The 72,089-nt window shown below is 44.4% G+C and overlaps 1 protein-coding gene across 2 annotated transcripts; it reads right to left on the bottom strand.

The window, feature by feature from the left end:
• Positions 1–8,140: 8,140 nt before the first annotated feature.
• On the bottom strand, positions 8,141–54,936 carry TSPAN2 (tetraspanin 2). Of its 2 annotated transcripts, none has more exons than XM_034767068.1 (8): positions 54,777–54,936; positions 43,929–44,031; positions 18,295–18,392; positions 17,739–17,813; positions 17,011–17,109; positions 14,740–14,811; positions 13,634–13,721; positions 8,141–8,331 (listed from the first exon to the last, which is right to left on the bottom strand). In XM_034767068.1, the coding sequence occupies exons 1-8, from the start codon at positions 54,843–54,845 to the stop codon at positions 8,210–8,212; spliced, it is 726 nt and encodes a 241-aa protein (XP_034622959.1). In that variant the 5' UTR covers positions 54,846–54,936; the 3' UTR covers positions 8,141–8,209. The 2 variants fall into 2 exon arrangements, with proteins under 2 accessions (XP_034622959.1, XP_034622958.1); XM_034767067.1 differs by lacking the exon at positions 8,141–8,331 and adding an exon at positions 9,822–11,366 and having other exon boundaries at positions 13,638–13,721.
• Positions 54,937–72,089: the final 17,153 nt, after the last annotated feature.

Raw genomic sequence — 72,089 nt, forward strand, 5'->3', positions numbered from 1 at the left:
AATTTGTATCTATTTAAATTTTCATAGTTATGCAAAAGTATAAATTTTAAGCATTTTTTATTGATTTAAATTTTTACACATGTGGGAAATTATGGGAGGGATCACACAAATATTTAATGACAGGATAGGGGTTAAGAATCAAAAAGTTAAAGCTTTATAACTGTTAAAACACAAACTGCTAGTAACAGAAAGTGACTTTAAGGCATTTGACCCAAATAGTCAGTTTCTGGGATTATAAAATGAGGCTAAAAAAAATATGACAGAGAGGTCAGTTATCTTAACAGTGGCAATTTATGACGCCAAAGGACTGATGCATGTTAGCAGTACAGATGCTGGGGGAGTAATGGGAGACTTAGTTCTGGGACACTGGATTGCAGAGCAGAGACATAAAGTGCTGCAGGTCCTCCACGTACTGCTTAGATAGTCCAGTGATAGTCCAAAGTCAGTTTGGGGAATGTGACATATTAAAAACTCATTAACCATGCAAATTTTTCTTTACTGTTAGGAGAGTAGATGTTTTAAAACAGTCTCAAACTCCCTGCAACCTCACCACACTGTCCAGGCCTGGTCTTGGGAGAGGGAAGCATATTTACGAAGCCATTTCATTTCCCTTTAATGTACTTTATCCTGATGAATTTCAACATATTTCAGAAAGAAAATGACCCGATTTGCCAATTAACAGTATTTTGTGTGTGTGTGCAGGGCCGGCTCCAGGCACCAGTGCAGGAAGCAGGTGCTTGGGGCAGCCAAAGGAAAGGGGCGGCATGCCCAGGTCTTCGGGGGCAATTCAGCGGCGGGTCCCTCAGTCCCTCTCGGAGCGGCGCAATACAGCTGCCGCCAAAGTGCCGCCGATCATGGCTTTATCTTTTTTCTCCTTTTCTTCTTTTCCTTCGCCGCTTGGGGCAGCAAAAAAGCTGGAGGCAGCCCTATGTGCGTGTTGTTCTTTTGAAGCTTGTTTGTGATTAAAAGGGGGCAGAACAAGTTGGCGTTAAGAAGTGGGCATTTTACAGCAGAAAGTGTTATTGGGAAGTGTGTACGACAGTGTGTTGCATGTTTGGATCTGTGAACTCTGAGAAACCTCTACAGGGAACTGAGGGTGAGGAGGAATAATAGCATTGTTGCCTATGATTGCTTGGCTTTCCAGCAGAATCATTTTCAGAAATGGTCACACAACAGAGCAGTTCAGAAAAAAGGAAAAAGCGTTGGGAACAAGGATGAAGGGGAGTGGGAGGAGGATAGAACAGTGCACTTCCAACAGTGTTTTCATATGCGTGCATGTGGCACAGATGAATATTCTTTGTGTTACGTGAATGTTTTTAGATTATGATTTCAGAAAAGCAAATTGTGGGGAGTTAAGACATCAAATCTAGCATGTAAGGTGCAGTAGTAGGCAGGATTAAAAACCACCATGATGGGATAAGGCTTAGGACACCATAATTAAGGTATAACAGACTATGGTACAAATCCTCTGAAAAAGAAACATTCAAGGAACAAGAAGTGGCCAGTTTGGCTTCATGAAAGATTGACTCTAAGAACCAGATTTTTTAAATAGTGAGTCAAGGCTGCAGGGAAAAGATAAGCGCTGCAAAAAATGGTACCTTTTTAATTATAAGGGGAATAAGAACAGTTTCTACAAATATTAAAGAGAATGAAGTTCAATTAGTAAAGGGGGAGGATGAAATTATTGGAAACCTCAATAATGGCTGATACTGAAACGCAACTTAAAAAGGAGCAGTTAACAATACACAAAATATAAAGAAGTTTGAAAAATTAGTAGGGCAGGTCAAGTAAAAATAACTATAAAGAGAAGAAAAGGGAATACTTGGCAAAATCACAGTTGTAAAAATCTGCCTGTCCAGATTATATATGTCCTAGGATAGCAAGGGGAATAGCCAGCGAATTTATTGCACCCTTGGTTGCTTTTGAAAAATCATGAACAACTGATGAGACACTGGAAGACTTCGAGCAAACGCTCTAAAGTAAGGGTAAATGGATACAGAAGTTAGAGGAAGTGGGAACAACGAGTAAGGAGACCAGGTTATGATTGTCCATGTCCTGATAACACAAACTTTAATGAGACTAGTTAGTTTCTATAATGATTTATACACATATATGCACATCTTCTGAAACTATATAGCCAAACCACTGTAGCACTTGAAATCACCAGGGTGGGGAGGAGATGGGGCTCAGAAGGCATTTGAATGAGGGGAGAATGGTGGTCTCGCAGACTAGCTGAGGAAAGGTGTTCCATGTGTAGGGGTGACATGGAATACAGTACAGAGAGTTGTTTGGTGGGGAAGCAGCCATATGACATGTTAAGCAATAAGTAGCATGATGTGTGTGTTGGGGGGGATGTTCTAAAAATTAAACCTTAGCATAAAATTGAATAGTAAAGCATTTGATACTGTCTCTTAAAATATAATTTCAAATGACTTTAGACTGGTTTGGCTAAGAACACTCAGGGGAATGAAAACCTATTTAAAAGGAAAAAAGGTAATGTGAAATGACAAAGGTCAGTATTGAACTGTGTGTTGGGGTACCACAAGGACTAACGTTAGGCTTATTCCTATATAATATCTTCAGTAAGAATTTGGAGAAGGAATTAAACAGCATGCTAATGAAATTCACAGATAATCCCGAACTGGGACAAGTTACAAATATTAATGAGGACAGTAAAAATATAAGTAGGGCATGAGGACAGAAAATTTTAGGAGGTTGCTAGACTCAGGGAGCTGTTGTTACATCCCAGCCATACTGGTATCCACCAGCCTCGGTTACTACTATCCAAGTAATTTCAAACACACTTCCAGTCCTGAATTTTCCCCAAACCATGTGCCCTGAAATGTCCAATCCTTTCCTGGACCATTCAGAAGCATAATAAGGTTTGTTTGCACCTTTAAAAAGTCAGTACCTGTAATAGGTCCTAGCCGGGGCTCGACCCTTCCGGGCAGGAGGGGAGCCACACCGACTCACTACTGTGGGAACAAGCAGTCAGTTAGTCCCGAAGCTCCGGCTCTTTGGTGCAGGGCCGGAGCAAACACAGTAAAGCTCAGGCCCTTGTTTGCAGGGAGCTGAGCGAGCGAATAGTTCAAAGCCCAGGCCCTGGATCAGGGCGGGGCAAACACAGGTAGGCTCAGGCCCTTGTTTGCAGGGAGCTGAGCGAGCAAATAGTTCAAAGCCCAGGCCCTGGATCAGGGCGGGGCAAACACAGTTAGGCTCAGGCCCTTGTTTGCAGGGAGCTGAGCGAGCGAATAGTTCAAAGCCCAGGCCCTGGATCAGGGCGGGGCAAACACAGTTAGGCTCAGGCCCTTGTTTGCAGGGGCTGAGTGAACAACTAGTTCAGAGCCCAGGCAAGGCACGGCTAGGCTTTCTGTAGCCGAGTGTTGGGTGAGGGGGATGCCTGCCACCCGTGAGCGGGGGTGGCAGGGGGGAACGCAGGCCCACCCACTCCACTGCGTTCCAGCCCGGGGCCCTAACAGCGGTTGCTGCCGCTGCTGGTCAGTGGGGTATCCAGACCGCAACACACTGACATAGGCTAACACTCAGTTGCAGCCGGACCGGGGTCGGCTACCCCCGGGCTACTTCCATGATCCCCCTCAAAGCCTACCTCGTTCGTTGCGCCGGGATCGGGCCAGTCCATCTGCATGGGCTCCTCTCTGCCCGGGCTCGGCGGCAAGTCCGGTAGCTCTGCCGGGAAGTCCGGCCAATGGTCCTCAGGCGGCTCCTCTGGATAGCAGCAGGGGCGAAGGGGTTCGGGTCCAGTCTCACCCTCAGGGTTAGTGGGGTGCGGTTCCCAGGGATTCTCCCAGTGGCGGGCGTGAACGGGCTCCGGCGGCTCCTCCTCGTAGCGGGCCCGGGGTAGCTCAGGCCAGCTAGGGTCCAGGCCTCGGTCTTCGACGGTCTCCTGGCCGGGAGCTCCCGGCCGCACGTCTGCTCCCTGTGGTGGCTGGCCGCCGACTGAGCTCTGGCGGCCGGCCTTTATACTTCCTGTCCCGCCCCTTGACTTCCGGGGGGCGGGGACAGGCGGTGGTGGTCCCACCCACTCTGGTGCCTGCACGTGGGCTCCCTCTTCTGGGCAGGAGGGGAGCCACACCGACTCACTACAGTACCCAACAGCTTGCCACATTAACTGGCGTTAACAATCACTTCAATTCATATACAGCATATTAATAAGTTTATTAATAACAGGACATAGGGTAAGTCATGTCAAGTAAAAGAAATAAAGGTAGAGAAGATTACAAGCAAATAAAAGCAAAAAACATGCTTCTAAAAGTCTAAAACAATCTAGCAAAGTACAGCCTTTGTTTAAGATGGTTTCATTCACCAATCACTCTTGGTCCAGCATGGTTGACTGTCTCTCAGTCAGGGTCTTCCACAGATGCACAGGGTGCTGGTTCCCCTTATCTTCATAGGTGAAAGATAACTTGGGTTCTTTGCTAGATTTTTTATAGTTCCGTGAACTTTTGAAATGAATTCTTCTGAAAGTTGCCCCCCCAAAATAAAGTTTATTCAAGTTCAACATGGAGTTTGGTGGTGAAGGAAGTTCCATGCTGGTTTCTTCCTCTGCTGGTATTTACTAAAATGCAAATTGATCTGTTCCTACCCTCTCTGATGCAAATAAATGGCCACTTGACATGTCATTGCTAATCAACTGTGGTTACATCTGCTGGAGGTGTCAGCTTGTCCTTTGCCTGAGAGGAACCTGTTTACCCTGCCTGACTTGTCTGCTAAACATATTTAGTTTCACATTTCTTTCATATTTGTATGTCCCTTGGGCATTTACCATACATATACCACACAAGACTATTAATGATCAGTATGCTATTAGTTTTCCCATGATACCTTACATGATATGTATCAGATTCAGTTTATGACAATCAATTGGAACAACTGAAACTCGCTAACAGCAGTGATCCCCTGGCCCTCTTGCATGGGGATACATACAGATAGGGTCACAGGCTCCCCTTGGATGAATGCAGCTAAGACAGTGGATTGGGGGGGGGGAAATGATTCAAAATACATATTTCAATGAGAGGGAAAAACATGGAAAGCAATACTGATGAGGAGCTAGGGGAGATAGTGACAGATAATTAGATCTGAGTTTGCAATGTGATATGGTTGCAAAAAAGCCCCAAACAATTTTGGGCCATATATGTAATCATCCTGTCATGAAGCAGGGAGGTGACCTTCTTTATACAGGTCTAGTGTGACCGACCACACCTGGTATACTGCATTCAGATCTGGTCACCACATGATCGAATACTCCACAAACTGCAGGGAGTTCAGAGAAGAGCAAGCTTCCTGAGGCATGAAAGAAGGCTGACTCCCACTTCCAATTGGCCAATATTGCCAATCCCCACTGTCCATTTCTTATCTTTTCAAACAAGCATCTTCATGCTTTCTCCCGTTCTGCCCCTCACGCTTGGGAGGAGCTACCTGTAAACACTGCAAAGCTACCACATTATCCCCCTCCAAATCCCTCAAAACTTCCGTTTGTCATGCTGGCTACAAAAACACTTGACAATGAATAGTCCTGCCTAGCATGCTAACAAATATTGTCTCACTGTTTCCTTGTACTCCTACATCTGTCTGTATCCTTCTGTTTTATACTTAGATTGTAAACTCTCTGGGCCAAGGCCTATCTTTTTGTTCTGTTTGTACAGCACCTAGCATAATGGGGGTCCTGCTACATCACTAAGGCATGGTGGTAATACAAATAAATAATGTGTGAAAAGAATGAGCCCAATTCAGATGGACCTCAATTCCAGGATTTATTTAATACATATCCCTTCCCTATACAACTTTATTCCTTGTGTTCATCTACAATACTGAAAAGCCATTGAGCATGGTTCAAACTATGAGAGCTTTATTGGGCTGTGGTTTGATCGAGAGAGGACGGGGATCACAGAGTAAATGGGAATGTTTAGCAACCAATGTGAGTGTGGAATGACTTGGAGAATGGGGCCAGGATATGAAAGGGAAGGGAAAGAGCTAGGAAAAAGTGTATAAAGACAAAGAGAGTTTATCACAGCAGTTTTTTTCCCCAGAGATCTTTTTGCCCTTCAGTTACTATGATGCTGGGTTACAGCAGAAAAACATGCTTTGCAGTTAGACGGACACCCCACCACTGTTAAATACAGAGCTGGCGCTTAGTGTCTTGGGTTCTGGGCTGGTGTACTGCTGTCTGATTTGTTACCGAGAAACAAGGCATAGGATGTTCCGGCTTGCAAGGTGCATAGAATGAGGGCAAGGGGGCTCAGTGTGGTGGCGAGGGCTATTTCCCGTGCATCACTGGCAGCAGTGTTTGGAATTTTGTTCTTCACACAAGAACTGTGGGGGTCCCACAGCTGGAAGTTTCCCAAGCAGGGTGAAATATATATTGTGTGTATGTGAATGACAGGCCCAGTTAGCACTCCTCTGAGGCCACAAAAACTTGGACTTCAAAGACTTGTTTCCGCCACTTCTCTTTTATTTCAGGTTACTTTTTATTAGAATCTTTAAATTCAGTACAGAAAAGTCGATAAAAGCCATTTCAGAACATGTCAAATGAAAACTAGTTTCAGCAACAGCACAATCACCTGACCAACATTTACAACTCAGGGAAACTCTCATATAGACAAATGCTCTTGCCCTCATTGGCTCTACAACAATAACATGATGTCCCAGTCCTGCCTAATGTTAGCACTTGGAATACAGGAAGAAGCATTCGATATTGGAAATGGGTGGCTCAGACAATCCTGGTCTAGCAGGGAGGAGCATTGTAATGCACCAACACAGAAGGGGAAAGGATTTGACGGTGAGCTGTGTTTATAATGTACATTTAATAAGAATAAAATTTAAAGGAGTTAGTCTCCCAAAGGCCACAAAAAGTGGGTTTAAAAGGGTTCAGATAACAGTTCTGTTTCTTTTTCAGTACGGATAGAATAGATTTTGCCATGAAACAATTCCACTTGTTTCCAGTGGGATGACTGGAAATGAAACACAGCTCTTTATTGCGTGGATATTCCAGGGATCTACTCCACTCAGGTCCTGCTTGGCCCCAGAAGGCTACCAAAACTATTCAAATTCTGCCCTCAAACATGCATATGTGGCTCCTACAGAGGTCAATGAGAATTTCAGGAGCTCAGTACAATTAAAAAAATGTTTAGACAATTATATGAATAATGAGAATAATAAGCCAATTGATGGGAATAGGAAGAAACTTCCCCTACTGGCTGCTGCTTGCTACAGATGTTTCTGGCCCCTTCCTCTGAAGTAGCTGGTACTGGCCACTGTCAGAGACAGGATATTGGTCTAGTGGGAGCCCTGATCTTATCAGCGCCTTGGATGTTCTCATGCATGTATGTATCGGAGGACAGAATTGGGTTGAGTGAATTCAATCCTGATGTGCTGATTTTCTAGCACAGACTATATTTTTTGGTGGTTTTGATTCAGATGCCATAGAAAGTTTCCTTCTCACAGCCAGATGGAGCATGTTGGGAAGAGTGCTGGGCCATCTGGCAGAAGTGCAGAGCTTGGGAATAAAATGAGAGTGCCAGATTTAAACCAAAGGGGAAGCAGCACAATGAATGGGGAATATTTCCACAGAAACTGTGGGTACTTTTCTTCCCAGATGTCAGGGTTGGATTTATAGCTCAACCACAACTGAATTATAAACAGGATTGCTCAGTCCAGCCACAGAAATGCCAAGGAAGGGTCTAATTAGTTATTGCTTGTAAAGCACTACAGAAGAATCCTAATAATTATTATAAGGGGCAGAGAGAATAGTAATTTCACCTTCTGTTGCTAGTAACCACTGGATAAGAGTAAAATGTCCTTCAAATGCTAATACAGGATAGAGGAAACTGTTACTAATACAGTAATATACTGTCTACAAAACAACAGCATGAAATGGCTGGATGGGAAGGCCACACTGTTAAAGGCACTGATAGACATTTTAAATATGCTGCTTCCTGGCCTGATGCACAATCATAATCCAGAGAATTAAACCAATAACTGGTATCATTATGTTCCTGATCTTCAGTACAAAGTGCATCCAATATTCCTGGATAGCACTGGAACCCAGAGTACACATAACTGTTACGTATATAAATATGAACACACTGTATAGAAAAAAAAACCCTATTTCATTAGAAAGCAAGATGATTCAAGTCTGAATTTATTGAAATATATTTTCTTACTGGCACTCTTCTCTGTTTCTAAAAGGCACTTAGAAGTAAACAAGCAAGAAAGGTTTCTGCAAGCACCAGTCCTTGTACTGGTGCATCTCAAAAGCAGAAGTGGGCATCTCCAGACTGACTCCATGTTGCCATAAGTGAAAAAGGAAGCAAACTCTGGCTATTTATTACTGTTCTGGTGCCAAACAAGATTCAGTGATTTTTTTTTTTAAATGGCAAGGGTGTTTGTGTGTGTTTAAAAAAAATACTCATTCCAGAGTGTGCGTGAGAGAGATGGATCTGCCTGTACAGTAAATGCCCTCCCGCATGGGATGCAATGAGCATTACAGTTATCTGTACTATCCAGACCATGAGACCCGATAGGATAGTACAGACTGGCCTTTCACAAAGGAACAGTGCCAATAAGGTTAGGTCTTAGTTAATAAAAGATCAATAATGCCATCATGTCTGTCTAATGGGTTATTTACAGCCTGCTGGTCTGCAAAGACCTTTTCATTTGACTGGCAAAGCCTAAGACAACTGCTTCTGTATAGCTATGTCTATTTTTTGCCAGCTTTCTCTTGATAGGGTATTTCCCAGCTCCACATAACAGCCACAGGGCTCTATGCCTTGTCTAGAGACTCATACTCTCTCCTAAAAGTGAACTATTTTGTCAGGCCCTGAAGTTCTGGCCATAGGCTCGTGCAGTACCCTCCTCAGTCCCTACCTTTATACAAGGTGTTTCCATAGGACTCTCCTCCAGTGAGGTCACTGCAGAAGGATGCAAACCTAGCTCTCTTCCTTGGAGCCAGCTACACTGTCTCCGTGTTGGCTTGGGGAGCCTGAGGCTAAGCCCAGAAATTCCTGGCATGGCAGTGTGTTGCATGCCCAGCTGCTTTACTTTTAGTGGAACACAGCTGCCTTAGGAGATCAATGGCCATTCAAATGCTGCCCATGAGAAATCACAAATGGCAAATGTAAAGGACAGGCAGGTCTGACACTCAAATATTATTAAATGAATTGCAGAAAAGGTATAACACTAGAATGATTTCCACCACCAAAATAAGCTTGAGGTTCCTTGGGACTGTGAGGGCAGCACACTCGGGGGTACATGTATTCCATACGAACACATGCACTTAGGTTCATGCAGTGCTTGAATTAATGCTCTGATATAGCAAATATTTCTTGAAGTCCTATATCCTTCCAGTATGTTTCAATGGAACAAAGACTCTATTATAGTGAATGCACCATATTGTTGGAGAGCAGGGATCATTTCATTCAGATATCAGTTGAGACGAGCCCTTCTCCATTATACTTACTCTCTAATTTGGAACCCAGGAAAACCAAATCACAATTGCATTAGAAAGCTGGATAGGATAGACAGAGAGGCAGGATTGCTACATGAGTTCATGCACATCTCTAGCACAGCCCCCTTTCTGAAACATTGGGGGGCGCGGCAGCGGTTGACTCGCCGCCTTCCTCACAGCCAGGTAAGTCGACCTAAAATACGCAACTTCAGCTACGTGAATAGCGTAGCTGAAGTTGCGTATCTTAGGTCGACCCCTCCATCCCCCGTAGTGTAGGCCTAGCCTTAGTCTCGCATATACTTTATTTTCCCGTTATGGAGAGAATACTTCCAGGCTGTTGAATGTTTTAAAAGGAACATTCTATTGTGAATAAATAAGAAAAATAAAAATATGGAAGCAAGCTATGTAAACTCAAGCCATGAGGTATTTCAAGGATACAGTGTAATTCTTACATCTCTTACCCGCAAAGCATAATTGCGAATAAGAAAATGACTCTTTATGACTGTAAAAATGTCCTGCCTTTACTTCCTCCCCTTATACCCAAAGGAGAGGGCGAGAGATTTGAGGTAAAAGCCCTGCTGAAGTGGTGATAGTCGCAGTAGTTCAGAGCAGAGGCAGAAATTAAGGTATTAAAGTGCCACTTTTGTTTCTCCCTAACAGTCTTCATGATTTATGTGTCTCCTACAGCACAGCTCGCCAAAGCCTTTGGCCACAAGATCTCCCACAACTTTGCTGCTTTTCTGGATAAAGGCTCCAATCCTGCACGAGCCTCTGTGCTGTGTGGAGTTCTGGGGTCAATCGGCCTTTGTACAGGTATACGTCCATGCTAGCTGCTCCCAGCGTGGGACTGTCAGCTTCAGCTCTCTTCCGCCCTTTCTTTTGAAATCTCTGCTTTAAAAATTAATCGGATTTTAGAGACCTTTCAAACTCATAACTGTGATTTTGTCACACAGACTGGGTTGGGAAGCCAAGGCACAATTTATCCTGGTATAACTGACTCTGCATTACCCATCAGCCTCCCATCTCTCTCTTAACCCTCCAATTTTTGCCTGGTTCTAGGACTCCCCAAGAAGCCTTCTTTGTTCAGATGTAGGGCCCAATCCTACCAACACTCCTGCATGTGACACTGAAGTCAACAGGACTACTCACATGGAGTACATACTTCCAGGAACAGGCCCTTAGATATCAGCTCATTTGAATAAATCCAATTTATTAATTGTATTTCCTTTTAGTTTTGGGGAGATTGGATAAAACTACATTAAAGGTTTTATTTTAAAAATGGCAGTTGCTCCTACACTGATTATTAGCCAACAGGGTTCACTATGAAAGGGTTTCAACCTGGATATATGCCAGGGCTGTATGCACACTCTCACAGAGTGGGGAAAGTGCAGGAATGTGCATGCAAACATGTGCCCACACAACATATGTCATATGCATGCATTCACCCACACAATATACTATAGATACACAGATATCTGTACTTGTGCACTCTTGCAGATCCGTATGTGGAGACAGGCAGGTGCTTACCCAATGTATATAAATACACAGGCACTCAGCCGTATATATGCAAAAATATTTAAAAACAATTTAATTTTAGGTACCAGCTTTGCCTTTTCATTTTAAGAAAGTACATTTTAAACCCTCATTTTACTCATTTCAGTTTTCTGACTTAAAAGTTTGAACACAATTAATGCAAGTCACACTCACCAAATGGGGCCTTTTCCTCCCAGTTGGTTAAAACACTAATCAAAAATATATTACAATTATTAAACTCAGAGAATGCATCTTGTAAAGTTTAGTCTGGAAGTCCCGGAGCATAGAAATTGTGCAGTGAGTTTTAGAGCATGTCTCTTGTATTGCGGATAGCACAGCAGAGAACCATGCTGAATATCATGCCAAAGATCTAAAAGAGAAGGAATGTGATTTAGAGATTTCCATGAGATGCCCCTCTTACAAAAGTAGCATAGTTATAAAACTGTCATTTCAGAACAATCTAATGATCTTCACAGAGGGGTAGTGGGCACAGATGACTGTTCCTCTCTACAAGTCTCAGGAAAGAAGACAGTTAACATGCAAGAGACATCACCATTACTCAGAGCTAAGATGATACGACCATAGCAGTGTCATAGATGTTTTAAATGCTCTGTAAGCATAATCCCCTTCCCAAATATCACTGGGGAGATCATTAATACTATTAATGATACGTCGTCTGCACTGACACAAGATCAGCACTATCACTGGTATCAAATCCAGCACTGCAACAGAGGACTTGAATTTCAGTCTAGCACAGAAACGTGGTTATAGGAGGTCTCTGTTCATGGAGTATCATGTGTACTTCTGAATAAGAGCAGAGCTGAGCTCTGGGTGTAAAGACAGGCTAACGTATGGGATTGCTGCAGGATACTGTGGGTTTAGAGAGAAACCTAAACTCTTAATAATTACTGTACATGAGGCAAGTTTATAAATTGCATGCAAGTAGAATCCATAGTCTTAAAGCACAGGAAACTGCAGGGGAAGGTTAAAATGGAATCCAATGGAGGGTGCTAGAGTCTCTAGTAATTCCTCCTAGTCACAGTTTTTACCTCCAGAACAGAGTTTACAGGCAATAAGCAAAGACTTCATCCATGGTCATGAGAAACAGGCAAGCGATACCATTGAATCCCTCCCCCAGGAACAAAGGGCAACAGCTGGCCAGTCTTACCACATGGGAGGAACGGACTAGCACTTGCTTCTCCTTCCAGCCCAGATACCTGAGAGTTGTCAAGTTAATGCAGGACCCCAAGTGCGTGGCATCTGACATCCTCTCTTACCGTATCTGTGCCCATCTCAATGGGAAGTTATGAAGATTAGATCCCTGTATGCAGTGTACACACACTCTTAGGCACTGAACAGCCTGGTTATTGAGACCCTGTCCCATCTGGATTGCTTTGCCATATTTTCCATGTATGCCATTATATTTTAGAAAAGTCACATTTCAGGTTGCCTGTGGCTAACTGGATGTTATGACCACCCCATATTTCTGAGAATGTTTAAACCCCCCTGCCTCTCTCCATCCCCACAGGTCAGGTGTAGTGACGATATTACTATGCTCTTTGGTTTGAAATATATGAACCCTCCCTCCACATCTGAACTCAGTGAGCTTTGGAAAGTCCAGGTAACTCCATTAACTTCCTCCTCCAGAGAGCAGGTGGGAGTGTAATTCCTCAGAAATCTGGTTTCATTCTATGTCTTCAGGCGGTCATTGGCTGCTGAATCTGGAGCAGATCGCAGCAGATGCAGGCTGGAAAATGCTTTAATCTCCAAGCCTGTCAGTTTGATGGGTCTTCCTGCTGGATTCATGCACTAGTGTGACATCTAGTGGCCACACAGCTCAATTATGAACTCGCAGATTTTTGGAAATGGCAAAGCAGACTTTGCAAGAGAAGATGGAGTTTAAAACAAGTGAAGTGAGAAGCTTTGGGGATACGATTAGATGAATCAGTCACTGACAACATGGTGTTGTTTAATCTGGATACCTAACAGTTAGAAGAGGGATATATCCTGAAGCCACTTGCCTAGTTTAAACTCAGTTCTGTTAAAGCAATGGGCATAGGAATGAGGATGTGCTGATTTCTAGCTTCCAGGTAAGCCATGAACATCTATCACAATATCACAGGTTTTCCTTCACCAGATTGCTAGTGTGCGTGACCTGGGAAAATCAGTTCCTTACAAGCAACTGGTTAAACCACACATCTTCCTTCATGTTCAGATCCATTATGAGTGTACAGCTTGGATCCAAATGTTTAGGGACAAACACCACCAGTGCCGACAATGGGTTGGAATGGGTGAAATCTTAGGATAGCTGGTTGCTTTTCAGTACACTCAGCCTTTTTGGCTGAAGTTATTAATTTATATTTATTTACAACAGTAACAAAGTGGAATTTCTCCTAGGTAGTCTGTATTCACTCTATGGGGATGAAAAATAAACTGGTAAAACTGGGACTCTCCAAAATGTATGTGGAGAGTAGAGTGACTCTCAGAGAAAAGACTCATCAAAAGTGTCAGGGAAAGTTGGTATCATATGGAAATCTCCCCAGCAGCTACTGCAGAGCATGTCCCAGGAAATATGGACTCTGGGGAGGGTGCAGGGATTTCATATAGACAGAAAAGACAATGATATTATGTATTTACTCACTGTGATGCCAGCAATTCCAATTCCAACGATTCCAACTAACTGCAGATTAGAGTTAATTAAATTCTGGATTTCATCCAGGCAGTTCTATTAAAAACAGAATGAAAGTTCCACTTAGCTCCTAGATAAATATTTCTAGATAATTTCCCTGAACCTCTGCCTTCATGTACATGGAGAAAGGCTAACACAGTGACCTGTCTGCTAACCTGCCTCTCTATGCCTTGTGCCCTCCTGGACATTTCTTGCTACTAGGTAGCTTACTCTCCCCTCATCTGAGCCATCAATAGGCTTTACACTGCCAGGAATCATCTCCTTTGTTGTCCTCACCATACTCCTTTGTATACCCAGGTGCCATCTCAACGGCATTCACATGTGGGTTTTTCATTAATAGCTTCCCCTAAGTTAAAGCCAACTATGTGTCTGGATACACTAAATCAGGGGAATATGGCCTTTTGGGATAATGATTCAACTGCAGGCAGGTGCCACACAAAATTAGAAGAAATGAGAGTGTTTCCCTCATTTTAATTGGCCACATTCCTAGCCAGGGTCCTCTGAGCATGGTGAAGACAGGCACACGCCATAATTCAACCTTCATCAGGCCTTTCATTCAGACTCCTAGACACCAACATCTAAGTGCCCCTGCCCTTCAGACTCTGTGACATTACTGCCACAGCTACCTGGGGAGGTGGTAGGGAGGCTGCAGACAACAAGAGCAGGAGGTGTTCACATTTCTGACCCCTCACTCTCCTCTGCCTCCATGCTGTTCAGCTGCACAGAGCTTCCCATGGCTGAGAGGGTGCTGGAGCCTATTCAAGGCAGATAGCAGCTCTGACTTTCCTGAAATATGATTCTACTTGTACATTTCTTCAATTTCTTCTTAAATAACTCTGATATGGACAAAGGATATTTAAATCATCTGAAGCTGGCTGATCTGACTGTGGACATTGTCTTTCCCCAGCTAGGTCCTCTGGGCTATAAACCTCAGTCAGTCCCAGTGTCATCATTAGTGCTATTTTTGCTCCTTGTGTGTCAGAGAAACTTCTGTTTCAAACTGACAGATCTGTGGTGAGAGGTAATTAAAACAATCAGCACAGAAGACACTTACCTTGGGCATCTGGATGCCCTCTGGACAGGTGGGCTTCACCTCAATCTCACTTTCTTTACCACAGCACTGAAGCTACGCAGTTGAGAGAGAGAGAGAGAGAGAGAGAGTCAAAAAAGGGAGAAACTACAGGCTAGTTTCCTACTGAGACTCTGCATTCAATGGCAGCAAGTGGGCCAGTAACTAAAAGGAAAGACTAGAGACAGGGGCACAAATTTATCCCTCTTTGGTAACTCCACTCCCTTGAATAGATTTTCATGTACATTGAATGTGGCCCAAATTCTCAAAATTCCTTTAATTTCAAATGTCTCAATTCTCAATGGACAAGTAAATACCAACATCCAGAAACACGTACATAAAAAAAGGCTCCCGGAAGGGACTTTATGGCCCAGTTCAGATAGTCTGACAAACAGACCAGACTATTCAAGGCAATACAAATCTCTGCCATGGAGGGCCTAGCAGTTTCTAAATCCCTTTATCCAGGAAAACACAAATAGTTCAAGCGGCATGTGTAGAAATGTGGGCACCATGCTGAAGCTGCAGCAGAATACGCTAGAATTTTTATTACAGACAGAATATGCTGTTGGGTTTGTGGCCAGTGATAAATCAGCAGAATGTTTCAGTGGATTTGTTTTTCCCGTTGACACATCTCTGAGAAAATGCTTGGAATTCTTCTTTGAGTCATAATTAACAGGCATGGGAGAAGGACAAGAGGTTCAGAGGTTGTGAAATGTTAGTTATGAAGAATGCTGGAATGATATAACAATGACAAAAGAAAGGGTTTGATCTCTATGGGAGGCAGCATGGCTTGACGAAATGAACACAGACTTGGACACAAGTAGGTCTCTAAGTTCTGATCTTGGCTTGGTTGCTGACTTGCTGTGTGGCCTGGGACAAGTCTCTCATTCTGTGCTTCAGGTTCCCTGGCTGTCCAATGGGAATGATGACAGGACCTACCTTTAATACTGTTTACATCACAGTAGGGTGTGGGGGCCCTGGGCAGGACGTTGTGCTAGGCACTATACAGACAGAGGTGAACTCAGTCCCCACCATGACGTGTTTAAGAGCTCTCACAAGGGAGTAATTAGTTAGTGTCTGTACAGCTACTGTTCAGCTAAGTTTCAGGGACACTCACAAACTCATCCAGTTCTTGAGCAAGGGACATGAGGGCTAACTGTCCCAGGTGTCTGACAGAGAGAGGTGATGATGCATCGCGTGGGAAAAAGCCTCTTTGTTGAGTTGGAGTGGACTCTGCTGGAGAAGCCAAAGCTGGTTGTTGTAGATTCTTTTGCGGATTGTTTTCTAGTTGGGCAAATGACACCTCGAGTGCACTGGGGACCAGATTTGCCCAGGACTCAGGCGAATGGAGTCTACTGCCCTCAGATTATTCTTAAGCCTGTGCCCTGTTGTGTGTTACTGGAGTTACTCAGCACTATGGCTATAAGGAACAGGATGGATGGGGAAGGGCATGTGTAATGTTGTGCTGGAGGAAACACACTGATAAACTGAAGTACAAGAGAAATCATTGGCACTGCACACCTGGTTGTGGCCTCTTCATTTCTATGGTAACAAATGTCATTGTCCAGATCCCTGGTGATGACATTATTAATTCACCATTAGTTTCTCTAGGGAGAACTTGGCCCAAACACAGCTTCAGAAACCGACGGGGAACATTCCTTGCTTTGGGGGGCAGGAGGCCACAGTATTGTCACGACAGAGTATTTTTTCCTCAAGTATATGAATGAGGCATGGGGCCAGTTTGGCCTTAAGGCTTGTCCACGCATGACAGTTAGCAACAGTTAATCCTAATTAACTCCCTATGTAGAAAATCCCTTTGATAGCTGGTGCTGAAGAGAGCCCTTTGGGGCTGATGCAGCCCTTTAAATGCAGTTTGATTCAGAAATTTCCTGCCCATTCTGATTTTTTCATATTTATATTTGCATATTTATAGATTTTAAAGCCACAAGGGATCATTATGGTCATCTAGTCTGACCTCCTGTATAAAGCAGCCCACAGAATTTCACTCAGAAATTGAAGGTCTAGCAGTTTTCACTTCCAGGGTTAGTACTTACCTGCGATTTGAGCCCAGGACTTCTGACACCTAAAGCAAGCAGCATACACTTGAGCCACCAGGTCACCTTTAAACAAACCCCTCAATTCTACTCCCTTAGGGCGCAGACAGTGGGAAGCAGTCACCCTTCTGCAAACCCTGGCATTCGATTTTGAAGGACGCCACCACGGTGAGCACTGTTTAAGCTCACATGGGTTACTCACAACTGTGTGGAACTGAATGAGAGTTTTGTTGCTCTTCCCCATGTCCATCACATAGTCATCATAAGCTTCTTTATAGATGGTCTGGACCTCCTGTACTGCCTGCAGAAATCAGACAAGTCCAGTGAGATACTGAATTGGAGACAACTGGGAGCCTAACAGATCCTACTCCAAATCCAATATAGATCCCTGGCTTCCCTCTCCAGCCCCTAGAGTCATGAGCGGCTCCTCTACATTATTTTATCCCTAGTGATCTGGTGGATTGAAATAGTAATAGAGATGCTCTGGGAGAGCAGGCTTTTGGGGACTAATGAAAACTTGGGCAGAACCCTACAGCACTTGTTTACTATATGTCTGCCAGGCACTCAGAACCCAGGAGACGTTCACTAACAAGAGATGTTCATTGTTTTGATTATGTACAACTCCCCAGAGTGTCACCCACTCCCCTACAGCTCTCCAGGCATTCTGAAGTCGATGTTACTCTCACATACAGGGATTATTTATACATTTGGATTTTCTGTTCATATGTGGGAGCAGAGACTATGTCCCATTCTGAAGCACAGCTTCTCAGGCTCATGACAACATGAGCTCTCTGTGTCTAGAGGGTCCCAGAGTCCTCCTGTTTCTGTGGAATCCTTCCCTAAAATGTGGTCTTTACCTGAGCTCTTCAGATCAGTCAGCAGCAGGAATCCAAACCCAGTCCATAACATCAGAATCACCTTGCTACTCACCACTTTTTTGCCTATAAATGCAAACACTCCAGCAGTGACTTCAGCAGCAAATATCACCAGCAAACAGGCAAAAAACTGCAGAGGAGAAACAGAATTGGTACTAGTTTATTTTACATAAGGCCCTTTATGCATCCCAAATCATTCCACAAGGCTCAATAACACACAACAGCAGAGGGAGGAAGGTGTTAGCAGGCAGAGGCAAGGGGGAAGGAGTGGTCTTTTCAGATTAGATTTTCAATGAGATAAAGGGCAGATGAGATAGAAATAGACCCCAGGAGGTGGCTCCAGATGGTGGAAGTGACAGAGGAGGCAGTCCCAGGAGGCAGCAACTGAATCAAGCTAGCAAGGGGATAATTTCACACATGGAAGCTCTTGAATGGGACCTGCTGGAGATGTTGGGTTAATAAAGTAGCTGCTTATTCTAAGGAGTAAAATCAAGTTACTGATCTCTGACCCACGAGCTGTTCCCACCAGTGATGAAATGGTACACCTCTGAAGGAGATTTCTATCAGAATAACCTCCAGCAGAGAGATGGTCCATCAAGCCTGTTACTTACCGCTCCAAGCAGGCACTGAGATTCCCGCACTGCTCCACAGCACCCAAAAAATCCAACTGTCATCATCAACGCCCCTGCTCCCACGAGCACATACAGCCCTGTGGGGAAACCAGAACCAGTCAGTCTCAGAAGAGTTCAACCAGAACAGCCTTTCAGGCATTACATCACTTTTCTTGGCAGGAAGAAGCCTGTCATCCATTCTCAGTCCTGTGTTTGTGCCCCAGGGGACAGTCCCCTCTATCTCTACAGCTCCTCAGCAGGGCTGCTGTGTCCCCCAAAGGGAACCAGTCACCTCCTTAGATCTCCTAAGGAAGCTCCACAAAGGCCAGCATGAAAAGAGTTCCATCTGTCAGGTCTCCTGTATGGAAACCTGCGAAGTCCAGCAAGAATTCTACTGCCCACCAATAGGGACCGTGTTTTATACATCACATCATATAGAATTGTCTTATAGCTAGTCACCACAGAACAAGGTGCAGGAAATACAATCCTCTAAAGTCAGCACTGCTCAGGATCACGTCTCCCTGGAGTGTACGTTCTCTGTGGAGGAGAAAGCCTTTGCCACACGGAATTCCTGTGACACTGAAGCACCTGTCCTGGCCTCTAATGGGACCCATCTCATAGAAACCTCCATAGCTTTTCTAAAGCTTATGGGCTTGGTTTTGCCAGCTGGCCGAGTGGGTGGTTGGGAAACACACTGGATTGCTGTGCAGGGGGTGAGTTTGGGAAGCCCCACGGAACCATGCTGCTGGGATGGCTGGGCACCGTGCTAACGACACTCTGTCTCCTCCAGAAGGGAAGGCACAGGCTCTATTGCATGGTGCTGTCCATGGCAGCAGTATTTCAGCTTTGGAGGATACTGCTGGCTACTGGAAACGAGGTGTGGGGCCTATTGGAAAACTGATGCCTCAGGAGAAATGGAATGAGACCATCACATTACAACTCCTGGGGACAAAAGATTGGCAATAAAAAGTCAACATTCCCTAAGGAGCTGCTAAGGGTCAGCCACTGTGAATCCCAATGGTGAGCTCTACTTTCACAGAGATGGGGCATCTCTCAGTAGGTCACTGGATACATGAGATGCTTCTCTATTTGGAGCGTGGCTTCTTTCCTGTGGAATAAGTAGCAGGGACACTTAGGCACACTCCAGATCCATTAACTATCATACGAAGCACAACACATGCCCTTATAGCATACTGATACAGATGCCAAAATGTCAGACACCAAGAGCTGAGAGGGGCTCATGTTATCAGCAAAAGGCCAGGGACTTTCTTCCACAGAAGCTGCCAGCACAAGCAGCATGTGTTATTTAATAATGGAGATATCCCATCTCCTAGAACTGGAAGGGACCTTGAAAGGTCATTGAGTCCAGCCCCCTGCCTTCACTAGCAGGACCAAGTACTGATTTTGCCCCAGATCCCCAAGTGGCCCCCTCAAGGATTGAACTCACAACCCTGGGTTTAGCAGGCCAATGCTCAAACCACTGAGCTATCCCTCCCCCCGGATAGCCCTGCTTTCAGAGTCAACTATACACTGTGCGTTTTCATACTTTTACTATTTTCTAATGTATACTAGGCAGTGTCAAAGAAAGAGAGACAAACCATGGTCAGATGTATGAAAGGGGCAAGCAGCCTAAAACTCACAGTCCAAGATTCTCATATGAACTGCAGGCAGCACCTCCTGCAGGGCCTGTTGCCTCCAGCCAGATTTCATATTGCCCTCGATTTCATCAGACATGGTCTGAGTGACCCTGCAGTAGCTGGTGGGAACACTGTGAACTGCCTCCATAGTCTGGCTGGCTGTTCACAGCTAAGTGCTTCAGAGATAACTTGGGAGTGGTGGGTACTGTTCAGAAACTCTGGCTAACCTCTCTCTTGGACTTGTTCCCAGAAGAGCTTGGGGCCATCTGGCCAAAGGAGATTTGCCTGTACAGAATTTGTATGGCATGAAGACTGGTCAGAAACAGTGACAATCATAAAATATAATGTATTAGTGGATACTGCAAGGTGTCTCAGGAGCAGGCTGGGGTGAGCCTGATCAGGTGGGAGAGGAGAAGAGAGGGGAGACCACAGAAAGGCCCCTAGCACTGAGGGACACAGGCTTGGAACCTTCATACATTTAAAACTAGACTGGCCAAAGTACAGTACTATAGAAAATATTGTAGTGATCATTTCTGACCCACTCTGAGAGCTATTCAGCTTTTGCCATCTCCAGCATCTCTGTGCACTTCTAAGTGACATGAGGTCACTTGCATGGTTTTGTGTTCTAGACTTTATCTGGGGGAGAGGAGACAGGTGGGGGCTGCCTCTTCCAGGCAGAGATCACATCTTATTTATATTTGTAAATTGTTTAATGATGAATGGATAATAATTCAGCCTGGCTGCAGGCTTTCAATCAGAGCGCAAGGAGGGTGCGCATTACTCAATGGACTCTATGATGCCTTGTCTTCAGGTACAACACTGACCACAAACAGGCCTGCTGTCCAGCACAGCACCCTACTACTCCAGCCTTTGCCATCTTTGCATGGGGGCTGGGAACTCAGACATACTTAATGCATATCAAATGCTAAAATGAGCCTGCAGCACTTTCCATCCCACTAGCATGTGGGGGATGGGGATGCTAAGGTCGGTTGTCCCACTAGAGGGCACAGTCAGCCCTGCTTTCAGAGTCAACTATACACTGCGTTTTCATACTTTTACTATTTTCTAATGTTAAACATTTTATTTTTTAAAATTGACCCGAATCTTTATCATTCATATAGCTGCCAGCATTGAATACGCACTAGGCCCTGCAGCATTCAAATCTGCACAGAGACCCCACAGAAGGGTGTAGGAATAATTGAGAGGGAAATAATTAAAACCTCTGCATTCCCCAGTGCATCGTGGCATCTCTCTTTTGGAGGACAAGTTCTTTGGGGCTCTCTCTGCATTTGTGCACAATATATTCAGCACACAGGGATGCTAGGCAAAATAGCAGAGCTAGCTGAGAAATAGAAAATATTTCTTCAAAAATTCTACAGAAAATAGTTATAGGTTAACAAAAACTTTCATCCAGTCCCATAAGATATCATCATAATCTTATTACAATACTGACAGCCTCAGAACTGCAGTTTACTCAAACCATGGCAGAGTTCCCGCCTGCTTGTCCAGTAGCAAGGGACGATCTCACTGCCATGCCACTGCTGTCATTAAAGTGCCACACTGAGGGTCCAAAATCCCAATGGCTTTTCTGTCTCTCTCCCTCTGTAATACACCTCTACCCCGATATAATGCGGTCCTCGGGAGCCAAAAAATCTCACCTTGTTATAGGTGAGATCGCATTACATCCGGGTAGAGAGAGGAACCGCTTTTACCGCTCCCCGCCCCAGCTTCCCACCTCCCAGCTTGCCATGCCAATCAGCTGTTTGGCCTGGCAAGCCTGGAAGGGGGGGGAGGAAGTGGAGCGGTGACGGCGTGCTCAGGGGAGGAGGTGGAGATGAGCTGGAGTGGGGAGTGGTTCCTCTGCGCACCCCCATTACTTGCTGCGGCCCTCCCCAGCCCCCCCTGCCCCAGCTCACCTCCATTCCGTCTCCTCCCACGAGTGCGCCGCAGCTCTGCTTCCCCCCCTCCTTCCAAGGCTTGCCACGCCAATCAGCTGTTTTGCGCAGCAAGCCTGGAAGGGAGGAGAAGCGGAGCGGTGCGCTTGTGGGAGGAGGCAGAGGCAGAGGTAAGCTTGGGCAGGGGGGCCACAGCAAGTGGGGGGGGCGCAGAGGAACCACTCCCCGCCCCAGCTCACCTCCGCTCCACTGCCTCCTCCCACGAGCGCGCCACTCAGCTCTGCTTCTCCTCCCTACCTGGCTTGCCGTGCAAAACAGCTGATTGGCACGGCAAGCCTGGGAGAGAGGGGGGAGAAGCTGAGCTGCAGTGCGCATGTGGGAGGAGGCGGAATGGAGGTGAGCTGGGGCGGGGTGGGGGCTGTGGGGTTGAGCCACAGGAAGGGGGGGGGGGGGGGGGGGCGCAGAGGAACCGCTTGCAGTAACATGAATTCGGATATAACGAGGTAAAGCAGCCCCGTCCCCTGGAGCTCTGCTTTACCGCATTATATCCGAATTCGCGTTATATCGGGGTAGAGGTGTATCAATATCAAGAACTGGTGCAATATAAATCCTGCTAAAAGCTAGTAACCAAGTTATTTTTGTGGTAATGACTGAAATGTTAATGGAGGAGCAGCTGCACCAGCTGTTACACCAGAGAAGTTGGATTTCCTGAATGTGCTTGCGGTTCAAAGATTCTGAATTTACCAGCATCTTAGCACCATGCAGCTTAGTATTTACCTAGAGTCTTAGCATAATTCATGCCATTGTAAATGCATGTTGCAAGAGGTTTTTGACTGGGTTTAAGGTGGGGATGTACATGGGTCTGAATCAGAGTTCATCTCCATGCATAGGATGAGGAGGGTAAATCATATTATCTGACATGCCTCAAGAACATCTTTCATCATGTTGCCTAATGTCACGTCTGCCATTTTCTGAGGGGGCACTCAGCTCCCATGGTGATGAGTGCTGTGTAAATAGTGATGCAAATTTCCTGGACTTTGCTCTGTATGTTACCTTCTGCCTCCTCCTTCATCAGTTATTGAATATCTTGGCTAGAGTCTTTCCTATTTCCCTTCATGTTGCTTCTAGCTAAATCAGATGAGGTTCTTTGGGGCCTGGGGCTCTGACCACTTTGAAGAGTCCGAATTGCATTTGGATTTGCTCTTGCTTCAGTGGCAAAGGCTTTTAGCATTTTACTCACATGACTCATAGCTAAACTGCTACCTCTCATCGAAGCGTCCCTTTTAAGGCGTGTTATAGGAAGTGCCTCTCACTGCACTCGCTAAATAAACCTGTTAGCTCCCAGATTGGGCTGCCTGGTCTAGTGGCTGCAAGGGGCTGTGCCAATCAAGAAAAGCCACCTTCATACATCTCCCATTCAAGAGATCTCATCCCAGAACCCATCCCTGCTCTTTCAGGGATTGCTGATGCCTGACATACACTGCTGCCTCTAGCTGGAAAATATGAATAAGAGAGATTTTTAAAAAGCCAAAACTGAAATAGGTTTTAAATGTCTTCTTCAAACTCACATGCACACAGACACCAAATCTTTCATTACAGGATGGAGGAGTGGGTGGGGGGGAGGTTCTGTGGCCTGCGATATGCAGGCAGTCAGAGTAGATGATCACAATGGTCCTTTCTGGCCTTAAAGTCTATGAGTCTAAAAACTGCCTGAAAACAAACTCGTTACCTGGTCCTTTCCTCTGAACAGGATGTGCCTTCCTATGACTAAGTGATGGAAATGGAGACAGAGAGATGTCCCTGCACCGAACACAAAGAAGTATGAGGGCGAGGACGCCTCAAGCTCAGAAATAGATTCCCACTAAAAAGCAAGACAGAAGAACTCTGTGTGAAGTAGAAGGACAGCGGGAGAGTGTAGGAATGTGATAGCTGCTGCCACTGAATCAACTGGCAGTATGGGAAATAGCATTGTACAGACCCCATCCCCCTCACAACCCTGCGTAGAGAGACAGGCTCTGACTCAGATCTTCTTTGATATAACCAGGAGTATCCCCTCTGAACTCAATGGAGTTAGGCCCATACAAGATCAATGAGGGATCCGTTCCAGTCATCCTAATACAATCACTAACATGGAGCCCTGGGTCATCAGTAACCTAAACTCCAGAGTCAGAGGCCTGTGTTAGGCTCATTCCCTTCAAAGGGTGGCAGGCATGGGGAACCACCTCCATCTTCAGCTCTTACTGCCAGGGACAGATTAGGGTTAGGAGGGGCCTAAAGCTAATGGGAGGGAAGGGCCTAAGTATGAACTACATATTGCAAAAAAAAATTATGAAGTCATCAAACATTTATCTCCATACATATTTACATATTATTTATTTATGTAAAATTAACAAGTTTATTCTACTCTCACTACACTCAATTCTTCAAAACAACCAATTTTTTTTTCTAGCTTTAACTGAGGTAAAGTAATGAATGATGTCATCGTAATTCAAAGACCTGACGATTTCATTCTCAATGCTCAAGAGGGACAAAGCATTGAGATGCTCTTGAGTCATGGTGGATCGGAGGTCACTTTTGACCCTTGTTAGAAGAGAGAAGGAACATTCTCCACTACAGTTAGTAATCATTAGTGACAAATACAGCCGTAAAGCAGTTTCAACATTTGGGAAACATTCTGTCACATTGGATTCAGTGATAACTTGGTACATCCAAATAGATTTGCTTTTGCCATCTTTTCTCTCTATATCTGAGCATGATGTGAATTCAACAAATTGAAGAAATTCTTTAGTAAAATCTCCTAGGAGATCATCTGGGTAATTCTGACACAGATTGATTCCTTCACTGACTTCGGAACTTAAAATGTTAGGCGAAAAATTTGTCAGTACACTAAAGGTTTTGTCAATATTTTTGTAAGCCTCGAGCTTCTAATGAACTCTTCAGTTTGTTGATGATTGTGATGAAGGTATTAACTCTGAAGGCCTCCTTGTCACTGAATGAGTGGACAGTTGCATCATCACATGTCTTGTCTTTTGTGTTGTTTGACTGACTTATACTCACGGTTAGCAGTCCTTGCAGCCCCCTGAATTTCATACTCATCAAAACTATCCCGCATTTGTCGAAGAACAGCTCCAAGACTCCTCATTAGGTTTACAGCAGTGGAAAGATCAATCTGAGCACTTTGCAAGCTTAGAAAGGATGAAGTATATCATTCCAGAGCTCACAAAAAATACCAGTTTCCAACGTGCGCATTGCATCACTCAGGATCTTCGCATCTTTTCTTGTTGCTGATTTTTGAGGTTCATCATCCTTGATGCTCTCTAGCGCTTCAAGGATGTTGGGGTATCCCAGAACAACTGCATTCACAGCTTCAGCGCTGGCACTCCACCGTGTCCCTGAGAACGATTTGGGCACTGGGCATCCCTTTGGTAGTGAATCTCTAAGAATCATCCGACAACTGGTTGATGCAGAGAAAAAAAAAAACTGTACAATTCTTGGACAAATCCAAAAAAAAAAAAAAAACTGTTTCAACACAACAATCCATAGCAGACTGGCCAGCAAGGTTGAGTGAGTGTGCAGCACATGGTATGTAATCAACCAAAGCACTGCGCTCTTTTATCTTTGCCTGCATCCCTGAATATTTGCCACTCATATTCCTTGCATTGTCAGAGCTTTGCCCATGACAAACGGTGATGTCAATCCCGATTTCCTCACCGAAAATGAGTAGGTATGAGGTAAGTTTCTCCCCTGTGTGGCTGGTGATGTTTATGAAGATCATGACATGCTCAACTGGTCCACTGGGTAGCACAGAACGCAAGATGACAGTCAGCTGACCTACGTGACACATCTGGTGTTGAATCAACAGACACTGAAAAATATCCCGCATCTTTAATCTCATCTACAATGGCGGATAGTGTCTTCTTTGCTAGCAGTGCAATAAATTCATCACAAATAGTCTTTGATAGATACAATGTATGGCCTTTTCCATGATTTGCATGTTCATTGATGTGCTGAGCTAAGAAAGGGTCGAACTTAGTGATTAGCTCTAGAACACCAAGGTAATTGCCATTGTGTTTCGATCAAACAGTCTCATCTGAGCCACGGAATGGCAGATCATGCTCAGCAAGAAAAACTATGGTTTCAACTACGTGTCTGAGAACGTTCTTCCAATAAACACGAGCTTCCAAAAACTGATTTTCCATGTGGGTATCAATTCTGCCACTAACTCTCTTTTGGGCATGATAGCTGCTAACTGACAATGTATACTGCTCACTCGTTGCATGATTGGTAATGTATGCAGTATTCTTCCAATCACTGAAGCCTTCACAGAACATTCCCCACTTTTTGGTATCAGAAAACAGGCAGCAATAAAAACAGTACACTTTCTTCTTAGAAGGCAAATAGATGAGCCATTCTCGCTTGCCAATCTGTTTGCTAGGCTTCACATATTCAAACATTGATTTGATCAGATAAGGATTCTGATTGGTGTACTCTCGCTTTGTCAATGAAAAATCAGCAACTAGATTCTGTCATTTCTGCGGGTCCTTCTCAGTCCAATATGCAATGAGATCTTGAGAAGTCATGTCCCACTCGCCTGGATCATTGGAGAAGGATATTTTTGTATTACTATCACTGGGAAAGTGTTCAGAGGAGTGGGGTGAGACTGCAGTTAGAGAAGTCACAGGAGGTTGCTCCTTTTCATCAGGTGCAGGCACAGCAGGTTCACTTGGGCTGGTATTCGCCAAGACTTCCTCACCACCAGACTTAGCAGGAGGAAAAAACGTTAGGAGAGAAGGAGTACCTTCTAGCACTACATCTTGTCTTTTCCGTCTTTCTTTGGCCTCCTTCAATTTCTGCCATCCTCCTTTTTTCGAGATGGTTTCTATTGTCCAGTGCAAGCCTACCGTGTATGAAGTTCAATATTGCTTGGACCCACGAACACTTACTTAGCCCGCAAAGACAAAATCACAACCACCATAAATTGAATTCACAATCTTGATGGATTAATTTGTACAAAGCAATATCTAATGAGACAAAAAAATTCTTAATGCCCCGCTACCGTTGCTCAACTGTTACTTCAATATGGAACGGAGGGCCGACAGTAGTGCCTAAAATAGGAGGCCCTAAGTCTGTAGCCTTATTAGCCTATGGGTTAATCTGGCCCTGTTTTCTGCCTCTGAGCTGTTTCCCTTGTGAGCCACAAAACTCTGGAGGTCACTAATTTGGCACCCACATCAGAGCAGGAGGAAGAGCAAAAACCATGAGCATGTGTGCATGGGGTGGGTGTTTGATTACCACAGACACTGAGGCAAAGAGCCTCTTAATAATAATCTGGTGCAAGTGAAAAGAGAGTGGCAGATCAAGGCAAAAGGGGCCAGTTTCAGTCTGACAAGTTTTAGCTACTTCTCTTCCCACAAATACCTTTTGTTTGCAGCTGAGTACGGTCTCTACAGGTTAGGGTGACCATATCTCCTGTTTTAAGCCCTGTCAGGACAGCCAGGACTTTTTTTGACAAAAGTGGGCAGCCTCGCATGGGGGAAGGGGTGAGGGCTTGGACTAACCCCACAAAGTGTCCCGTTTTCCCTTTGGAAAATATGGTTACCCTACTGCAGGTGGAAAGGAACCCAGCATTGTTTGGGTTCTGTAAGCGAGAGCTTTTGTTTGGACTTACGGGACTGTCCCTTTAAAAATGGGACATCTGGTCACCCTTTTTGGGACTTTTTCTTATATAGGCGCCTATTACCCCCCACCCCCTGTCCTGTTTTTTTCACAGTTGCTATCTGCTCACCCTATTTGGACTCCAAGGACAGGCTGTTCACACCACTCCTCTTGCAACTACACATATTCTGGTTCCCTAATCTCTATCAGTGCTTTGGGGACAGAAAGGTCAGATCTGTCCACATGCTGGTTTGAGTCCCTTGCTGTTTTGTTCAGTGCAATGGTACACTTCAGTGCTTTACCTTGGATGCTGGGGGCAGATGCATGCATGAAGAGAAAGTACTGAATATGTCCATGTTAATGGGACATTGAGTGTGAAGGCCAAATCTAGGTCCTCATTACAGACTTGGAGAAAATTTCCATTTGAATGGCCCAGCCTGCAGCTCCTCACAGCTTAGGAGTTCACCACATCAAACTCCTCATGCATTCCAATTTAGCAAAGCAACCCACCATGTACACTCGGCCCATACATTGGGGACAGGATGATGAGGCACCTCCCATGTAACTGAACCCAATATGGACAATCCTAACAGACAAACTACTTAGTATGATTTTATGGCAAAAAGGACATTCATAGATTTTTAGATTTTAAGCCCAGAAGGGACCACTGTGATCTTCTAGTTTGACCTCCTGTATAACACAGGCCACAGAACTTCCCCAAAATAATTCCTAGAAAATTGTCCTTTTAGAAAAACATCTAATCTTGATTTAAACATGGTCACTGATGGAAAATCCACCATGACACTTGGTAAATTGGTCCAATGGTTAATTACTCTCACCATTACAAATATACATCTTATTTCCACTCTGAATTTGTCTAGCTTCAGCTATTGGATTGTGTGATACCATTCTCTGCTAGGTACTCTGTGGGTACTTATAGACTGTGATCAAGTCACCCTTAACCAGGGTGGATAAAAATCAAGGATTTAAAAATAAAAAAAAAATAAAAAAATCTAAAAAATTGGATTTTTTTGATAAAATGCTTTGAGGAAAAAAACCTATCTAAAGATTGTTTTAATTAAAACTACATTATAGCTCAAAGATATCACCTCATGGAATAGGGATTATAAATTCTAATTCTATAGTATGAGACAATATATTCATGTAATGTTTAAGAAAAGTTTTGTAAATGAGATCCAATAGTTCATGGATTAGGGACCAATCTCATAGGGTTCCAGGGGCTTCTGTATAGATTATTTAGGGTTAATCTTTCTATCTACCCAATGGGACTCAGTGCTCAGTCTAAAAGATACCATCAGAGATGCTTAGTTTTGCAGTTCTAAAACTGTGGATTTGTGTCTCCAGAGATAACATGCTTGTTAACAGCAAAAATATTTTTAAATAAATAATTTATAGAGGTGAGATATAACAGACCTCAACCCTATTGTCCCTCTGCAAATTTGGGTACACAGTCAATCCCTTACCTCTCTCTAAAAGTGCAAAGTTTCAAAAAATTCAATGAACAGAAGATTGTTGGGAGCAAACTAGCTCTGGACAAGAAGAAGTCTGGAGATAATTGTGGGAAGGGAGGGATAGGCAGTAGAAACAAAAGTGAAACTGTTTGAGCAGCATATTCCAGAAGTCTTGAGGTCTTTCTGAGTGTAGTCTTCATCGATTTGAGATCTACCATACCATTATCTCACTAGAAGAAAAATCCTATAATGGCAGCAGGCCGTAAAAGAGACCAAGTTTGGGAATATTTTAATGAAGTTCCTCTACCTGTAGGTAAGACAGGCATGCATGCAAAATGCAAACAGTGCAACAAAGAAATGCAAGGCCTGGTTGCCCAAATGAAACAACATCATGAGAAGATTTCCTTTTCAGGAGGAAGCTGCGTTGAAGATGATGAAAGGAACATGTCTGAACATGCAGGATCTTCAGGTTGGTAAACTTTTTTATTTCATACTTCTTTCTTAAGGACTGCCTGTTTTCCTTCTGGACTATTTTTGAATTCCCATGTTTGAGCAAAAATATATATAGTTGTTACTCTATGGTACTATCATTTTAGATGCAGTTATGATAAAAAAAATAGCTGAAATAGGCAGATCTTCCTTTTACAATTTCACCTTTAAAGTAGTACTGAGTGACAGTGAATGCAATGAGTAATACTAAATAAGCAGTATAGTAATAATAATTAAATAACTGCACTGCCTTATTTTATTTAGGAGAATCCACCCTCAACCTACAGGATTCTGAAGACTATCCACCTTCAAGATCACCATAATTTTCTATAGTTTCAGAGTTATCTGCCAATAATAGTGTTTCAGTCACATCATGTATGTCACATAGCCACAGTATATCACCTGTAGCAAAAAGAAAAACGAATCTCCATCATCCAGAAACAACCATAGATAAGTTTGTGATAAGAACCAGCAGATTACAAAAACAGGTAATTGATGAAAAAAACTGCCCCCTTTGTTTATGCAACAAACTCTCCTTTCCATATGATTGAGAACCCACATTTCATTAACATGGATCAGTCATTAAGACCAGGATACTATCCACCCAACAGAGCAGATGTCACAGGCAAATTGCTGGACAAAGCGTATGAAAGAGAAATTGAGCAATGTGCAAAAGGTCTAGAGGGTGAAATTGTTAACCTGAGTCTTGATGGGTGGAGCAATGTCCACAACGATCCTGTTGTATGTGCTTGTGTGACAACAGAAGAAGGGAATGTCTTCCTTATAGAAACAATGGATACACCAGGAAATGCACACACTGCAGAATACTTACAAGAAGTAGCAGTAAAAGCTATAACAAATTGAAAAAAATTTCAAATGTCTAGTATGCAGCTTTGTCACAGACAATGTTGCAAATGTATGCAAGGTGAGAAGAAATTATTTAGAAGAGAGTGAAGAGAATTCCAAGCTAATAACATACGGCTGCAGTGCTCATTTGATGCACCTCCTAGCCAAAGATTTCAGTGTTCCAGAAATAAAGGCTAATGTTGTTGAAATTGCAAAATACTTCCGTAACAACCACTTTGCAGCAGCTGCTCTGAAAAAAGTGGGAAGAACCAAGCTCATTCTCCCACAAGATGTGCAGTGGAACTCACGAGTGGACTGTTTTGAGCACTATATCAAAAACTGTCCTAATATGATGACAGTTTGTGAACGAAATAGTGAAAAAATAGATAGCCCTGTCAGAGCCAAAGTTCTCAACACTGGGCTTAAGAGAAATGTTGAACACCTGTAGAGTGCCCTAAAGCCTATTTCTGTAGCCTTGAACAAAATGCAGGGAAATAGCTGTTTTATTGCTGATGTTGTTGAAATTTGGAAGGAACTGAGTGAGATCTTAAAAAGAGAAATAAGCAATGAAAATTTAAATTACAAGCATTAAAAAAAAATGAATGGGACAAGCACTATCTCCAGCTCATTTTCTTGCAAATATTCTCAATACTCGATACCAGAGTCAAACCTTAACTGATGAAGAAGAGGAGTTGGCTATGACATGGACATCCAGCAATCATCCCTCCATAATGCCAACTATAATAAACTTCAGAGCTAAGGGTGAACCATTCAAGAAATATATGTTTGCTGATATGTTTTAAAGAAAGTCACACCAGTGAACTGGTGGAAGTGACTTAAGCACTTGGATTCAGAGACTGTTGAAGTGATAATCTCACTTTTAACAGCAGTAGCTTCTTCTTTCAGTGTAGAAAGAATATTTTCTTCCTTGGGACTAATTCATTCCAAACTGAGAAATCGTTTGGGACCTGAAAAAGCAGGAAAGCTTGTTTTTCTTTTCCACATTATGAACAAACAGGAAAATTAAGGTGAAGACAACTGAGTTAGCTACAGAAGCCAATATTTAAAGTTTCTCATGTTGACCTGGCTGATATAGTTGATTTAATTTTTGTTTTTTTTTTAAATAAATATTTCATTTAACTATTTTAGTTAAAAACAATTTTAACAAAAACAAACCTGATATAAAAAACTTGAATGTTTAACTATATGCTTAACTATATTCATATGCTTGTTTTGTTAAAATATTATATGTTTGCTGTTGAAGAAAAAATCCAGAATACATAATGTTGTTGTTTTAGTTAAATAAAATAATTTAAATGTCTGTCTGGTGATGTTCTCCTCCTAATACAGCACGTCAAGAAAATCCTCCAAATATTAATGATCAACCTGTTGAATAGGAGATATTTTTGAAGTCAGTGGGAGGTGAACTATCTGCTTCAATTACCTTTGGTAAATGAAATAACCAAACAATCAATCATTGTCTGATATAGCTGTAAAACTAATCTGAAAAGTTTTCAAAATAAATCATGTGACAAAGTTCTGTCCTTGACTCCATGGGTCCTGCATTTCCTGACGGATTTTTCTAGCCTCAGAGGCTCACTGTGACCCTCCACATAGCCCTTCTCTCTCTAGAGACAAGGGTCACAGTCTACTGAGCCATTTTCATCATAAGCCAGCAGGGGAGGTGAGGAGAAACAACCCTCCCTCACACAGTCTCTGTTGTCTCCCGGTATCAGTGATTAATCAGGGAGGGGAGAGGGGAGCCCGGGCCTGCTCTCTACCCCGGGCTCCAGCCCGGGGACCCTAAACTTAGCAGCTATGGAAGCTGACTTTTTGGAAATACGGCATGTACAATTCCCTGGGCTGCTTCCCCACAGCAGCCCCCACTCAATATCTTCTTCACAATTACCTCAGGGCCTCCTTTCTTTCACCTGATATGGCTTCGTAGTACTTCGTTCCTCCAACAGCACAGCTCCTTCGTATAGCTCCTGACACCCACACCACACTGACTAACCGAGAGGCTTTTAACTAGTTCCAGCCAGTCCTTACTTGGCTTCAGGTGTCTCAATCAATCTAGCTGTCTCTCCTGCCTTCTAGAAGGATCTTAATTGGCCCCAGGTGTCTTGATTAACCTGGAGCAACTGCCAGTTAGTTACCATGGTGCCAAGGATTTGTTTAGCCTGGGGCTAACATACCTGTTCCTCACTACTTTACTGTAGCCATCTGGCCTTGCCTCATCACAATCACTTAAAAAATGTATAGTGTGTAGCTTCTAAAAATGAAACCTACATCTTTCTCTGAGTTGTGAAGAATATGTATTAAGATTATAACAACCAACAAGAATGCACTTTTATGTAGAAATCCATGATTAAATCAAGTCTTCCTGACTAGTGATTTAAATCAAATCCACTCTGCCCTTAACCTTCTCTTTGTTAAGCCAGACAAAGTGAGCTCCTTGAGTCTATCACTATTAGGTAGAGAGCTGGCTGTGAAGGATCTGGGGAGAAGTGTCACTTTGCAATAGAGCTGGTAAAAAATGGGGTCTCATCTAAGACAATTATTTTTGTGAAAAAATCTAATTTTTGACTACATTTTTAAACAACTTTTTTTTTTGGGGGGGGGGGGGAACCCTTCAAGTTTTTCAATATTTTTGGAGATTTTTCAGTTTGAAATTGTGGGGAAATGCTCACCTCACTGTTTTGTGTTCTCTCCCTTAAAAAAAAGTGGGTAAAAATGTTAAAGTTAAAAACAGGAAGTAACACTTTCATTTTTAGCAATAACATTCTTCCTCTTTAAGTGAAAAAACAACACAACACTTCGACTTCTTTGTCAGTTAGAAAAGAGAAGGTGGGAGAAAATGGAAAAGACGACACTTTTTAGACTTTTCCAACTGGCAAAAGCTGCAAAACTGAAAGGAAGTGGGGAGAAGTAGTTTGGACCCCACTTCCTTAACTGTACAAATTTTCCTATAGGAAAACCATTATTTCCCAATGGGAAGATTTCAAATGGGGATTTTTCCAATGACAATTCCCACTTAATGAGGGCAACCGACAATGAGCCAATGGCAATCTCAGACAGAGAGGCCTACAGCCACCAGCAGGGAAGGAGGGCAAATGCAGATGTAAGGTTTAGATCCCCACATGTTCACAGCATGGAGCTCCACAATATTGTGTGGCCTGAGGAAAAACCCCACACAAGACAGAATCACTTTAATTTGCACTTTCTAGCCTTCCTCGCTAGTGCATCTGTCCTGCTCAGGCATGGGAATGGGCAAATTAGTCTTCCCTGGCTACTGATATAAAGCTCTGGGACAGGATGCTATTTCTTTTTCTTTCCCTTGGCTATAAGGATACACACTCTATTTTGGAATGGGTAGGAGGCAACAGCTACCCAGCCTGAAACAGCATCTAGTAACAAGGATAAAGGGCATTTTGTGCAGCACCCACAGCTGACTGGAACATTTGTCCTAAACACTGACTGCAGAATTCTATCACCCTGAATTGTTTAGGAAAAGGGAAAAGGACAGAACTTTACAGCTGCAAACTGGGGCATGTTTGAGCATGTGTTGGGGGCAAGAGACGGCCCCCGTTTCTGAGACAGAATGAAAGGCTCTGTGAGAGATCTGCTCCTTTGCTGCCTCTGAGCCCTTATACACCCATGCAAATCTACAAACAACACCACTTCACACTAATTAACCTCAATGGAAGATTGCTTGTGTGTGTGACCAGTTCTTAATGTCAGAAATCCCACAGTACCAGAAACATCCCAGCTGTTGTTGGAAATCATGGGCCAGATTCTCAGCTGGTGTAAACTGGCAAAGTGCCATTGTCTCCAAAAGAGCTACACCGATTTACAACAGCTGAGGATCTGGCCCCATTATTCGGTGTGCACAGATTTTTACTATAAATATTCCTATCCAATAAGTTTACAAAACTGGAGAGCAACCAACTGCTGTTAGCAACTGGAGAGAAATGAAATTATGGATTTACAAACAGAGGGAGATGGAACTCACAACTTCCTATCAGCACAGCAGATAACCATAACCACACCCTGCAACTCCTGTGAAGTTAATAGTTACTCTGTGGTTATGAGGTTTGCTTTCAACTGACAAAGTGATATGACAGATTTGACGACGTCTTTGTAATATTTGCCTAATTTACCTTTTTTCCTTCCTGCAACTTTTTAAAATGTAACTGTCAAATATGTTCTATTTAGACAGCTATTTAAAGCAAATGAAGCTTTTTGTGATATTGTTGAGAGTAACTGACAAGAGATTATCACACTCCAAATGGTGATTTCAAGTTGCACTATAGAGCTGCTGATTTCAGAATCACTTGAGTGTTCCAAATAGCAACCCGTACATGTACTTCTGTTGATATTTTAGGATTAAATTCAGAAATTATAATGTAAGCACCACTACAATGTAACCGCCCATCCTGCATTTCCGCCCCCTTAGTTAGGATATTTCCATGAAAACAGAATCTTTGTTTCTTTTATTTGCATCAGAGTCTAGAGGCCCATTAGCTAGGCACTGTACAACACACGCTCAGAGTAGAATTCGCCTACTACTGTTGTTTATTCCCCCATCTTAAATCACTTTCACAACCCTAAATAATTATGTTGCAAGAATGTACAAACTAACATAGTGCAGTCATTGTCCATGCCAGGACATGGAGGTAGCATGCAGGGAGCACGTGCTATAAAACACTGAGCTAATATCTAAATAAAGTACCAGTGTATGCTAGTCTATTAGACCTGATAGACAATTTTTAATGGAGCTTCAACAGTCCCAGTAGACTTCAAGATTACATGCGGCTTGATTAGTGACAGAAAAGTTATATTCCCTAGCGCTGTGTAAATCTCTTCAAAGGTTTATCTCCCAACACCTGTAGTTATGTCAGCACTACGAAGTGTACTGCCCTCGTGATGTTTGAATGCAAACATGGAGAATTTCTGGGTGCAAGTGCACAACAGTGAAGAGAATAATGAGGAACATCCCTTCAAGGTTGTTTAAATCAACTGCTTCAACCTTGGCTTTTGGAGCACGTGTAAAACTGTTGATATATACAGTCCATTAATAAACTTGGCAGTACAGCTCATACTGGGCAGATGAGAAATTATAAGATTTTGGCATAAATTGCTAGTTTAATATCTGCAGCCGTAACATGTCTCTGCTCCAAATCTGTCTTATCATCTGTGCTCAGCAGGGCCGGCGCTTACACTAGGCGACCATAGGCAGGATTTGGGGGATGGCATTTTGCTGTCCTCGGTGGAAATTTGGCGGTGGGGGGTCCTTCCGCTCCAGGTCTTCGGCGGAAATTCGGCGGCGGGTCCTTCACTCGCTCCGAGACCCGCCGCCAAAGTGCCCTGAAGACGTGGAGCAGAAGGACCCCCACCGCCGAATGCTCAGAGGAGTGCTGCCGCCTAGGGCGGCAAAAACTCTGGCGCCGCTCCCGGTGCTCAGAATCATTTGAGATGGGGCAGAAGCTAGAGAGGATCCTGGCTTCTTTATAGTGTCCATTAAAATCTCCTCTTGATACTCCCAGTGGATAGTCCCATTGTGAGTGTTTCCAGCTCTGTTAGAATGTAACACACGGTAGGACACTTTCCACATGATAGCACAAAAAAACTGATTGTGTTCCTTTTTCTATAAGCCATTTTCTATCCCTTTTTAGAGAGCTGATTCTAAAACTGGGATATTCTAAATAGAAGAGGGTGTGTGACGTATAAGGGATCTAATTTAAGAAACCTATATGTGCCTGGGCTTTAGGTATTATCATGCAATGTCACAGCAAAATGTTCTTCATTTGTTAATAGCCAACCAGGAATTTATTATCCCCAGTCAACTGAATTACGTGCTTTAGGGTATCTGCTTCTAGAATTAAGGCAAGTATTGTCTTGATGACAGGGTCTGGACTAGGAACAACCGTACAGCTAGGAGTCTAATTTCTGGTAGTCTGACTAGATCCTGACCCCAGAATCAGTTTTCAATCAGCTCAGTGAATCACAGGGGGGTAGGGCAGCTGGGACTCAGACAGCCTGTTGCTAAATGGTGTTGTCATAGGGGAGAGCAACACACACAATGGCAGGTGCCAAGGTGATCTGTAAGTGCTTTATATAAAAGAATCATAGGCCTGGGGAGGGGAATGTGTCATTCATAGTTACAGAGTTAAAGAGCAGGTGCATTAATGAAACTAAGTTAAACAGCTGCTGCTGCTGCAGGGGGGAGATCTACAAGAAATGGCAACTCCACGCAAGGAAAGAGAAGAAAAGTGAAGGCAGATTCATCACCCAGCATCTCTTCAAGAGACAAAAGAAATCAGTTTTAAAATGTATTTTCTTGGTTAAAGGGCTCATTATACTCATTAAATGCCTCCTGATTCGGAGTATATGGAAAATGTAAAACCCAAGAAGAAACAGCACTGTCAAGCTTGGGGGTGTATCTACGTGGGGTCACACATGGTCAGTTCTGGGTCTGGTACTTTTCAATATTTTCCTTAATGACTTGGATAATGGAGTGGAGAGTATGCTTATAAAATTGGCAGATGATACCGAACTGGAAGTGGTTGCAGGCACTTTGGAGAACAGGATTAGAATTCAAAATGACCTTGACAAATTGGAGAATAGGTCTGAAACCAACAAGACAAAATTCAATAAAAGGTAAGTGCAAAGTACGACACTTAGAAGGAAAAAATCAAATGCACAACTACAAAATAGGGAATAACTGTCTAGCAGTATTGGTGAAAAGGACCTGGGGATTAGAGTGGATCATAAATTGAATGAGTCGAGTAGGTGATGCAGTTGCAAAAAAAGGACTATCATCATTCTGGGATGTATTAACTGGAATATCTCATGTAAGACAGAGGAGGTAATTGTCTCACTCCCCTTGGCACTGGGGAAGCCTCAGCTGGAGTATTGCATACAATTCCTGGCAAAAAGGTGGATAAATTGATACAGTCCAGAGGAGAGCAACAAAAATGATCCAAGGTTTAGAAAACCTGACCTCTGAAGAAAGGTTAAAAAGATTGGACATGTTTAGCCTTGAGAACAGAAGGCTGAGAGGGGATCTGAGAACAGTCTTCAAATATGTTAAGGGCTGTTATAAAAAGGATGGGGATCAATTGTTCTCCAGGTCTACTGGAGGAAGGATATGAAGTAATGGGGCTTAATCTGCAGCAAGGGAGATTTAAATTAGAGATTAGGAAGAAATTTCCAACTATAAAGGTATTAAGCTCTAGAATAGGTTCCAAGGGTGGTTGCAAAATCCTCATCACAGGAGGTTTTTAAGAACACATTAGACAAACATCGGTCAGCGATGGTCTAGGTTTACTTGGTCCTGCCCCATCACATGGGGGATGGACTTGATCTTCCAGCCCTACAGTTCCATGATTCTATGATCAGTGTATTTAAACAGCTTTTTGTTGTCTGAACTCTTATTTCATGGTTACCTGACCTCCCCATGCCAGCACAGGAAGGTCCTGGCTCTCAGGAGCTCTCGGAAGGTGATAAAAGCCAGTGCAAGGTGAGGAGCTTCTAACAGTTTCAGTTTTGAATCAGTTTTTCCTTTAATGGCTTTCAGTACAGTAGCTTTCATTTTCCACTCAGGGTCCTTTCTATACAAACCTTCCTCTGACTGCAGGAGAAGAGAGAGTCGACTTTACCACCTGAATCTAAGGTGGGGGTTAAAAGTATTTGCAAGGTAAGGGCTGATGTGCAATGGCATGATTGCCACCAGCAATTCCCAGTCCCTGGGCAGAAGGTGTCAGGTGTGGATTTGTGCCTTTCTGTGCAGACGCTACTTTTGCCTCCAGTTCTAATTTTAAAGACCTGCTGGAATTTGATGGGCTTGTGGATTCGGAAGAGACTGAACAGGACTTTTTAAAGTGCTGACTCAGGATATGGTGCCTGACCCAAAACACACATCTAGGTGGCACTGAAAATGGTCTGAGCACAGGAGTAGACAGCTGCAGTTCATATGGTGTCATACTGCTGGGCTGCTCCTGTTTGCGTGGGCACCCACCACTATGGAGAAAAGCTGCTAATATCCTTCTGCTGCAGACATGACTTCATATCCTAAAGCATGCACTGTCTCGTTATAGCCACTCAAAGCTAGCAGGATCATTCAGCCTCCTCAGTGATCTGAAAGGAGAGCCCCAGCCTTCACTGTATTTCCAACCACAGCCACTCTAGCCCCCACAAACCATCAGATTATATAACTGGGGTGGAGAAAGTACAACGTAATAAAGTGGTGAAGAACTTGTAATGTGAAGGGAGTGCTGCGCTTCTGAGCCAAGTGTGCTGCAGGGAGGTATCATGTAGGCTGATTCATTCACACAGATCAGTTTTCCTAGTACATTTCAAGGCAACATGGACTGGCTACATACAGTAAAATATAAACTGAAACTGACAATGCTGTGGTTTAATATTTTACTTGCTAGGAGATATACAGCGAGTGCCCTTCAGCCTGCTCTGTGGGGCCAGAACACAGACCTTCCCCTTCTGCCCAGCCAACGCTGGAGGAAAGGGCTAGGTCTTGAACTGTCCCATAAACACCAACAGACTCAAGTTCTAACAGACAAGTGGAGAAGTGACATCCAGAGCCTAGGAGAAGGCTCTGTTCCCAGCCCCCACCTGGGAAAGTCTAGGACCCATGAGGCTGAACACCCCAACTGCCACAGGGAAGACAGATTCCTCAGAGCGCCACACAGGGAATTCTAACTTGACTCTGCGGGCGGATGAGAGGGCTGGTCTGGGAGCCCTTGTGCTGGAGTGTCACATATTGTTGCTTTAACTCCCTGCTATAGAAGCTTCCCCATGTCAGTTCTCACATCACAAACTTAACGTCCTGTTTGACAGGATCATATTGTCTTCATTTTGGGCTTTAGCATTTTAAATTTAAAAGCAGCGGCCCCACAGGTAACATCCCTACCAGCATGAGAAGTTCATTCAGGAATGGGAAATTACCAAACAGAGACAATGAAATGCACTCAACTAAAATCTTGGGTTCACCCAGGTGTCACTATCCCCTTTAGAGTGTGGCACATGAACCAGGCTCACTTTCCTTCCCAAAGAAAGCAAGCCACTTAATTTCAGATTTCTTGGCATGATGGTCTCAGGAAAGAAACAATCAAAAGGAGTTCCCTCTTCCTGCAGATCTTTGTTCCCTTCGACCAGCGCAGACATCACAAACAAGATGTGTCTACATAGTAGCAGCCCAGCACTGTAACCATATCCCAGAAAGAAGATAATTAAAGGAAAGAGACTTTGAAGATTCATCATGAAATCTAATGGGAAAAAATCACTGTTTGAGAGCATAATCACAGCTGGAGCAAATGCTGCCATTATATCTCACTGCTTACAGCAGAGACATAAAACACATGCTGTTAAATGGTGTAAAACAGAGGCACTGGCATTTCTGCTATCAGGTGTGAGAACCTCAGTTTAGGCAGTGTGTGCAGTTCGCTAAGGCTTAGGATGGCTGCCTCCTCTTGCTCTGTGTATACATTTATAAACAGTTGGAACCTTAACCTTAATTTCAGCATGTGTCACACCCACTGATATGGGGTGAGAGACTGCAGGGGTCAAAGGATTTGATTACTATGGTGCTAAAATATACCCTTCCTGCCAATCCTGCTCTCGTGAACTGTAATGAGGAACCTGAAACACCAACAAAAAGCCAAACCAGAGATGGCCCTGAGCCTCTGACACAGAAATCGGCCTATGTCAAAATTCCCAGTCGGTCTCCAACCAAGAGGAATATTTCAGTGAGTGGAAAAGTTGGCTGGACTGCTTGGCAAGTGCAGCCAGAACTAAATCCAGGTGGCAAAGAAGATGCCTGATTGCTGGTGAGGGACAAAGCTATTGGGGTGGTTCATGCCAGCCAAATGGAAAATACAGGGGTATAATTATATAATTATCAATCATGTTAAAGTAAAAAATATTTCAGATGCAGGAAAAAAACCCACCCTAAATAAGTGTGAGAGGGAAACCAGTTCAAATCAGGTACCATATGAGCAGAATGTGTCTCCCTTTAGCACATGAAGAGAAGGGAGTTACCTTACAAGTGGAGAACCAATGTTGAAGGCCAGTCTGAGTGGCCTTAGAACCCACCACAGCACAGTCCATTCGGCCTGTTAACTACATCCCATCTGCCCGGTTTTAACCACGTCCTTCAATCCATGCTCCTCCAGAAGGAGATCACAGCCAGTGCCCTAAAACTAAGTGTATCACTCCCTCTGCACAACCCTTCTCTTCTGTGGCAGATATCTCCTCAGAGAACAAGCCTCACGCAGCCAAGTTCAACATGAATCCCATGACCAAGTTTATGAGCTGGTCTACACCCCATTTTTTTACTTCTATAAACTGGTTTGGAAAAGGTTGAAAGCAGTGTAGCTCCCTAGTGTGGATGCAGTTATACAAGTGTAAAGGTCCTTTTATCAGTATAGTTCATTTTGAAGCACCTTTATGCCAGTATGACTGTCCACACTAGCGAGTTGCACCCCTTTAGCCATCCCTCTTTCTAAACTGATATAGTTTTAGTGGTACAAACAAGGAGTGTAGAACAGTCCTATGCTGATCAGACTGGGGTCCCCCGGAGCTCTCCCAGGATGTCCCACAGCAGATGTTATACTCATTGCTCTAATGCTTTCCTCTTGGTCTTCTTATCCTTTTCAGTAGAATAGATTGTTTTCTCTTCCTGGTTCTCTAGAGTCTCCCCTATGTCAAGTGTGCATATTGCTAAGCTGTTCCTTGCTGCTCACCTTTCCCAGCCACGTGGAGCATGCCAAAAGGACAGAATGGTGCAAAAGCTACCACCAACATAGCTACAAAGCAGACTCTGAAAGCAGCTCTAATGCAGGCCCCAGCACTGCCTCTGAGTGGATATGATTACACGTGAGGATCTGGATCCTCAGGCTTGGAGAAAGTGGCTGCAGAGCTGCCATTATAAACAGGCTGGAGGAAAGATTTTTAATATAACCAAACATATTTATATCTCCCTGTCACATTGATGACAGCAGTGCCCTTGAGCGGCAGTCCCTTCCATAGCACAAACACACACTGCACTAGGACTCGGTGCTGTAAAATCCTGGCTGTCAGCACGAAGGGGCCAGTTTGTCTGGAACAGAAGATACATACACAGCTCCTGTGCACTCCCTGGAAAAATGAGACTCCTGGAATCTCTCTGAATAGGCCCCAGTGGACAAAATGGGTGCGGTGACTCATACCTGACAGTTATGAGAGTCAAGTGTTTGGGGCACCCTCAGCAATGGGTGAGGTTCAAGCACCTGAACAGAACAACCTGCTGCACACTGACTCTCTTCCTAGCTCTTCATGATGTAGAAGGTGCTAACATCTTTGCTAATAGCACAGTCCTGCCAAACTGCCCAAAGGCCACAGTACTATTCAGCTGGGATTTGACTGGACACTGTGTAGTCAACAATGTAGGTTCAAAGGATTTCCCAGTACATTTCTGTCCTGTTCCTCAACTTCCCCTCTTAGCAGATAGGTTCTGCAGTGTAAGGGTTCTACAGATACCCAGACAAAGAAAATTAGCATGGCAGAAATTAAATCCAGTTTTGGATCAGGAGATACGGCTGAACTTTTACAAGGACATTCTCAAAGCCTCTGTTCAAAAGATCAAAATCTAAACACTCGGCATTTCCATTTAAGGCTACAGCAGCAGCTTAAACTTTTCAGAGATCCCACTAGGCATTCGCCAGAGGAATCGACTTTTTGCATAGCAAGGATGATGGAATCTACATTAAGAGGTTTATTTTGGCACATGAAGGGAAGGGAGTTACCTTACAAGTGGAGAACCAATGTTGAAGGCCAATTTAGTCAGGGTGGATGTGGTTCACTCCCAATAATTGATGAGGAAGTGTCAATACCAAGAGAGGGAAAATTGCCTTTGTAGTGAGCCAGGCATTCTACTTCATGTGTCAATATATATTTATGCCTGTATCTGTAATTTTCACTCCACGCATCTGAAGTGGGTTTTTAACCCAAGGGAGCTTATGCCCAAATAAATCTGTTAGTCTTTCAGGTGCCACTGGACTCCTCGTTGTTTTTGTGGATACAGACTAACACGGCTACCCCTCTGATATTAAGAGATTGTGAACATCACTGCATCCCTTAATGCATATCACAGGCTGTTTGTCAGGGTTTAGCCATCTATCCATTTCATACTGGCTATAAATGAACCAGCAGTAATTGATTGTGATGAACAGAATAACTTTGTCTCTCCTCAGGTCTCTTAGGCCTTTCAGAAACACATAGGGAGGGGAAGACCTCCAGGACATGGTGTGGGCAATTCACCAGGTATCATTTCACAACGGGCTCAGAATGATGCCCCAGCATGCTGCAAAGAGTATGTTCTGCTGGAGGTAACATCTTTTGTAGGAGAGATCAATTCATTAAAATCCTGTGGGACATTTTGCAGTGAAGGGGTGTTGACCTGGTGTCCTGGCCAAATTCCAATCTGAATAATTGCAGTCTGCCTCCTTAAATGTCCACTTCGGTTTTAACAGGACACAGTATTCCTCCCTTCCTGTTTCTAAACTATTGCATAGTGAGCTGTGAGCCTCTGGCTGCATTGTTTAAGACAGAATTGCTATGGATCAGAACTGAGATGAATGAGGCCCAGGACTGGAGTAGCAAGAGTTCTACAGGCCAGGATGGATGTGCATTAGGAGAGTTGAGCAAGTGAAGTTTGCAAGATGCCAGGCGGTAGGCAAAACCTTGAGGCCCTCACTTGCAGGAGCACTACGGTCAAGTAACTTCTAAATGACAGATATAGTGTCATTTGACCCACCAAGAGACTGGGGTTAGGGTCAATTCTTATCTGTACAATGGACATTTAACGGTAACTGGAGAAAGGGTTAAACTTGGACTAAGATTCCAGGGTAGAAATAACTGGTGCCGTGCACTGCCTCTGGGTCAGCTTTCACTTCTGGCAGGCATTCAGCTCCTCCAGTGATACATATTTAATACTCTTACACTAGCAGCCAGGATTGTCTCTCTCTCTGGAGCTCCTCAGCTGCTGTTCTGCACTTGGCATTGGACAAGGATGAAATGACTGTGAAAATCAGATTACATTGAATGAACCCGCTTAAAGCTTAAAATAGACTGAATCTGACTTCTCCTAATGTGATCAGAGAGGAAAGGGGAAACAAATCAAGGGCATGGGAGACGTCTCACAATTGACAATGGATGGATGAAGAAATGGGAAGTATGAAACCACAGGCAGCCAATGCACAATAACCAATTAGGCACATAATATACATGTAACATCTGGAGCCCCCAGAACACCCCAACAGTGCTTGAAAAGCACATCTGGAACTCTGGAAAAATTACATCTTCCCAGTTTCTGTTTCATAAGCACAAGCATTACAGAAAAATTCAACTATGAAATCATATTTAGGAATTAATTCAGGTCTGCAAAATTTGTTGCCTAGGAGAGATTTGAGAGAGGCTGTCACTTGATGTGGCATGGAAGGGCAGGAGACAAGGTTCGTGCCATTCACCTGTCAGACCTTTTAAGCACCATTTTTGTATGTATCATGTAAGGTAGTGTTTGGGATCGTACCTGCTGGTGAAACTGAGGTTGGAGATACAGCCAAAGTCTAAGCACCTTAACTTACCCATGTAGAAGTACTCTGGGGATTTTTCCTCCGAAGTTAAGTCTCCCAGGACCCCACCAAATCGCAGCCATAGTCCAAAGGCAACGACAGCCAACCCTGCCAGCTGGAAAGCAAACAGGCCAGTTAATAACTGAACTGCAAAGGGCCGGAAAGAGCTGGAACATGCCAAATTGTTGCAACGGGTGACTCCTTGTGCTTCCTGGAAACTCCAAAACTGCAGGAGTATAAAGTTGCAGAATGCAGCAGGCCCCTCCCAATATTGGATACCAATGAATTTCTGTTACAGAACAACTGGCCTTATCCTCTCCTCTGACTCTTTAACACCACAGTGCTTTTCAACCCATTTCAAACATGACTTTCAAACATTATAAAGAACCAACCTCATCCATTCATCAAAATAGCCCCAAACGGCTTTGTAGGTTCTGAGTGCCACACAAAATGATAGGGCCCAAACAGAGGCATAGGGGAAGGGCGCCAGTGCTCAGGCCACAGCTAGTTCCCGCAAGTCCAAACAGGCAGAATTTGGAGAATTCGCCCAATGTGCTGTTACTTGGGTGTATCCTGGTGGTGTACAAACACCGATTGGAAAGTTCCCTAATGGGAAAATCTCATTTTCCTCTCTTATGTCTTCATTCCCTCCTAGCCCCACAGCCACTCCCTATTCTGCTCCTGACCACCACAGTTACTTAACCGACGGAATTTGAAGGCAGGCCAACCCAGCTTACTCTAAGCCCAGAACATAAGTCTGAGGTCTCTGGAATTGGTGCATGTCCAGGAGCTGAGATGGTGGTGCCGGCCCACGCTGGCATCACACAGACAGAGCTACTGGGAGAGGAATAACTTCACTGACTGTTTTTCAACCAAAATCTTGTGGCCGTTGTGAAGCTGAATAAACAGACACTAGAGCCGGGCGAGTCCCCCTGCCAGTGTGTCGCTGGCCCTGCTGCATGGTCAGGCGGAGCACGGATACAGTGGTTGCTCTGAATCTCTGAGGAAGATGAGGTCAGGGCACACACTCCTCCCGCACCTCGGTTATAAACGACAGTCTCTCTGTTTCAGGAGGTCCAGCTGCTAAATGGCATTGTCCACATGAGACACGCCAGATTCTGATTAGGGGCACGTTCAAACCAGGAAAAAAAGATTCAGAAAAAGGATCATACTTCACTGGGGGGAATGTGCTGAAGTTAAGCAGGGTTAGGCCTGAGCAGCCCTTGGAGGGGAGCCACCAAGGACAACTCTAGTGCTGCAGGGAGTAATAGTGGCCTTTTAGTACAGGACAGTCTTCACTACTGAACCGAGCGCCCCAGCAGGGAGTTAGGGGCACTGTCCCAATGAGGGACACGCTGACCATACGCGTGCCTAGCAAAGAAGGTATCCGCTTTTTCAAACATCAAGAAGAATCCCATTTGATACAAATACAAACCCAGTGCAATGGGATGTCAACTCAGGAGAAATGTTTAGATAATGAGCCCAGTTCTGCAAAGTGCTAAGCCTCTTCTGGGAGCTGAGGAGTCCCCCGGCTCCCACTAATGTTATTGGGGTAGAGGTGTTCAGCACTTTGCAAAATCAGACCCAATCCTCCCCTAGAGGAACGGAGTGCAGAGCATTTAAGTGCACTGTCAATGCAGAAATGGCCGATTTCCTGGTGCTCCGCAGAAGACACTCCTATGGTAGATAGGGGCAAAAATACCTTCTAGGTTATCCGTCTGAACCGGTCACATCAGCATGGATCAAATCCAGACACTTCAAAGAGGACCATGAAAACCATAGACATCAGCCTGGCTGTTAAGGGAAATTCTGCCAGGGCTCCACCAATGTGGGAACTGGAGGCTGCTTCAGAATGACCCTGCAAACCAGAGCTCAGGGCCAATACCAACAGCTTTCATCCCACAAAGCTAATTTAGGTAAAGATGAAGCCAACACAGAACAGAACAAACGCTGTTGACAGAGTCCAGAGCCAAAATCTGCAGCCGCTGTCCAACCTGGAGGAGGGTGGGGGAGCCGACTGCTTCATCGCATCTTTGGCATCTAACTGACAGTAGATGCCAAAGATGGGTCTGTCTGGGTCTCTTTCGTCCTACTGGGCACCTGTTCAGTACTGGTGCAAGTGAATTCAGCACAGACTGGAAGCAGCACTTGAGGGGATGGGCTGAAAGGGAGCAACAGGGCAAGAAAGCAAACTGTTGGCCTGGCTCTGGGGCCTGGCTTAACTCTACCTACACAGTGACAGCCTTCCCTAAGCAAATGGACTGGAGTGAACTTCATCATTGTACACGAGCCAAGCGTTCCCCAGTGCTGTGATCATACTGCTAGAGACTCTTGAGCCAGACTCATGGGCTAGCCTTAGGATTATTAGGGTCACCAGTAGGCGTTATTGGGAAATTCAGGTTTACTTGGGCTACATGTGCCTTCTAGGTTCAGCCAAGTTTTGATAGTGTCAGAGCTGTGTGCATGTAAAGCAACTTCCCAGCCAATCAGGAACAGAGAGATTGAAACCCGTCTTCTTTCTCAATACATTAAACAAGACATAATAGCCATTATTTTCATGAAATCACATAACACAAAGCTTTGTACTGGTCCTGTTGGATTCACAGCTGCAGCCGGGTAACAGCACTCCCAGTGCACTGTGCACATTGGAACTGTGGCACTTAAACAAAAAAGGAGCTGTGTTCAGTTTAACCTTATTCAAAACCTAAAGGTAAAGGGGAAAATACCCCACCTACATTTGCCTAAAAGAAAAGGCTGAAACTGTCAGCTTCTGACAGAGTATGCAAAAGAAGGGGGAAAGAGTGAAAAGCTATTTAAAAAGTACGTGTGTCCTTTTAAATAATTCTATTAAGATGTTAATGTATTGTCCTGGAAATGTCTGTTTTCGGTGTCATTTATGCCATGAATTGGGCCTGCTAGACTTTCAGTAGTTAAACATACTTCAGGAAAACTGCAGAGTAGGAAACTGCAAATGGCATATATGGTAGAAATGTCTCTATGGAATCAACTTTTCCTAAATGACCCATAGCTGGCTGAAGGGACCCCAGACTTGCCTAGGAAACATTCATCCAGTCAGACTGGGTTGCATGTCTTTCATTGAGTACGACTGTAAAGGCTCTTAACTGAGAAGCAATTTCAATAGGAGAGCTACTACAGGCAAACTCAGATATTCCCTTTAAGCGTGCCTGCCAGCCAAAGCTGTATCATTTAGTTGCCAGTGTGGCTCCATCAGTCACAACAGATTTCTTCTTTCCTTCCTTTATGGGAAACCTCACCGAAGGGGGACTGTTAGGTGTGAGACGTAAATACAGTGATAGCAAGACTGCCCCCCCAAAAGCGATACTATGAAAGAAAATGCCTTTATTATCCTTTAGTTGTTTAACAAGCTTGGGTTGTATAGTCTGCATCCTTCTGACCATATTTAGTCTGAATCTCCCTGCTCAGGATACAAAGCAGCGATCAGAGCAAGTCTGTGTTTCCAGAAGGCTTTTAAGCAGTACCAGAGGAGAAGGTACAAGGATACATACCGATCAGCTGACTAACAGGTTACAGCCCTTCTGTCAGAATAACCTAGGAGGGATTATTTACAACGTAAATTCACGGGGAAAATTACAAGTATTCTGAATCCAAAGTATTATATATACACATTTTCTACTAGGTACTGATGGAGGTAGCTCTGGGCAAGCCCCACTGAACTGCTAAAGAGGCAGAAGGCTGTTTGAATGAGATCAAATATTTTCTGTACTGACAACGGCATGTTTCATACTGGCTAGAACTTCAGTCACAAGGAAGCTCTGCAGACTTGGAGAGTTAGCAGTAGGTGAGAACATAGAGAATTGTGTCCTATTTAGCATTCTCTCCCCAGTGTACAGAGGCAGGGAGCTATGAATGGGTTTTATATAGGGTCAGTGTTACATTCTCAGCAGAAAGTATGTGATATTGTAACTTTGGTTTAATTATTCAAAGTGCAATTGAAGTGTCCTGTGTCCGAGGTTCCCAAACTTGGGTCCACAGAGAGCTGCCGGGTGACCTGGTGCTGGTTCTCCTTCTTGTTTCCAGCTGAGAAACATAGTGGATGTGAGGAGAGATGAAATGCGGAGCTGGAACAGCCTCTGTGACTATTTTTTTTTTAAATGGACAAACACTTCTCACATTAAAGGCTACAAATATACAACGGCTTCCTAAAATCACTTCTCTAGGTACCCAATGGCCCTGCCCTATCGTACTAAACACTTTTACAACATGCAGGTCACGCTAATGGTATAATTCTAGGAAATTCATCTGCCTACAAGAGACAGAAATTGCTGATGGCAAAGAAATCCTTTGATATTATCACTAATCAAACTGGAAAATAAATATTACCTCAGGCAATTTTATCCAGAGCAGCTCTCCCTGAGAGCTTGGATATCTGGCAAAGAGCTGTAACTACACTGTTGATAACAACTAGGGATGTAAAATGTTAACATTAGTCTTACCAGTTAATGCGCCTTAACCGTTAACCCCCAGGCTGGCTGGCTGGCCCCAGCAGCCCCGCGCCAGTCGGAGTGGCCCCAACCCCAGCGACCGGATCAGGCCCAGCCACCGCTGCTTTAATTAGTTAACCGTTAAACGGCTAAAAATATTTTGTTTAAACGGTTAGCTTTTTAAATGGTAGTTACATCCCTATTAACACCACCATTAAACCCTGCTGTATTGTTTTGCAATTATGGGAGCTGAGGTCCTGTGTGTATAGCCAACATCTCCAGAGGCTGTCAGAAGTTGTTAAGCCATGGTGTTGGTTAGCAGACTTTGAGTCCTCTCCCTGCTTTCCAGCAGTGGAAAATCTAAGCCATCTTGTGTTTGTAAATATCAAAGCAATCCTAGCACTAACCAACATTATAACCTCCTTCTGCTCAAGTGGCAGCTCCAAGGAGGATTAGCACAGAGAAAGGAAATGGGTTACTGGCTCCCTGCACAGCCAACAGGCCAGGATGTACCTAGGATAAGTGACAGGTGCAGCCCCCAAGTAGGGCAGGACCTGGGCACTGGGGGAGTGAGAGAGAGGTGTGGCCCTTGGGCTATTGGACACTGGGGCAATGAGCAGCAGGTGTGATTCCGGCTGAGAGGTCAAAGGGTGCCCTGGGAAAGGGCCTTTCAGCCTAATACTATCGCTAATAGCTGTATTATTACAGAGTTTCCTTTAGCTCGTATTCAACTAGACATCACCAGAACTGGCCCTGTTGTTAAAACTATGATAGATACCTCACTGTGTGTCTTAAATTGTGCACTGGCACCCTGCACAAACTCCTGCTAAGAAAATTATATTAAGATAAGGATAAGATATTAAACACACTAAAGGCAGGGATTCAAGGTGACGGCTCCCACAGCAACAATAACTAAGCCCCCTCGCAGCTAAAGTACATTTGTGGGAACCAGCTCCTTGTATTTCCTGACTTCTGCGCAAATAAAACCTCAGCCTTGGAAGCGGCACTAACAGCAAGCCCCAACATGCATTGTTACATTGCACGTTTGCTTCAGAGTCCCACTCCATGATCTCTAGAGCACTGACATCCAGAAAGACTCCAAACCCAACCGTGCTCCTTACACGGCCATCTCAAAGACAGGGGAACTCTTGCCATGTCTGGTGTATGCAAAGACTCTCGAGGACCCTGTACATACCCAGCCTGAAAAGACCACTCCAGTGACTGACAACGATCTGTTGCTAAACAAAAGGTCTTAGTAATACATGGGGAGCAGAATTTTATTAGTATGTTTGGCAGTACTTTGGGGTACTTTAAGTCTCTTGCAATGTTTGACTGTATGTGGAAAACTGCCCTGCCTTTTCTGGTAGGCAAATGACATACCACCCACTGGTACATGAGGGATGCTGTTTTCACCTGTTTGTAACTTCTTTATCTTTGAAGCTGTTTTTGTTTTTTTGCAGACTTAGCAAACCCACACCCCTCTCTATCTAATCTATGTATCTATTGCATCTCTAGAACATTTGCACTTGTGCCATGTGGGTGCACAGGATGACATAGATGGCAACTTTTATCCAAACTCGCTTTGAGTTATCCAGGCAGAGAAAGGCCTGAGTAGGATTTTATCTTTAAAAGAGCAGAAATCCCCCTCACTCCATTCCAAAATACCTGCATAATAATTTAAAAAGAACCACTGAAAAGAAAAATGAGAAAATTCAGCCCAAAAGATAATTTTGCTAGAAACTTACAAGCCACTGAATAAAGCACTTAAAAAGCCAGTGATGTTTAAAGTACACACAAGTGCTAAAGGAACATATTTATCTTCTATAACTTTAGATGAACCATTTGATGTTTTGATTACTATCGGAAGTGACCAAAACTCAACTGGCAGCATATGGTGTGAACTGAGTGTGCATCTGAAGAGCATCAGGTCGCTCTCATGCAGATGTGCTGAGACCACATCCTGTCATACTGACCAATACTGTCTCATTGTTTCCTTTTATTCACATCTGTCTGTATCCACCTGTTGTCTCCTGTCTTTTACTTAGGCAGTAAGCTTCTTGGGGCAGGGACCTTTTTTTGTTCTGTGTTTGTACAGCACCTAGCTCGATGGGGTCCTGGTCCATGCCGGGGGCTCCTGGGCTCTGCCCTGACACACATTATTATTATTTATTCTTTGTGCTGTGTGATGGGGAGATGGAATGAAGCACAGATGATGGATACTAGTCTCACCATCTAATGCATTACTGGAAGGCACTCACATACTATGGTGATGAGGGCACTAAAAAGTACCTATATGAAATGGAATGTATGTATGTATGGGAAGCCCAGTTACTCTCATTGATGATACACGGAGCGTGTTTGTGTGTGCATGTAGAGAAGTCCCTGAATGCCTAGTCACCCCTAGTGAGCAAACACGGTAGGTATGTACACATATCTGTACACTGAAGGAGCCTGCTCATAGCTGGGCCTTCTAATTTTGAGCAGGCCCCGAGAATACAGACTGTGCTATTCTTTCCTTCCAGTGATCATTAGAGGGTCTCAAGTTTTGAGGGCTGGTGTAACATCATCCCATATCAGTACGGTGCTGCAATGGAATGATGTTTCATCACCATATCAGGATGTTGTTCAATGAACTGACCACACTGTGATGGAAAGCATTTGTCTCATAAGGTCAGTGGTGAGCTGGAGCCGGTTCGCAAGAACCGGTTATTAAATTTACAAGCCGGTGTAGAACCAGTTGTAAAGGGGCCAGTGGGTGGGCAAACTCCGGCCCGTGGAACCGTCCTGTCCGAGCTCCCAACTGTGGAGGCTCCCCCGGCCCCTCCCCCACTCCCCTCCCCCCTCGCAGAGCCCCAGCACGCCGCACCTCTGGCGCCAGCGCTCTGGGCAGCTCTGCAGCTCCTGCAGCTTTGAGCAGCATGGTAAGGGGGCTCGGAGGAGGGGTTGGATAAGGGGCAGGGAGCAGTTGGAGGGGGTGGAGGTTCTGGGGGGGGCGGTCAGGGGATGGGGAACGGGGGGGTGGGCGGTTGGGTAGGCATGGGAGTTCCGGGGGTCTGTCGAGGTGGTGGTGGATGGGGTCGGGGCAGTCAGGGAGGGGACAGGGAGCAGGGCGAGTTGGGTAGGGGGTGGGGTCCTGGGGGGCAGTTAGGGTGGAGGGTCTCGGGAGGGGGTGGTCAGGGGACAAGGAGCAGGGGGGTTGATGGGTTGCAGGTTCTGAGGGGGGCAGTCAGGGGCAGGAAGTGGGTTGGGGTCGGATGGGGGGCGGGGGAAGAGACAGGCACGTGGGGCTTGTACTCACCGCACAGCTCCCTACCGGGTCTTCGGCGGCGGGGTGTGTGTGTGTGTCTTCACTCACTCTGGGTGAAGGACCTGCCGCTGAATTGCCACCGAGGACCCAGTAGGGAACCGGTTATTAGGATTTTGGGAGCTCATCACTGCATAAGGTGAACTTGAAAAAGCAGCAGATGACAGGTTCATAGGCTCAGGTCACGAGAGCTTGGTGCTGGAATGCGTGTGATGTCTTGGCTTGTGGATTTACTCTTTGACTGGGGGGAACTGGGCACCTCTGAAAGTTAACTATGTCCATTTTATATTTTTAAAGAAAGATGCTGTCTCAGCTGAGTTCTGCCTCTGTTTGTATCAAGAATTTTTTATTCCGTGATAAGGCATTTCCTAAGGTTTATAAAAAACAAAAACAACAACAACAAAAAAGAAGAAGCCCAGAGCACTGGATAGGCGTACTGTATTTTAAAAGTTAAATTTGAAGTAATACATAAATTATATAGCTTTCTTTTGATATATATGTGCACTGCCAAGAAGTTTGCTTCCCACAATGTTACAGCAAAGTCACAGTGCTGAAACAAACATATCCTGTGACTGTTGCAACTGAGTGAGATACTTATCCTTCTTTCCTGTCTTGGTTATGTGTAAAACAAGAGCATCTCCTATTACCACATCACCAAGACAAGGTGTATCAGCTGGAAGGCCACAGGTCCACGCTCTCAGTCTAACATGGAGGCTTAATAAAGCTCCACATGAGAACTACACTGGACAAAACATCCAAATAAGCAATTTTACATAATTGTGGAAATATTTCCAGATTTAGAACCATGGTTTCCAACAATGGATGGTTTTGTTTCCCTTTCGATTCATGATTATCAGCACTGCCCAAGCCCAGATACCAGCACAGTACTGGGAAAATACCAATGTCCAAATGCCAAGGAATAAACAGCTCCTATGATTTTTGTTAAACCAATATGGACAGTAACTCCTCACTTAAAGTCGTCCCGGTTAATGTTGTTTCATTGTTACGTTGCTGATCAATTAGGGAACATGCTTGTTTAAGGTTGTGCAATGCTCCCTTATAACGTCGCGGCCGCCTGCTTTGTCCACTGCTTGCAGGAAGAGCAGCCCTTTGCAGCTAGCTGGTGGGGGCTTGGAACCAGGGTGGACCGGCAGCCCCCCATCAGCTCCCCGCTCCCCTAAGTTCCCTGTGCAGCAGCCACCCAGCAGGCTACCAGTTGTCCAGCAGTTCAGCTGTCCCTCCCCCCACTGCCCTGTGCTGCTCCTGGGAGCCCCCTGCTTGCTGTGGGGGGGGGGCGGGGGGGAGGAAAGGAGCGGGGCTAATGTCAGGGTGTCCCCCTCTCCACTGCTCCTGCACCCCGCTTATCCCATCTCCGGGGTGGGGGAACACGACAGGGCTCAGGATGGAGGGAGCTTCCTGGGAGCAGCTGCTGTCTCAACTTGCTGATCTACTTAAAATGGTAATGTACTTAGAGTGCGGCCAGCGTACTTAAAGGAGCAATGCCCATCTCTCTCTCTCTCTCACACACACAGGGTATGTGTCTCTGTCTGTCATGCTGTCTCCCCTCCCTCCATTCCTGCTGCCTTGTAGAGTGTGAGGCTACATTAACAACAATGGGTTAACCCCTGAGGGCTCAGCCAAAAGCTAGTTCATCATTTAGCAGTGAGGCATTCACTGGGAAATATCCCACCCTCTGACTTCACCACCTCAACCAAGCTTCATAATCATCATCGCTGTGTACAATATTAAATTGTTCAAAACTTATACTGTGTGTGTGTGTATGTATATATGTATGTCTTTTGTCTGGTGAAAAAAATTTCCCTGGAACCTAACCCCCACCACATTTACATTAATTCTTATGGGGAAATTGGATTTGCTTAACATCCTTTTGCTTAAAGTCGCATTTTTCAGGAACATAACTACAACGTTAAGCGAGGAGTTACTGTATAGATGAAGTTATTTATTTCTATTGCTGTATGGTTCGGCAAAACCCCACATATACTCTTTCACTACAGATCACTAGATATTTTGTTCTAGCTGCTGGTAACACTGGTAGGTATTTAGAACTGGGGGAGCAGACTGTGTGTGCGCTTTATGTCAAAAGCAAAGAGTATCAGAAATTAATTTGGCTTTTTTTTGGAGTTCAGCAATTAACATCACTCCTGAAGAAATATTCTTGCTAATGAGCCTCACAGAACAGAATGTTTACAAGATCAAGAGCAGAGTTTGAGAAGCTTAAGCCAAACTGCCAAAGACACTATGCAAGCCTATTAGGCAACTTGTGTACCCAAAACTGCACCTCGGGCTTGGTGACTACTCCCTCAGCATGTGATTGTGGGGATGCTGAAATTCAGGGTTGTTTCTATGAAGGAAGACTGCATTCTAAAAGACAATATTTTAGCACCCCCCAATGAACATACCTACAAATATTGTTACTGTGCAGGTGCATGCTTTAAATAGAATGGGCAAGATTTCCTCCTGATCTGTAAACGCCTAAATACCTGTAAACAGCATCCATAAGTGATGTAAACAGCATCCATAATTATTTCTGCCTGCAAAATTGCAAGCACCAAACCAAAATCCAGGGTAAGGCCAGGCTGAAACGTGTCCCAATGGGTGCACAGCTGTGGCATCTGCTCCTGGGGACTGGGGCAGTGAAAACGATGTGAAGGGTGGAGGAAAGGGATCCCCCCCCCCAAACCAAGTAGAACATACAACAGTCAAATGTACATTCCCTTTTCATTCTGATTAACTACCTGGAGGTCAGCGATCCAGCAGGCTCCAGCGGGCGCCCCCCAGCGACCCCCTCCCCGCCTGGCTGATGGTTTGTAGGAGTCCCTGGAGAAGGGGGTGTTGGGGGGAGCAGCTCGGGAAGGGGTTCCCCGGGTCAGGGGGGTTGTGAGAAGCAGACGAGCCGAGGTGGGTGCCAGTCCTGCCCACAGAGTGAGCAGCACAAGACAAGCGAGCCCCGCCGCAGCCTCCCAGCTCCCGCCCCACAGAAACCCCCCACCCCAACCTGCTGTGGCCATCAGGGGAGCGCGGAGCTGCCCCAGGCTCTGGCGGCAGCGCGGCCCCCGGCCCGGCCCCACTGACCCAGAAGACGAAGTTGAAGGCGAAGAGCAGGAACTTGATGCAGCGCATCCCGCCCCGCAGGTGGCCCATGGTGGGCTCCGGCTCCGCGCCCCGGGAGCTGCCGGCCGGCGAGTCGGGGCGCGGCGGGAGGCAGGTGCAGGGGAAGGAGGAGGGGGCCTGGCCCGGCGGGGGCGGGCAGGAGCAGACCCCGCCCCTGGTGCCGTGCAGCCGGCGGCGGTGCTGGGGCTGGTTAGGGCTTTGCCGCGACTCCCCCCTGCCGGTGCGCGGCGGCTGCAGCCAGCCTGGCCCGCAGCCGGGGCCGCTCTGGGCCGGGCTCCTCGGCAGCCGTTTGGGGTGGCTTGCAAAGAAAAGGCTCTAGCTTCCCATCGGCATCCTCTCAGCCACTGGCCTGTCCGGGCGGGCAGCTGGGGGACGCTCCCAGGGACTCCCTGAGCAGCCCCCTTCCTTCTCTCCGGTTCTCGCTAGGCTGCTGCCCCTCCCTCCTTCACTGCAGGCTCCCAGCGCCTCCCTGACATATCCTGGCGGTGGCTGGAGCTTGTGCATGTCCTTAATGCCGTCTGACCTCCGGGGGAGCAGTGTGTGCGCCCCAGACGGTGGTTAGGCAGGGAGGGCGTTTTGTTTTTAAGACATACGCTGCTCTGTGTTCCTAGCAGAGAGGGCACGCGGAGATAGGGTGACCAGACAGCAAGTGTGAAAAATCTGGACGGGGCTGGGGGGTAATAGAAGGCTATAAAAGAAAAAGACTCAGAAAGTGGGACTGTCCCTATAAAATTGGGACATCTGGTCACCCTACACGGAGAAGGGTGCCCCGCACTTGGAGAAGAGATGGTGAGGGGGGTGGTTGTGCTTTGTTGTTGGGGGAGTTCACTCCATGAAACTCAAGAACAGAACATTTCTAAAGGGGGAAATGTTAAAGATACTTTCCCAATCCTAGCTGCTCAGACTTTTGCTTTCTGGGATTTGCATGAAAATGCAACGTTCAGTGTCAAGGATCCAGGAGTTGTACACATAGTAAGGGGGAAAGAAGAGGCTTATATAGGGATGGAGCCTTAATGGGCCATGACATAGAGTCATAGAAATGTAGGACTGGAAGGGACCTCAGTAGGTCATCTAGTCCAGTCTCAAACTATTATCTAGACCAGGGGTCGGCAACCTTTCAGAAGTGATGTGCCGAGTTTTCATTTATTCACTCTGATTTAAGGTTTTGCGTGCCAGTAATACACTTAATGTTTTTAGAAGGTCTTTTTCTATAAGTCTATAATATATAACTACACTATTGTTGTATGTAAAGTAAATAAGGTTTTTAAAATGTTTAAGAAGCTTCATTTAAAATTAAATTAAAATGCAGAGTCCCCCGGACCGGTGGCCAGGACCCAGGTAGTGTGAGGGTCACTGAAAATCAAGGGCACGCGTGCCATAAGTTGCCTACCCCGATCTAGACCAGTGGTTCTCACCCTTCCTTCTTTGCAACCGTAGGAGTTAATGCCCCCACCTGCCACATAAGTAAATATACCAATTTAAAAAATCAACATGCAGCTGTTACTAAATATTAAAAACAATAAGGCATTGATTCAAACGGAGCCAATTATCAATTGTAATAAGAGCAAAAGCAAAACTGTGATTGTGGTTGATGCGTACAAGTAAATTTGCACACTTTGTCATAGCAACTGCATCAAAATATAGATGGCAACAACTTTGAATAATGCTACACAAGCTTAGCAGAAATCCATCAAAATGCACAGCGCTGAGGACCTGATACGTTCAGAGGAATCCACTTTGCTAGTTATTCATTGCTGTGGGTAAAAAGGGAGAATAAGGTTTTTTCCCCTAAAGTGTCTTATGCCCTCCCAGAATACATTCTGTGCCCCCCCAGGGGGGCCTACCCCTTAGGGTGACCAGACAGCAAATGTGAAAAATCGGGACGGGGTGGGGGGGGTAATAGGATCCTATATAAGAAAAAGACCCAAAAATCGGGACTCTCCCTATAAAATCGGGACATCTGGTCACCCTACTACCCCTAGTTTGAGAACTTCTGATCTTGACTATCCTTGACAGGTGTTTGTCTAACCTAGTCTTAAAAACCTCCAATGATGGAGATTCCACAACCTTCTTAGGTAATTTGTTCCAGTGTTTAACTACCCTGACAGGAAATTTTTCCTAATGTCTGTCCTCAATCTCCCTTGCTGCAATTTAAATCCATTACTTCTTGCCCTGGCCTCATTGGATAAGGAGAACAATTTATCACCCTTCCCTTTATATACTTGAAGACTGTTATCATGTCTCCCCTCAGTCTTCTCTTCTCCAGACTAAACAAACCCATTTTTTTCAATCTTTCCTCATGAGTCACGTTTTCTAGAACGTCAATCATTTTTGTTGCTCTCTTCTGGACTTTCTCCAGTTTGTCCACATCTTTCCCACAGTGTGGTGCACAGAACAGGACACAGTACTCTAGTTGAGGCCTTATCAGTGAGTAGAGTAGAATAATTACTTCTGCTTAGCTTACAACACTCCTGCTAATACATCCCAGAATGAAGTGCTTTTTTTGAGCAGTATTACATTCTTGATGCTGTTTGTGACGATCCATTATAACTCCAGATCCTTTTCTGCAGTATTCCTTCCAAGAAAATCATTTCCCATTTTTGTATTTTTGTGCAATTGTTTAGTCCTTCCTAAGTGTAATACATGTGTGGTTCTCCTCTGATTACAGTGCATGTATGGTATATTGTTCAAGTCTCTTCCATGTGGCTCTGACAGGCTTTTCAGCAGCCCTTCCATCACCCACAGCAGCTTTGAGAAGGAACATGTCAGAGACTGAGACTGCTTTGTGGACCTCTGCCAGAGGCCACAAGGTGAGGCAGACGTTTTTGAGAATAGGATCCTTAATATTAAACATTTTATCCAAACATTTAATGTGTCAAGTGTTTATTTTCCATTTCATGTTGTAATAAAATAGTTTTATAGGGAGACTTCACCCATCTAGTTTGCTTTTGCATTTAGTGCCTCCATTTCTGAGATGCCTCCCTGCTGAGATCCCTCGAGAGGTTAATGTAGTGTAGCTTCTCAAGACCGAGAGATATGGAACTTATGTACAAATGAGAGATAAAGGGGGAAACAAGGGCCTGTTTACTTGTGTGTGTACTGAATGCAATAAACCTATTTTGTGACATGACAACCTAGGGATGGATTCTGGGGTTTGGTTTCTGTTTTTACTATTTTTCAGTGTTTATTTTTGGCTACTTTAGACCCTGGCAACTATCTAGGGAAACCCTTCCTCTGATTTGAATTGTGACTGCAGACATTTGATCAGGGATCTGCTGTTTCATTAGCAATGAAGCAGACACAGAATTAAAACAAAATCTCATTAAAACATCCAATATAGTTTGTGACACAAAAAGAAAAAAAGCACATGACCTCCCTCTGCTGCTCTAAGTGACCAAGAAGTGACCCATGGCAGGGTTGGTCCAGGAGAGTTTCTGTCACTATTAAAAACAAGGCAATTAAGGAGGAAGTTTCAGTCTTACTCACAACTTTCCTTCTTTTTGAGTGAGTCTGACCCCAGACATATCTTATGACCTGATCCAGCAAAGCACTTCAGCATGGGCTTAATTTTGAGCATGTGAATAGCCCCATTGAAGCCTACGGGACTACTCGTGCTCAAAATTAAGCATGTGCTTAAGTGATTTGCTGCCTTAATTCAGCTTATCATCATTCATTTCCTTTAAGATTCTGATGTAGAGAAGCAGAAGCCTTTCAGATAATAAAAAAGACTCAGTTATACAAGATGATTCTGTCTGCTTAAGCAATGCATACATGAAAACATAAATATAAAATCATTCTGGTGATAAATGCTCCATGTTTCAGCTTCGTGAAAGAATTAAGTCGTGCACAGCAAAAAGACTAATACTTGTTTCTCTCAAAAAATATTGTGAAAGAAGGTTGTGCTGAAAACTTTCCATGAACTAAGTCAGTTACACTTTACCTTAATAGGCATCAAGAGTAAAGCTATCACGGCAGTTGCCAGCTAATAACACAGTTCTCACTGTGTGCTGCATACAGTCTTGTGTGGCGATTGTAATGTTGATGCTTAGAACTCAATGTCCACTTTCCTACCCAGAAGTTTCCCACTGGGGCTTGGATTTTCTCCTTGAAGCGCAGGCTGGGTGAGAGGATTAATAAAATAGCATCTGAAGTATGAATAAAAGCTTAATTTATTTTGTGCAATATCTGCAAATTTAATGGAACAATACTGAAAAATTGAACACATTAAAGAGGGGCTCTGTGATATAGGAGAAGGACCTGGATTAAAGAGTCAATGCCTTTAAATCAAAGCCTCTGTAGTTTACACTTTACTACAGCTATCAGGCAAGCATTGTGGTGTTACTGCCAGTGGGGGAGGGTCCTGCAGCTGTCATACGGCTTCGGAAGGATAATGCTCCTTTTGGAGTTTTTCTTGAATTTTCATTTGGGATGAATCTTGTATTTTCATCTCCTCTCCCTTTGCAAAAAGAAAAGATACTTGTCCCATTCCATATAAATCCTTTACGCCAATCCTTGTATCCCCCCACAGCTTTGCCATCACACGTAGATCCTGACCTGCAGTTCCCCTTTCGTATTTCAGTTCTGGAACCCAATCTGCCCTGTACTGCTTTTCCCATGCTTCAACCCTCCAGCTGTTTCTGTCCTGGCCTTCTGCCATATGCACCACATTGTCTGATGGTTTTGTGATGCGCACAGGTAGGGATAGGATGAGAGCCAGCAAACTCATTTAACTTGTGACCAAGACAGTGGTGAAAGGCTTATGTGGTAAATATATTGCAACAAAGGCAGGTCTCATTCCAGCCAGCTCTTCAGCACAGTTCTGAAACAGTAACATACGAGCTACTGCCTGTGCTAGCACCTCTGCATCATGCTATGCAATACAAGTAGTAAAATGTTCCCAGCTCCATAGACTCCCGAATCCCTCGGTTATCAGCTCACCCGCGGTCCAGGAACATCCCTCTGGCACTGATATTGGGCTGGGAGAAGTAATGGCTAAAATAAAATTCTCTCCTCAGGTTAAAGCTTGTGGCCGAGGGCTAGATCCCCAAATGTGCCTCTGGGGCCAGAGGTATCTTTACGATGCATGCTGGGGAGGGGACCATAGGTGGCTCTGTGGTGCATGCCTTGTGCGGGAGGCACGAGTGCTTCACACCATCTTTTGGACTTCCCAATCCTGGAGGCTGTACCCGCCCTGGGCACAAGTTTGCGTAGCTTCGTAACTTGTGTCAGCAAATATCAGCTAACAAGAGGCTATTGTGCTGTCAAGGGTCACTGGAGCACATTACATTGCCCCCCCCTCACTTCTGACAAGACCCCAGCCTAACCCAGAACACCAGAGGAAGGGGATAGGGGAGGCTATGCCAGCCCTACCCCAACTCAGGGTTCTCAACTCTGGAAGAATACTCAGCTGCTGCCTCAAGGAGTGGCACAAACAGCGCATATGAGTAGGGCCCTACTCAATTCATGGTCCATTTTGGTCAATTTCATGGTCATAGGATTTTAAAAATCATAAATTCATGATTTCAGCTATTGAAATCTGAAATTTCACAGTGTTGAAATTGTAGGGGTCCTGACCCAAAAAAGAGTTGTGTGTGTGGGGGGTTGCAACTTGCAAGGTTATTGTAGGGGGGGTTGTGGTACTGCTACCCTTGCTTCTGTGCTGCTGCTGGAGGTGGCACTGCCTTCAGAGCTGGGCAGCTGGAGAGTGGTGGCTAATATATTGCGGCCTAAAATAACCTTGTGACCCCCCCCTGCAATTCCCTTTTGGGTCAGGACCCCCAATTTGAGAAATGCTGGTCTCCCCTGTGAAATCTGTATAGTATAAGGTAAAAGCACACAAAAGACCAGTTTTCACAGGGGAAGACCAGATTTCATGGTCCATGACAAGTTTTTCATGACCATGAATTTGGTAGGGCCCTATATATGAGCAAGGAAGGACCTGAGCAGACGGGAGCTTCTGCTGGGTAAAACCAGTGTCTCCTTTGTACTACCAGTCCTGATGGGAACTAATGGAAATGTCACGTCTTTCTTGTTTAGACCTAGGCCTTGTCTACACTAAAGGGAAAAGTCGATCTAAGCTACGCAATTTGAGTTATGTGAACAGCGTAACTCATATCAACATAGGTTATATCTACTTACCACAGGGTCCACACTACGTGACGTCGACAGGAGACGCTCTCCCATCAACTGCCCTTATTCTTCTCAATCAGATGGAGTACGGAAGTCGACGGGAGAGCGATCAGCAGTTGATTTAGCAGGTCTTCACTAGACTCACTAAATCGACTGCCGATACACCAATCGCCGCAACGTTGATCCTCTGGCAAGTGTAGACAAACCCAAAGATTCAGCACCTAGTAACATTGCTGCACGCTATACAAGATGGAAAGGTGGGGCCACATTCAGCTCTGATTTTGTGGGCCCAATTCCATTGCCCTGGAGAATTTTAATCCTGTGCAGTCAGTTTTTGCTGCTGCAAGATGAGTGGTAATTCTGTTCTGATGCAGGGCTCATACCCATCTCACTAATGAAAAGGACACTACCAACAACTGGCTCTGTTTTCATTTTCTTCCTTGTTCCATTGTTTGCCAAAGGTTTGCTTGGGCTAGTTTCCTGTATTCTGAGAGAGAGATCATACCCATCCCACTCAAACACAGGCTGAGGCAGAGAAACATCCAGATGAAATGATAAGGTTCATGATTTCCTCGAGGAGGAAAGCCTCATTTTCCTCTGGCTGTAGATTGTTTACAGTTAACACATGCGTTCAACAAGTTCCTTTATCTGATATTTATGGAACAGATTCCATTGCAGTCTGATCGACAGCACTAAATTTAAACATACCCAGAGTGCTTTGTGTCTTTATTCATTGTTACAAATAAGGGATGAACTTTTTGAGTCATAATAGGAAACTCCTTTTCAGTGACTATAACTAAGTCTTTGGCTTTGATACTTTGGATGTTAGCAATTACACCACACTTCTCATCTGAGTTGTATTTACTTGGCTTGAGCAGAGAGGTGCCTCTAAGCTATGAATATGCTGAGAAGAAGCCGATGTTGGAAAACAGTCCTAGGGCCCAGTGTTTCATAGCAACACACCCGGTGAATTGCTCAGGCGAGCAATGAAAAAAAGCTAATGTCTCTATCTTACAGTCTGAACTCACAGCAGCTCTGTTCTTTATTGCGTTTGCTGCTACAATAACTGCCTTTCTTTCTCTAATTTTCCCAAGTTTTTCCTTGCAGAAGGAAGACTAGACACCTGTCTCCTGAAAGGTCTAATAGAGCAAGAGGGAGCATGTCCTGCCACTAGAAAGATGCAGTCTGTACAAAGGACATTATTGTTTGTACTTATTTATTTGTTAAGCTCTGATACTGTGCATCCTAGAGAGGCACCTCCCAGCACTGCAGTATGTCTGTCTTCTGTAAGGACTTCTTTTGAATGTCAAATTTTGCCAACTTGATAAGTGGATGCACAAAGGTTGATTTTAGAGGCATGTTTTAAGTGGATGCACAAGGTTGAGCTAAGAGGCATGTTTTTAGATCAAGTTTATGTTATTATAATTTAGGACATATATATAATTTAGGATGCCCCGATCAGGACAAACAGGAAGACACAGCCCCAGCCCCCAAGAACTTACAGTCTAACATCCTGATCTAGTGGCCACTGAAGTCAAGAGAAAGACTCTCATCTACTACAGTGAGCTTCGGATCAGGACCTAATTTAAGACAAGCCGTGACGAGTGAGTGATACAACCAACAGTAGGGAAGGAGGAGGGAGGATGAGAGTAACACACAGCTATACAGGCTAGCTTTGTGCACAACTTGATGGCTCTGAATCATAATAAATATAAGCAATCGTGGATTGCCTCTTACCCTAGCCATAGTTAGCAGAGTTCCCATAAGCATCAAGGCAGAAATGGGTCTTGAGGAAAAATTTGAGGGAACGAGTAGTGGCCATGTAGATTAATTCAGGAAAGGCGTTCCATATGTAAAGGATGGCATGGGAAGAAACTATGAAGACACTTTTGGGAAAAGCAGACAATGGGCCAATGAGGCTGACACCGCTGGTAGAGAGGAGAGGGTGTGGGGTTAATGTAACAAGACAAGAATGGATAACTAAGGAGAGGCAGTTATGAAGGACTTTGAGAACAAGAAGTTTGAATGTGATGCAATGGAAAAAAGGGTCAGTGAATGTAGGTGATACAATCACTCTGACTGATCTTCGCAGGATTAAGGATATTTATTGCATCCGGCCTCATTTCATCTCCAGATCAGGCACTTCTGAAGATGTGTGTGACTGAGTCCAAAACTGTTTATTAATGAGCTCCTCATCACAGCTTTGCATCATGAAGAGCAGTGTTTTGGTGTTGAAGAATGTATGCTTTCAGTATCACTGTAGAGAACAACATTGCCTTCCTCTTTGCTAAATTCTTTTGGCCTACCAGGTCCATTGTGTTATGTAAGAACATAAGAACGGCAGTACTGTGTCAGACCAAAGGTCCATCTAGCCCAATATCCTGTCTACCGACAGTGGCCAATGCCAGGTGCCCCAGAGGGAGTGAACCTAACAGGTAATGATCAAGTGATCTCTCTCCTGCCGTCCATCTCCACCCTCTGACAACAGAAGCTAGGGACACCATTCCTTACCCATCCTGGCTAATAGTGTCCACAGAAATGGCATTTACCCCAATAATGTATCATGTAAAAAATAATCATTTATTTAGAAAGCCTCAATATATGCTTATCATGATTCTGCCAAATAGGCATTTAATTTATAAAAGGTAAATTTGAATATTAAGAAAATCTTCCTGACAGTTAGATGGATTAGGCAGTAGAATAAGCCCTTCAATGGAACTGAATGCCCCTTTGGACACCTAAACCAGCAGCAAATCTTGGAACAATCCTGTATTGGCTGAAAGAGGACAGAATGGATATTCCTTAATGAGAATTTTACACCTCTAGCTTCTGTCACATTGTGTGAACTCTTGTCCTTTCCCTCTAATGCTTTAGGACCTGGGCTTTCAGTCCTAATTAAAAAAATAACCCTTCTTGTTACATAATTCTAACAGTGGCTGAAATCTGGCTGAACGGGTTTTAAATATAACATGAAAGTTGTGCTCTGTTATTAACATTCCAATTAACTACTCCAAATAAGTGTGGCCAACATGCTGCTTCAGTTTAATACTCTTCTCTTCTGTGTGCCAGCTTTTCTCAATCGTTTATTGCAAATTATTTTATGTCAATACTCTTATTGCGTCCAGAAGGATCAGTAACATATTTGGTCACAAGAGCTACAATATCTTTGATATTTGGCCTTTAGAAAATATTAGCAAAGTTCGTTAGAGATGATTTGATGTGGATTTAGTGCAATCCTCTTACAATTATTTTTCTTCCAAGTCATTTCATGAAATGTGATGATTAAGCCATCTTTGAAGCATTCTCGGGCTAAACCATATTCAAAGTAGCCCAGCAGGAAGTCACCGAACATCCTACTTCAGCAACGCTTAACCTAAAAACTTCAACATGAAACACATTAATGTAGTCCCATTACTCTACTCCTTATAGCTGCAATTGTACTGTGTCTTGGAACAGAGGCTCTGAACTGAGGTAGGGATACTAGCCATGAACAGAACAAAGCTCAGGGAATACTAAAGTAGACTATTTTGTTGAATTTCCAGAATTAACTATTTGAATCAATAACATCAAAGCATCACCTCCCACATGTAACAGACACAAATATGCTGGAATTTACTATCATGGTTCAAATACAAATATTGCATTCTGCTTCCACAGCAGAGTTCACAATTTTTTAGGTTTTATTTAAGCAGCTATTTACACAAGGATGTTTGATAGTTGCCCGCGTTTACAGTCCTGGAGTTTCCATACACAGTGCACTAGCATAGCCAGGAGCAAACCCTGCAGCATCCTGGACGCCAAACAAATAGAAATCCTGCTTGGGGATTCATCAGCCACATTCTTGGCATCAGCTCTGATGTTCATTGCAACACAGTGCTGATAAAAGGAAACGCAGGTCCAGAAGCAGACTCTGTGGTGCAGGTGTGACATTCCCATTGGAAAGCAGAGGAGTGAGGTAACTGCCCCACATATCTGATCCCTGATAATTGTGTCCTGCAGCGAAGATCCTGCTGTGGGAGATGTTAGTGTACATGCTATATAAAGTTAAACAAAACTGCAACCCCCAGCGACCAAGGCATCCATCACATGAAAGATCCTCCACCCTGCAGCCCCTTTAGTGCATCCTTGGCTGAAATCTACCTTGGGCTTTAGGAGGAGCTGCAGTCTTTTATGGTTGGTGCTGTTTTCTAATCTTGTGAGTCCCTTACGGCAGAAAGGGATCGAGGGGTTATAGTGGACCACAAGCTAAATATGAGTCAACAGTGTGATGCTGTTGCAAAAAAAGCAAACATGATTCTGGGATGTATTAACAGGTGTGTTGTGAGCAAGACACGAGAAGCCATTCTTCCGCTCTACTCTGCTCTGGTTAGGCCTCAGCTGGAGTATTGTGTCCAGTTCTGGGCACTGCATTTTAAAAAAGATATGGAGAAATTGGAAAGGGTCCAGAGAAGAGCAACAAGAATGATTAAAGGTCTTGAGAACATGACCTATGAAGGAAGGCTGAAAGAATTGGGTTTGTTTAGTTTGGAAAAGAGAAGACTGAGAGGGGACATGATAGCAGTTTTCAGGTATTTAAAAGGGTGTCATAAGGAGGAGGGAGAAAACTTGTTCACCTTAGCCTCTAAGGATAGAACAAGAAGCAATGGGCTTAAACTGCCGCAAGGGAGGTCTAGGTTGGACATTAGGAAAAAGTTCCTAACTGTCAGGGTGGTTAAACACTGGAATAAATTGCCTAGGGAGGTTGTGGAATCTCCATCTCTGGAGATATTTAAGAGTAGGTTAGATAAATGTCTATCAGGGATGGTCTAGACAGTATTTGGTCCTGCCATGCGGGCAGGGGACTGGACTTGATGACCTCTTGAGGTCCCTTCCAGTCCTAGAATCTATGAATCTATGAATGCAGGGAGCAGTGAACTCTGGGGTATTTCTGCCCAGTATGCAGTTGACCAAAGCTAAGCAGAGAAAGTCCCAGACTTGTGATCTACAGTTTCAGTCTAAATCAATTTTATTGATCTGACAAGGTATGTGACTGTTGCCAAAGGGAAATGTGGTAATTATGGGGCCTGTGTTATGTGGGGGGAGGAGGGAGGGAATTAAGTGGTCAGGGAGTTGTGAGCCCTGCTGAAGATCTGGGGATGAGAAAGGAGACCAGAAAAGGCTTCGAGGGGCAAGTCTACATTTAAAACGCTGCATCAGTGCAGCTGCCCCTCTGTAGCACTTTAAAGAAGATGCTGTAAACCAACGGGAGGGAGTTCTCCCATTGGTGTAGATAATACACCTCCCTGAGAGGAGTAGCTGTGTGAGGAGAAGCTCTCCCGTCAACATAGCGCTGTCTACACAGGGGGTTAGGTCCTATAACTATGTCACTCAGAAATGGATTTTTCACACCCCTGAGCAACGTACTTATACCGATATCGGTCTGTAGTGGAGACCTGGCCTAGGAATCAGACTTTTAGGATTAATCTAAGCAAATCTCAGAAACTGCTGGGCTTGTGCAGCTCTCCTGCCTGGTGTTCTATCACACGAATCTGGGTCTGCACCAGCCAGTGTGAATCACAGGAAGCAGGCCAGTCCAGTGCCCTTATCTGCCCACTGGCCAGTGCCTACGGAAGGGAGCCTCTGGTCCAGGGCACAATGAATCACACTCCCCATCTGGTCGGCATAGAGGGTGGGACGGAAACCGGCACTGAAATGAAACAAGAAAAGGGAAATGTGAGGGAGTAGGGCTGTTTTCTCTTTTCTTGCTGCAGTCTCCTATTTGGGGCTGATGCTAATGACCAAGCAGAAATGATTGCTAAGGATACCGGGGAACAATCCACTACATTCACTCAGCCCTCAGTCAGCCTTCAGTTTGGGTGAGTTATGTTTATTTATGAGTTATGAGAATTTATATAAATAGTGACAGAATTTGATTGGCATCTAAACTGATTCTCTCAAAAGCCATGGCCTTTGTGTCACATACATTTCATGTGTCATTGGCGCCCTCTGGTGCCAGCAGTCATCAATCTCATGACAGAAAGCTTAAAAAACAAGCAATACTACACAATTTTATCTTGTGTAGACATAACTGCCTCATCCCAAACACTTTGCAGAGCAAAGAATAAACAAGGGCAGAGGCAGAGAGAAATTAAGAGGCTTAGACGAGAGGAAGAAGCATTTTTGGCTCTGACTGGAAATACTTTTGCTAAGGAGTTCTGGGTGTGGCAACTTTGTAAATAAAAGAAGGAATAACATTATAACACAATAGTGATGATGTATGTGTACAGCCACCTCTCATCAGCTATTCAGATTTCTGCCAAGCTGTCTGGCCAAAACACAGCGTATATACTTGCTGTAAAGATACCAGCAAGAATCATGCTTTTTTGTGCCCTGTGTTTTACCCTACTGAAGATGTAATTTGTTATGCAATGTTGATCATTCCACATCAGGAGAGCTTTCTAATTTCCCCTGCTTTAATTGTCACTTTAATATGTGATTTCCAGGATTTCTATCCTTGAAGGAGGCTGGGGGGAGGGGGTTGTGAAAACATTACAATGGTGATTAATGTTTTTTCTTCATACAAATGAGGTAGTTACGGTATTTACTGCCTTAAAATAGATTAACAGAATTTAAGGCCAGAAAGGACCATTCTGATCCCTCTAGGCTGACCTCCTTCATATCACAGGAAGTAGAATTTCATCCAGTCTTAATTTTAATACTTTGGTTGGTGGAGAATCCATCAGATCCTTCAGTAAACTGTACCAATGGTTAGTTACCCACACTGTAAAAACTGTCACTTTATTTCCAGTCTGAATTTGTCCGGCTTCAGTTTCCAGTCATTGGATCTTGTTCTGCCTTCATTTGCTAAAAAGCTCTGTGCTTTGGTGTCTTCTCACCATGTAGGTACTTAACACCATGATCAAGTCGTGTCTGACCTTTCTCTTGGATAAAGTAAACAGACTGGTCTTATAATATCTAACTACTAATTTGAAAATCTCTTTACAGGCAGAGTTACAATTGTCAGGTTCTTGGAGCAATGACTGCATCTTCTTTTTCACCTGCCTATCACAATTCACACCAATAGACTGCATATACAGCAATTACACATTTATATTGAAATATTATATTATATGCTATAGTATTGCAATATATACAGATTATTGGCGTGCTTGGTAATGAGAAGATAAGATACTGTCCTTGCTCCTAGACTCTTACAAACTACATATAAATACCATGTGCTGCCAATAAATTTTAGTTTAACTCTGCCTACAAAACAAACAAGGGGAAAATCTGAACTCTTATCCTGGAATTAATGTTCCTAAACTGGCTCCAAAATAAACCTTTACATTTATCCCTATTATTCCTCAGGCCTGGAGAACAGGATTTTCTGACTTCTTGTCCAGTACTGAAATACTGTTTGTTTGGTTTTGGTTATCCTCAAAACTGTTGAATTCTCTGATAATCCACTGACCCAGGAGAGATTAGGAGAAAGGCCACAATATCCTTGTTTCATCCTAGTGATGAACTGGTTGTTAAGTGTTTGCAGGCGAATACCTACAATTGTTCTGGTTTTTGTCCCTTTATGAACAACAGAACTTTTGTGTGCTCTGTTCTCAGCTATGCACAAAATTGTGCAGGTTTCCTGTTTTTCTGCTTTTGCTATGCACACTAAGCTCAAATTCCCTTTTCTTAGGTCCAAAATAGCCCCTCAGAGAAGCTCAAGCCAAAAAGTGAGAAGGCGCTATGTGAAAAAAAAAAAGTCTTATTTCCTGACTCAAGTGAGTGATTTACATGGAATTACAATTTACTTTACATTCCAACAGAATAGTTCAGGAAACTTCAAGGGCTCCCATTTTGACAGTGATATTTAACTTATGGATCACCTAATTGGCACCTATATTCCTGTTTCCAGTTCCATTGAGTAAAGTGTCTGAGTGCGGCGGGACCTAGCAGTGTGACCAAGTCTGTCCCGGCTGTTGTGCAGGGATTGCCCACTGGATTATAAAGATTAGAAATGTGCTTCTTTTACTGTGTCCAAGGAAACAGCCTGGCTCCTCTCCTGCTCTCAACCTACCTTTAACCGATCCCTTCATGCTCTCTCTTGGCTCTGCCCTTTCCTCCCCAGCTCAGCAGTGGGACCACATCCCATGAAATCTGAATCCGTGAAGCTTGTTCCAGGCTGAAGAGAACAACAGATGGACACCATGAAGACTGCACAGGCCCAGATTCCCACTTGCATTTCAGGCACAAGGCAGCTGGGAGAATGCTGGTGCATTTTGCTGATTTCTCTGTCAGACAAAGCCAATCACATGCACAGTCTTTAGGCACAGTGATGGTGACTTTGGGCAACTATGAGCCTGCTGCTCTGTCCTGCTAGCGAAGGGCAGGCCTCTGGCCTATCAGACAGACCCTCTTCTCATTCAGATTACGCCTTCCCTGCGACAGGGAAGAGTACACATGGGCATGGCCTGTGCTATCCCAATGTTTAAGAGGAACTGTATTAGTGATACAAAAGAGTTGCATTCAGCTTGGCCACACTGTTATTCTCCCTCTTAAAAGGTGTGTGTACATTGAAGGGACACTAGGGTTTAGCTACCCATTGTGTCATTGCACAGCCATGTTTAAAGCCCTGTCACCCATACCCCTCCTTTTCATTTATAGTAGCATACCACATTGTATCCAGCCATTCCAAAAACTTTTGGCCCATCCAATGTTTCTAGAGATGGGCAAACACTGGACTGATGAGATCTCCAGTGTGTGGCTGGGTGGTTCCAGTACTGGCTCCTCTATAAATGGTGCTTGTTCAGAAACAAATGCACGTTTGTGCAATCACAGAAATCTGCAAATGTCTCACGTGTGCAGGAAATGATTCCGCAAAGCAAAACCCAGAGGCTTCTTCCAACACCTCTGGGAACTGGTGGTAGTGGGGACGAGGGGGTGTCACTCAAAGAAACTCCGTAGGTCTGGAAATTCCCTGTTGGGCCACACTTTGGTCAAAACCAGACTTGTCTTGAGTGAGTGTAATCCTGATGTCAGTGAGAAGCTTTGTGAAGCTGCAGCAAACCCTGCTGGAACCTCCTCCTCCCTTGTCAGCATTAGCAGGTGACAGACAAAGTGTCAGAGTCAGAAATGCACCTTAGGCAAAACTACAGACACTCCAGCAAGATTTAGAGACCACAATTCTAGCAGGAACAGGAACCTGTGGGGAATTCTTGGCAGCTTACAAGTTCATGGGCTGGGCTGGCCCTGAATTGCTACTTATTAAACTGGAGGACACACCAGTCTTTTCATTTTCAATTTAAAATTCCCCTTTCTGTGCTGTTATCTCTGGGTCACAGAGAGCTGTAGAGACTCATCTTCTGGATCCTTTGCACTTGTCTCCCAAGCAATGGGCACCCAGACCCATTTACGCTGCTGATCCCTCTCTCCCTTCCTTCAGAAAGACTGACTCTTCCCACCTCCCTATTCCTCCAGTTATGTCCATTAAAGGATCCCAGTTTGACACCCCAGTCTTCATGCTCTTTGGGTCTGATTCTCATTGCCCTGCACTTTGGACAGTCACCTCCATCAGTGCAAAGTGGGTGGGAAACATTGCCACCCTGGTCCTAACATTTGTGCCAAAGAAATGACAGAAACAAGATTTGCTCAGCAGCTGTAATATCTATTGTTATCTTTAACTCAGAGAAAACCCCTAAAAATGAAAAGAACATGGAAGATATTTGCAGGGAGTTGGAGAAGGGTTGCACATCCCTAAAAAACACCCTTTGTTCCATTTCATCCACCCATTTTTAGGTCTGCATGTGGCAGCTCCCAACTTCCCACCTGGGGAGAACATTCTGGGCTGTGCAATGAAACAAATCACTGCTCAGAAAGGAAGCTCTGGCACCAGCCATCTCCTGGGACATGAGGTGAGGACTTACAGGTAACAAGGCCAGGAGGGCTTGAAGCCTAGTTGTTACACCAGTCAGTCAACAGATGCACATTCCAAGTGCTTGACGTCATCCGATGGGCCAGTGAACAATGGATTATAAAATGTAATAATGGCCCATTAAAAGTTTTAATTTGGTTTAATTTATTGAAATAGAATTAAAAGAGCCCTGGAGATGTTTTGTTTCCAAGGAGGTCAGTGCCAGAGGGTAACAAAACTGCCTGCTGCAAATGGTGAAAAATGTACAGAAAAAATTCATTGTTTAAAGTTATTTAATCCCAAGGAAGTTCTGCGTGACATACAGAGGATGGGATATGCTTCTGCAGAGTGTGATGGAAGCTCTAGTTAACGTGGGACACCCTGTATAGGAAAATATGGGGCCACTTCTGGACAAGGAATGGGGAAGCTGGGGCAGGTGTTCAGAGGCTAGGCTTGAGGGGCCCAGGCCTGTGAGATTCTGTTGTGCTGCTGTTGATTCCAGTCCTAGCCTATCCCTGGTTTTGCCACATTTGGACCACAGTAGGAGATGAATGTGGACTGAGCACAATTTGATTTAGTACAGTTGGATAAAGGGTTAGGACGAAATATAGTGTTCTTTCTTTCTTTCTTTCTTTCTTTCTTTCTTTCTTTCTTTCTTTCTTTCTTTCGAGCCTGACTATGCTCATAAAAACAATGCTTCAGGCTCTCAATCAGCTTAAAAAGCATACAAGCGCTTATAAAAAATAACAAAGCATTACAGAGATCGTTCCCTCAATGGCCTTCCCAGCCCTAGAAACAGTCTCCCCCAACGCTCCCAGGACCCATTCCATAACCCCTCTTACGTTGCACTGCAAACTTAAAAGTTAACACACCACCAGAAAGGCTTTTAATAGCATATCCATAGGCTGCATTTTTAAAAGGCTTAGCGAGGCCTGATGTGCTCCCCGGGGTACTGTACAACATTAGGCAGTAAGAAACTCTGGGCCATGCCCATCTGCATTTCTTCTCATGACCCGCCAGCTCTCATTTCTGCACAGCCCCTTGATTCCCCACATTGCCCTCTGGTATCGTCAGGGCTGTCTTGGGACACTGTGTGCTCCTCTATGATACAGCTAAACTACCAGGCACTGCTGGGATTGTCCTGGAGGTGAGAGGCTGAGGCAGGCTTTCACGTTACTATAACACTGGGTTTTGGGGGTTATATTAGGATTAGCTCTATAGCTGTGTGGTGGAAGGTAGGCCATTGTGTTCCCTGGGAT

Source organism: Trachemys scripta, chromosome 4, assembly GCF_013100865.1.
Source record: "Trachemys scripta elegans isolate TJP31775 chromosome 4, CAS_Tse_1.0, whole genome shotgun sequence".
Taxonomy (NCBI): Eukaryota; Metazoa; Chordata; order Testudines; family Emydidae; genus Trachemys; species Trachemys scripta.

Bases quoted from the DNA above. Each gene is read 5' to 3' on its own strand.
- TSPAN2 (XM_034767068.1), bottom strand. From the start codon at position 54,845: ATGGGCCACCTGCGGGGCGGGATGCGCTGCATCAAGTTCCTGCTCTTC. The intron at 17,110-17,738 runs GTGAGTAGCAAG...TGATTTCTGCAG, and splicing joins CATTTATAGGCAAAAAAGTG to GCAGTACAGGAGGTCCAGAC. The intron at 8,332-13,633 runs GTAAATACATAA...AAATAGCCAGAG, and splicing joins AATTGCTGGCATCACAGTGA to TTTGCTTCCTTTTTCACTTA.